Consider the following 72,089-nt stretch of genomic DNA (forward strand, 5'->3'; position numbering starts at 1 on the left):
GGAAGACTTTGCAGTTCTCCTTGAGGAAGAATAACCTTGAGAGGGAGCAGATTTTAGAGCTCTAGAAAAAGGTGCTCCAAGCGGAGGAAAAGTTTATTGGCGCGGGTCAGATGGGGCAGACATCAAACCCGTTCAGCTAGAATTAGCAATTCATAGCGCATAATTTGAATCAATCTTGGCAGAGAAAGTAGCAGCGAAATGGGTTACTACAAGAGAATCCTCCTTCACCCTCTGTTCAATCTATGGGAGTACCGCTAAATTTCTGAAGAGCTAGCCCATTGGCCGCTCCCATTTATTATTTGTGGAGATCTCAATATCAATTTAGCTAGCAATTTGGGACCGAACCACCATCATAACTACACCGGTAGGAAACCCAAAGTCTATCAAGCCTTAAAAAAAGTAATACATACACATGGGTTAATGGATGTTTGGTCCAACCACAAACCAAACCAGCCGGGCTATAATTATTATTCAGCCCCACATCATTCTCTTTATTATTTTCTGACATCAGCTTCTTTGCTTCATGAAAGTAAGATAGATATTTTACCACAAATTCTGTCGGATCACAATCCATTGATCTTAAGGCTAAGGGGCACAGCGTCCTGCAAGCCAGTTTCGACTTGGAGCGTTGAGAGAGCATTACTGCTCAATGTGAAATATCTATACCACATGAAATGCTGGATTCAGGACTTTCTGGAAGTCAATACTGGATCAGCTCCAATTGTGGTTGTTTGGGATGCCCTGAAGGCAGGCATTCGAGGGGAGACTTTGCAGTTCTCCTTGAGGAAGAATAACCTTGAGAGGGAGCAGATTTTAGAGCTCTAGAAAAAGGTGGTCCACGTGGAAGAAAAGCTTATTGGCGCAGGTCAGATGGGGGCAGACATCAAACCCGTTCAGCAGAATTAGCTATTCATAGAGCACAAATTGAATCAATCTTGGCATAGAAAGCAGCCGCGAAATGGGTTACTACAAGTGAAATGATATATGAATACAGCAAGCAAGTCGGCCAACAGCTAGCGGTAAGAACAAGGCAGCATCCCACTACAAACGGGATACATTGCATACAGGTTCCAACAGGGGATGTCACTAGCAATCCTATACACCCAAGAAGGCAAAGACTCTCAAGTTAATAGACAGGAGGAGATAGATAAATATCGGGACTTTGTGTCACTGTCACATCTTGACACCGAGGATTAGAGGCAATTAGAAGATGAAATAGACAATGCCCAGGCAAATTTACCAGACGGTAAGGTGGCTGATACTGAAAGCATCCCAGTGGATTTATATAAAGGTTTCTCCACTCAGGTAAGCAGAATTTTTACGGCTTTGGTGGGTCAGATCTTTAATGGGACCACCCCTCCAGCCTCCTGGGCGACAGCCACAATAATTATCTTCCTTACAAAATATAAACCTACAGGGTTGTCCATGCTCCCCGCTGCTCTTTGCTATATACATAGGCTCATTCACCAGAAAGCTCATTAGTAATTTAGAAATCCTGGCTATAAACAGACATGGACTGCACACCAAAATTATGGCCTATGCAGACGATTTAGCTTTCGTCACGCCCGACCCCGAGAAGGCTATAAAAGCCATAGAATATGAGACACAAGAGTATGCGCTAAACAAGATAGAAACCCAGATTGTCATGAATAGGCAGATCAATTGGGCTGATCACAGAGTGGTAAAAAGGCCAAAAACGTAGGGGTAAATATCCTAGCGGACAGCGATTTAATTGTGAGCGAGAACTTGGAGCCCCTTGCTGCAGATACCAAAAAGGCATTGAATAGGCTTAACAATTTACATTTGACTATCTCGGGCCACTGCAACATTATTAAAATTATATTCTTCCCTAAAATTGTATACTCATTTCATTTCATGAAGCTTTATTCGGTACATAAAAACAATGACCATAAAAGCACACAAGCAAAATGTATACAACATAACAGGTACAGATTAAAAAAGACGAATCTTTTAAAATATCATACTTTTTCTAGACTGGCTAGATTTACATATTAAAGTAGCAATATAAAAACATTTGTCCGCAGAGTTCATATTAAAAATCAACTTCATTGCATCGTCCACATTAAAAATACCATACTTTACAAACAAAGGTTTTAAACAAACAACCCTAAGATTTAAAAATAAAGTGCAAATTAGCATAAAGTGCAGGGTGCTTTGTTTAGAGTGCCCATCACATGGGCATGGGCCAACAGGATGCTTCTTTAGGTGAGGGAAGGCCACCAGGACGTGAGCCATTCCAAATCTAAGTCAAGTTAAGACAAATCTATGGGCTGGTCTAGTTACCAGGCTCAGGTACTGTTGGAAGCCTTCACTTTCAATGTATTTATTATAAAGATGAACTGTAGTAAGGCAACCATTAGCTGCTAGATGTTTTTGGGCTCTATGCATCATAAAAATATTTTTCATGTCCTGTTTAGAAATATTTCCAGCAGAACATGGGTCTGTCAGTATGTTGAGCCCATAAATAATCTGGAAACTGTCTTCAACATACTTAAGCCAAGGTAACTTGGTCCAATTATCTGGTCTAGGCAGTCCTTAATGGCAGGTTGATTAAAAACGGTCTCTTCCTTACACCAAATAGCTCGCCAGAGCATCAGGGGCCTGAACAAGATAAGGTCACCCAAATAAGCAACCCCAACTTCCCTGTGGATCAAGTCGGTTGGGGCAGAAGTAGGTAAACAAAGAAGTTTTTTCAGGAAGATATTTTCTTCCCTTTGCAAAGAACATTGGTGTGGCCCCACAGTCCTGCCCCATATAGTGCGATAGAGACACTCCTTGCCTTATAAATCTGCATCATATCCCTGATGCGCTTATCACCGATCTTTGAGGCGAATTTCAATATGCCATGGGCGCTTTTACCATCTTAGACCTGACACTTACTAAGTCCTGAGACCATCTACCATCATGTGAAAAAAATATTACCGAAGTAACAGAATTTTTCCACCTGCTAGACTTTCACCCCTTCTATAAAAAAGGCATGGTTTTTATTGGTTCTAGCCCCACAAATCATAATATGGGTTTTACTTTTGTTGATCAGCAGCTTCCTCTCCGCTATAAAATCAGAACACCGATCCATCAAGCGCTGCAAACCTATAGGGGTCCGTGATAGGAGAACAGCGTCATCTGCATAAAGCAGAACTGGCACGCTAGACCCATCAACCTGAGGAGCATCAGCCTTGACTGTTTTCAGTGCGGAATCTACGCCGTTAATAAATAGAGAAAACAACAACGGGGCAAGGACACAACCCTGTCTTATTCCGCGCTTTGCATTAAAATCTGGGGTACACTCCCCACTTGCCCCTTAGCGCACGCAGGCCTGCATCTTATCATATAATCTGGCTAAGAAGAAGATAATTTCCTCTGGTGCTCCAAGCTCTAACAGAACTGGCCATAGAAGGGAGTGGTCGACCAGATCAAATGCACTGGTTAGATCGGCAAAGCAAAGATACAGATTACCAGGATTAGCCTTGGTATACTTGCAAATTAATAGATCGAAATTTAGGCATTGATCCAGTGTCCCACGGCCCTTTCTAAAGCCGTATTGGGAGTTCGCAAGGATCCCCCTCTCATCGGCCCAGTCTTCCAACCTGGACAGCAGCACTCTACTCATGATTTTCACCGATGAGTCGAGCAAGCTAATTGGTTGATAATTACATGCTGCTGTCTTGTCCTTCTTTTTATAAATTGGGACAATGATCGAATCTCCCCAAGTAGGTGGGATCAAGACTGTTACTGCTGCATTGAGGACTAGAGTAAGTATAGGGCCCCACAGCCGCATAAGGGCCTTGTAGACATAGATGGGGACTCCATCAGGTCCCTGTGCCTTTACCCCCTTACTGGCTTTTATACTGCACTCAACCTCTCCCAAGGTGATGTTTAATGGGACTATAGGCCAATACCTATGCTCTACATTATTCGAGTCACTAACTTGGAATATGGCTGAGAAATGGGAGACCCAGGTATCGCTGGTGACATTTGATGAAAGATGCAGAATTTTATCATCTTTAAGAAAGGTGGAGTTAACTGTAGACCAAAACAGCCAGCTATCGGATGTTTCTGCCGCAGGTGTTAAACTGTCCCACCCTTCTTGCTGCAGTTCCCTCTTCCTTTTTGAAAGTGCCATTTTGTAATCATGTCTCAGGAGTGTAACTTGATTCTTATCCCTAGGTCTAAGGGATAAAGCCTGTTTCAATTGGGAAAGAAGGGTTGTACAAACATGGTCAAACCAACCCTTACCATGGGTGGTCCTGCCTGGCCTGTTTCCTGTTAATATGGTATCAATAATTTTATTAATATTAACAACATTATTCACAGTAGAAACAGACACAATTCCTGGTATCAGAATGGCATTAATATCTACCAGGGATTTAGATATAATTATAGGAATTACTAACGCAGATTTTTCCCCTTTCCACCTTAGCCTAGTCCCGTTTTCCCTATGGGGCTCAATATTAACCAGGGTTCTTGACATCCACTAATTTCTACACTTCCAAATATCTATCCTCGTAACGATACAGTTATGATCACTTAAAGTGGGTACCTCTCTTACCATTGTCAAACAGTGTGATACAATGCTAGAGGAGACCATAATATGATCGATACAGGAATTGGTATTCCTCCCTGTATAAATGGGGATAATTAAGCCATTAGCATCTTTTACAGGCTGCACCAATTCTAGATCATAAGTTCTCATAATATTATTAATTGCCTCCCCGTAGGTATTGTGAGGGAAGTGTGGTGTATACTCATCACTGTTGTTTTGTACCCCACATGCCCTTGAAAAAGACAATGGACAAATCGGTGAATTAAAATCGCCTAACCAAATATAATTAAAATTACATTTTGCTTTTGCTACAAGCTTCATGAGGGCACTTTCCAATTCCTCTATAACTTTGTGCCGTGAATTATTGAAAATATTGTTATAGAAGTTTATTAAAAGCACTTCTGGGCCTTCCTTCAACTGTACCCATAAAATTTGGGAATGAGTTCCAACTGTTATATGTTTTACAACTATCAGCGATAAATCCAAAGATAAAAGAAAAAGCAAACCTCCCTTTGCTCTACCGTGCCGGGACTCTAAGGCATCTAAGCTGTAACAAACTAATCCATCAAAGCTGGGTTTTGTGGTGCACCAAGTTTCTTGGAGACATAAAATATCATATGACCTGATCATGTCCTCCCATCCCAGCTTATTCGCTTTTGTTGCCCAGCCGGCTATGTTCCAACTGACAATAGAGGTGCCCCCTATAGTACAATTTTTAGGTTTCTCTTGGACAGTAATATAGTTGGCACCATATACATGGGGATCAACCACAGTTAAACCAGCATTAGGGTCCTCAACATGTGATAATCGCTGGTTATTCACCCCCTCTCGATAGCAGGGGCGGATTCTAGCCCACTTTCAATAATCGCTTTAGAGGTGATATCCCGGCTTTGCTCCAAGTCTAAGCTAGTCCCACCTAAATATCTTTCTTGGGCATTAAAAGTTATGTTCAACAGGGGCCTGATACCCTTTAGATGTCAATCATTCTGGTCCAGAGAGCGCAAAGCTTGATATCTGTTCTGTGTTGGTAACTCAAAAGCTGAACAGTGGTTGGGGGTGAAGGGGTCTGTCTCTTTTAGTGGCAGGAGGTATCTTACTAAGATGATTATAAAAATACCCCAATGGCCGCACCAGTACATCATTCTCATTCGGAGTTAGAGAAGCTGCTCTAAGCAAAACAGTTGCGACATGCTGTGGATATTTAAAATTAACAATTACACAGCCACCCCTACAGGACTTTCTTGAGTTGCCAATCCAATTTACCCTTCTGGTTGTTAAAATTTGGTCAGAGTAGTTGGTTGGGAACACACAGTGCCTGTGTAACCATGAGACCGTTTTGTTTTTGAGTGAATCATGTGATTCCTGAGGGGATTGATCCTGACTAAGATCTAGAAGGGGAACGTTGGGAAGGACAACTACATAGGGCGCACAATCTGGCGGGAGATTAATAAAATGACTTTTCTTGGGTACTGATACTCCAGTCATACTTGCAGGTGCCGCTGTTACCTTTGCGGATTGGCTTCCCACTGACGGGCCTGGTATTACTGATTTGTTTGGACTGGGCCCCCCAGCAAGCGGTTTCGGGACAGTATCATTAAGTGGTACACCCCTCTCTTTAGGCCCAAGACTGTCAATCCTACCAGTATGTGCATCTAAGAGTTTACCTAGTCTAAACACTTCAGCTGTAAGCAGGTCTATTTTGTCCACCAATTGTTTAACAATAGTTTCAAGTTTTCCCTCCATAATGCTAGCTAATAGATCCAATTGCTCAGTGTTAAAATGAACAGCACTGTTCTTAATTAAAGTCTCATTTTTGCAGGCAGTGTTCTTAGGTGTATTATCAACTCTTCTCTTGTTGTTATTTCCCCCACGCTTAATTTGTAATTTTCTACAAGCCCTCATTGTTCGCAGGGCCGGAGATAAGCATGGCCGAATTTTGCGAATCTGGCGTTCGCGAATTTTGCGAAATTGCGAACTCGCAATCCGCAAAATTTGCGAATTCTCGAGAATTTGCGGATTTTTTTTTTTGTGTTCGCAAGGATTTCTGCCAGTTTGCAAGGATTTCTGACAGTTCGCGAGGGTTTGGTAACAGTTCGCAATTGCGAACTTAAATGTCGGCTCGCAAAGGTCACGATTATGTTGTTTCTACGTCTGGTTCATCATCACAGGTTCCCAGCACCCTCTGTTTCACCCCTGCCACCCTCTGTTTCACCCATGCCACCCTCTGGAACATCAATGCCACCCTCTGGTTCATCATCACTGTAGATTATGGGGGAAAAAGCAAGCACACCTGCCTGCTTCAACTGACATGAATTAATTTGGGGTTGATTTATTAATGTGTCACTGTTTTAAAATTCCAGTCTGGCACCTGCTTCCTTATCTGTAATTTGCTTTCTGTTGCAGTGCAATTTTTTTTTCCAGGACCTTTGTGGCCTACTTGTAGCTATTCTATGAGCCTGCTCTGAGGGTCAGAGCAGGGTCATACAATTGTTGCAACTAGCAACTGAACTCTGGAGGGGCCCTTGTCAGGAAGCACTACAGGGAACGGTTACTAATGATGAGTTTGAACTTTTGAACCTGCTTTCACTTTTGCAAAACTCGTTTTTCTGCAGAACAGCATTACAGCAACTGTAATGCCCCACCAAGCTTATATGAGAAAGTTGATTTCTAATCCAAAAGTTATCCAAATCAAAAGGCCTCAAATCCAAAAAAGTGCAGGCAAATGTCAACCTGAGGAGTTATTCTGATAAAAATCATCATTTTCAGAAGGTCTATGCTGCTTGCTAGTAGATTTCTTGTGCAGAATTGCAATTTTTGTAATTTCGCGAGTGCGACATTGTTGCTGCCCGCCGCACCTACATGTTCGCAATTGCGAACTTACACCGCAAGAAAAAAAATCCGCTGCGTGCGAATTTGCAGATTTTCGGTAAATTCGCGAGCGTTCGCGGATTGCGAATTTAGCGAAAATCCGCAAAATCCACGAGCGTAACGCATTTTCCGCCCATGCTTAGCCGGAGATCGTCAGAATCTTTGGGAGAATCCTGGTTAGGGGCCAGCGTTACTGGTAATTCTGTTATTATGACATCAGGATCACAATTTGCGTCCACAGCCACCGCAATATCGACTATAGGAGATGTAGAGGGTAGGTCAAGTGGGCTCTCCCGGCCCAGCGACTTTCTCCGGTCATTATTCTTCTTATTTACCACTTTGACTAAATAATTATCCATAGTTGATTTATTTTTGGACATTGTTATTGCCGATAGTTGATCCCAAGAACTATGGGTGTATAAAGTACTAGTAGTTGGTGTCAGAAAACAATGTTTTTAGTCAGCACTGGGACACCAGAAGCATAAAAAACACTACGTTAAGAATAATGTCATGTAAAAAGTCTTTGTTTTATAACTTACTGAGTAGTCGAACACAACAACCAAGAGGGGTTGCCCAGCCCAGCCTCGTCCTGCCCTGGACTGCCACAGACTACCCGCCCTTTGCCCGGGCTTAGCCCAGCACCCGCCCGAGCGCGTCCCACGTGGCGGGTAGCAGTGGGTGCTTATAAGGATGTGACGATGTTGGGGCTGAGCTTCGATGCCGGTATTGGCCCTGCGTTCTTCTGGGCCTCAGAGTCCTGCAACCAGCCCCCAAGCGTTGCGCCTGTCCTCTCAGGCGAAGCGTCTCCCGCGAAGCAGGAGGCGTGAGCAGTAATTAAAGCCCCCGGTGATGTGGGGGCGGAGCTTCGATGCCGGTGTTGGCCCTGCGGTCTCCTGGGCCTCAGAGTCCTGCAAACAGCCCCCAAGCGTTGCGCCTGTCCTCTCAGGCGAAGCGTCTCCCACGAAGCGGGAGGCGCAAGCAGTAATTAAAGCCCCCGGTGATGTGGGGGCAGAGCTTTGATGCCAGTGTTGGCCCCGTGGTCTCCTGGGACTCAGATTCCTGCAAACAGCCCCCAAGCGTTGCGCCTGTCCTCTCAGGAGAACTATTTTAGAGCTGTGCCTCTAGAGTTCACTAATCAAGCTTTACAGAAGTTTGATTGTTTGTTCTCCCAATTTATTTGGGCTAATACTCAACCTGGAAGATTTTTGAAATTTCTATCTGTCAGTAATTAAAGCCCCCGGTGATGTGGGGGCGGAGCTTCGATGCCAGTGTTGGCCCCGCGGTCTCCTGGGCCTCAGAGTCCTGCAAACAGCCCCCAAGTGTTGCGCCTGTCCTCTCAGGCGAAGCGTCTCCCACGAAGCGGAAGGCGCGAGCAGTAATTAAAGCCCCCAGTGATGTGGGGGCGGAGCTTCGATGCCGGTGTTGGCCCTGCGGTCTCCTGGGCCTTAGAGTCCTGCAAACAGCCCCCAAGCGTTACGCCTGTCCTCTCAGGAGGACTATTTTAGAGTTATGCCTCTAGAGTTCACTAATCAAGCTTTACAGAAATTTGATTGTTTGTTCTCCCAATTTATTTGGGCTAATACTCAACCTGGAAGATTTTCCAAATTTCTATCTCCCTCGAGAGAGGTGGTTGGGCCCTTCCAAACCTGCAACTATATCATTGGGCTACGGCTCTACAAGGATGTGCCATATTGCTCCAGGAGCAATATTCTACCTCCATCACGGTGCTCCGTCACCATTTGAATTATTGTTAGGTCCCGAGGCTAAAGGCTGTCTGTGGCGCCAACTAGAGTTTGGGTACTTTAAGAGGAAAGATTCAAGACTCTTATCGGAGCTTACAAGGTATTTACGGCCATACGCAAACTTCCTTGGCTGGGTAGACTAAACCATTAACTCCTTCGATGCTCATGACGAGCTCAGCTCGTCATGAGGTACACCTCTTGTACACTGATGCCGAGCTGAGCTCGTCATGATTAGTAGGAATTCCAGATTTTCAGCACAGGGGGGGAATACCATGAGCGTCGATGGTGTTAAACCCCAACCAAGAACAACTCCAACTTGCCTGAAATTTTCAAGAGTTCATATTTCTAAAAATGGTTTAGTTCAGGGATTAAAACACTATGGGCCCTGTACTCGCCCAGTGGGGTTTTGACTTTAAAGAACTTCAGACTATATTTAATTTGAGCCAGAACGAGGTTTATAAGTATTATGCAATCAGGGTCTTTCTAGCACGGAAGTACGGGGGAGGGAGGGCTCTGGCTTTTCCAGACATGAACTTGTAGAGAGATTGTCTGCACCCATTGCTCGCCAGCTGGGGGCCATCCATGCCTTGTTAAACAGACTCATGCCTGATGATATGGCCTCAAGTCTTGACTGCTAGCATTGAGAAACCTGCCTTTTGCATTGAGGAAGCTGCCACTCGAGTAGAATGTCTACTAGAGCTGTCAGAAAGCAGCAGCGTCCTCTGGTGCGACCGTATTGCAGTTTGCACTGATATCAAAGCGCGAGACAAACTCCTGGTGCTAAAAATGAGGTTGAGCAGCGCGACTTAACAAACTCAGCTGCTGGCAGAACTCTGGCACTTCTAGGAGTTATGTGGCGTAAAACTCTGTGAACTCTGCCCAGGTTTACTTGTGACCCACTGGGAAATGCAAAACACTGTTGTATATAGCTAGTTGCCATTTCCTAATAGGGAATCACAAAAAATTGCTATTGAGAAATTGCAAACGTAAGTCCATTTATATAGAGCCCTTGCTGCTTTAGGGCCGACGGAGTGAGAGAGAGAGAGAACATTTTTGCCATGGTTGCTTTTGGTTCCTTGTTCCTACTTTGGTACAGGTCTCTAACATATATATATCACCAATAAACCCCACTTTGCTATTTTCATTAAATGTTGACACTGGATAATATAATGTTTGAAAATGATTTAAGGTATATTTGTGTTAGTGAATTCACCCTTTCGTAAAATTCCTTTATAAAAATATGTTTAATTAGTTGCACTTTTGTATCAGTTTTACACTTGAACTGTTTTGCTGTGCTGTTGTCTTTATTGGCAGGGCACTTTTCTTCTTTTTCCTGCCATATGTTTAAAACTGTACTTTTCTTTAAGATATTCTGCCCACACGTGCAGAGGATGACTTTGCTTTTATGAAACAAACCCGAAGTTTTTTTTCTTTTGGTTCAATCACAACATTGAAATATCAATTTCATTTTTCATTGTTTTAACACTAGAAATTGGATTTTCAAGTGCATTGTGGATTCTGAATCAGAATAAGGGCCATGCAAATATACATAATTATACCAGGGAAGATATCAATAACAGGTTTTTTTTCCACCAAAGAGTTCCAAATCACAACATTGAAAAAGTGAGTAAAACAGATACATGTATCATATGTGACATTTCAGTATGGGTGACAGCATCATGGTAAGAATGACTTACGTTGATTAGCAGTGGACATAAAACATGTGATGGCAGATAAGGGCTGGAGGGCCAATCGATGTGAATTGTTTGCTTCTTGATTTTGACATTCAGATTAGTGAAATTGCCTTCAGATGTACTCTTTACTGAAGTGACAGAACTCCTACTCCTAGATTTCCTTTTCAACATTTCAAACGTTTTTGTTGATCATCTATAAATATAACATCCACCGTGATCAACTAAATTGACTGCTTAATTGAGCTCCTATTTGACTGAAATTAATATGTTAGATTACATGTTGCTATGCTGTTTACATTGAGGAAAACAAAAATCCTGCCTCAAAAATGAATAGTTTACATTTGCATTGATATATATATTGTAGATTCAATACATTTCTGAAACAGTGAATACCAAATAGGAAGCATGTTACACATGATTTTATTGCAAAGTTTTACAGAGTAAATTTCTTGAAGAAAAATATGTGTACATTTGTATTTTTATTTTCTAAAAGTATATGTACTCATTGAAAATGAATTATCTGATGAGAAATAAAGCAACACTTTGTAATACATTGCACTTCTCATATCTGCCATGTATTGACCATATACTTACTGTATGCCTCCTAAACGTTGTTAGTAACAGAGTTACAAGGTAAAATATCCTCATGTTTAATATTAAAAAATTGAGGAGGGTGCACTGGAAGATTAACAAAAGCACAGTGTTCATTTAACACTAAAATTTTCTATTAATGCAGCATGTGTTAGTTCAACGAAAAGTTAGTGAGTGTAGTTAGCACTATCATGGTAGCTCATATTGGCTGCCATGGTTTGGCATGTTCCATGACATTTTATAAGGTATCTGTTTTCATTTGGTTATTGTTATTTAAAGCAGGTGACGGCTTGCTTTTTGGTCCCTCGGTTCCGCCCCTCGATGTTTCTTGAAAGAATAGTCTTGGCGACCAGAGGGACATAAGAATCCGCTTGTACTCTCTCCTAAAATTCTGATTTAGCAGACCATAAATTATTGCATTAAGGCAACTGTTAGAGTAGGCCATGAAGTAGCTGACAACGAACAGCCACTCTGGAATCTTAGGAGCAACTTCTGAGGGATTTATTGCCACTGCCAGTCCAATCAGGTTCAGGGGCGCCCAGCAGAAAGCAAAAAGGACAAAAACCACAAACATTGTGAGGAAGTTCCTGAAGTCGCTTTGCTTCATTCTGGGCTTTGTCTCCGACTTCACTTTCTTTCGTACTTGAATGACCAGGATCCAGATCCGCAGGTAACAGAAGGACACAACAGATATAGGGACAATAAAATGGATGACCACCACCACTATGGTGTAAGAGGAGCTGGCCGTCTGAACAAAAGTGCACGAATATATCCGGGAATCGTACTCCAAGGAACCAAGAAAGAAATTTGGAACAATAGCCACCACAGTGAAGGTCCAAATTAGGCAGACGTAGAGCATTGTATTCCATGTGCTATATAATTTGTCGTAGACAAAGCTGTGGCAAATATAGCAATATCTGTTGATGGCAATCCCGGTGATGTTGAAGATGGATCCAATGACGCTCACCCCCATGACGAATCCACTCACGGTGCAATGCATTTTACCCATGGCCCATCCATTGTTGAAGATGGCTACTAGCACCAGCGGGTACGGGTATAAGGCCACAACCAGGTCTGCAAACGCCAGGCTCACCACAAACGCATTACCTGAAGGAGGAAAGAGAGAACATATCAAAGATTGCTTTCATCAGCACTGAAAGAGTATTGTTCACTTTTGGTGAAATACAGTACAGATAGTGTTAAACATGAATATAATATAATCAATAAAAACGTAATGTATCTTCTTATAAGGGCAATATATCACAACATGCCTCACATCAATCTGGCTGTACCTTCCCCTCAGAGGAGGGCATGACTAGCTTATCGATTACATCTGCTCAAAACACATTTTGGCTAGAAATTAATCATTCAATTGAGACTCCTGCAGTGTTATCAGTTCGATATAAATATCCAAACTTGCTCTATTGCTTTACTTATATTATTAGCTCCTCATAACCAGGAACCAAAAAATAAAGTAAAACGTGTCCAGTTATGGCAAATACAATGGCAAACATCTCTACTCATTGATCTCATCATGTACTCATTCCATAGGTCTTTCAAAAGGTCGTGGGAGAAAAGCACACATTATCTACTGGTTTAAATAATAGCCTTGTGACAAAATAGGTGTGTACAAAAATACACCTAGGTGAAATAAACTAATGTTTGAGGCATGTAAGTTTGTAGTTAACTGATTCTCTTTGCTGAAGTAATTTCTGAAAGGTAGAACACAATTCATATCCATTAGGTAATACAACACTGTAGCGTTACAAAGTATTCTAATGAGTATAAACATGAGCCAAACACAAACCATTCAGCTCATGAATGGATTTCCGGAGAACAGAAATGCAGTAATTTCCTTTCTTAAGAGTGAATTATTGGGGCTGACATTATTATTTTTATATGCACTCACTTGAGAGGAAAACCTGTGATTAATTATTTGCATCCATTCAATTTAGGCATACTGCACTTAGAGAAGACTGACTACCAGGAAATAAAGATCGGTCAGAAGCTTGGCATTCATTCATATTGAAAGTTTCCAATCAATCAATCAATCAATCAACCAATCAATCAATCAGGTGGCTTGTAACGTGTGACTACTCACCCGTAAGGCACTCGAGGTGCTCACTTGTTAATTTAACCATTGGTTTCTAACCCCTAGATGCATCAACGTTGTCATTTGCGATTCCTTATTTGCGAAAAATAAGGAATCGCAAATAAGGAATCGCAAATGGCAATGCATCATTAATTTCGCTATTTTATTGAGATTCGGTAAAAATCCGAATTTTTACCGGATCGCAATAAAATTGCGAGTTTCAAATTGCGAATTTGCAATTCCCATTCATTCCTATGGGCTGAAATGCCTATAGGAATGAATGGGAATTGCGAATTCGCAATTTGAAATCAGAATGCAACAAAGCCTTTCAAGGGTGGAGAGGGGGGTCCAAAGGACCCCCCCTGCATCCATGAAATGCACTTTTACATGTAAGTTACAGACACACATGTCCTAAGGACATGTGTGTCTGTAACTTAACAGTTTAAAAAATGCATTTTTGTGCGTTTTTAAACAGTTTTTCAAATTACCACGAAGTTCAACTTCGTGGTAATTTGCATTTGCAATTTTGAGAATCGCAAATGTTTTCAGAATGATGCATTGCATTTGAGGAATCGCAAATTTGCGATTCCTTAAATGCAATCGCATTTTTGGAACTCGCAAAAAAAAGCGAATTTCCAAAAATGCTTGATGCATCCCAAAAACCATTTTAGGAAGTGCAAAAGGCCGATTTTTGCGAATCGCACCGTTTGCACTTCCTAAAAAGGTTGATGCATCTAGGCATAAGTGCTTAGCACCTGCACTTAATCATCAACACTGACACTTTTCATGAACACCAGTTAAGGACACATTCATCTATGGGGAGATTAAGTGATTTGCCAAGAATCCCAGGATACTGAGCCACCGCTCTGAAGTTGGGAGCTCTGGCCATTACGCCACATCCTCACCCCACTTTCATGGCTAGTCGTTGATCTGTTTTAAATAGATTTTAAAAGGAGAACTGGCCTGGTGCAAGCTGCCTCCTAGCTAAAGACCCTGCACTTATTTTGTAAAAAAATAATCAATGCTTTTCACTAAACTCTTTGCACTTTGAAGGGACCTGACCTTGACAATGGTTTATTTCAAGGTATAGAGATGACCACTGGGCCGGCTGTTATTCTTAAATTTGACAGATTGAGTACAATCGGGATGGCGGGGAAATGCTCTCCATTATCCTTGCAGACTGCACTCTGTCTGTCAACCTCTAAATCAGCCACATTATCTATTAAAAGACAATGGTGTAGGTAGGAGAGTGTGTGAGTATGATATACAGACAGATACTGGGGTGGTATTTGATTTTGAGAAAATTCAATGAATGTTGAGAGTGACAGATGGAAGCTATGATGGTATTGATATGAGAGCAAGCTTAGTTGGTTATTTGGATTGCAAATGTAGGGTATCAAAGTGAAGCTGTGGTGGCAGCAGGTGTATGGTGGGGTAGAGACCAGGAATGACCTGAGATTAGGAGTAGAAGGTGATGAGGTAGAATGTTTTGGTAATTCATCAAAACAAAGGAATATGCTATCTAATGACAATAGAGTGTCATCCCTTAAGTGCTAGAGTCTCCCTAGCTTATGCAATTACCTCAATGCTGACCTTCCCAAAGGGGAATGACATGTAGATGTTCCATCTTTCAATCTATCTCAGTCTCTCTACACATTTCTGTCTTTGTAAACTGTGCGTTTCTTTCTGCACCTATAGTTCTATCTATCTGTCTGTCGATCGATCGATCGATCGATCGATCGATCGATCAATCTATCTATCTATCTCTATCTGTTGTTACCTACCTATCCTCACTAGACATATCTAGCTAAATCTACTTATGTCATGTCTATTTGTCCATTCCTATCAATGAGCAAGATGTACAAAGGGTTTTTGAGGATGCAAGCAGGCTAATTTGCAGAATGAGGTGTTTGTGACCGAAAAAAAGCTTATTTTGATCTACAAAAGGCAAATTGCAATTTGTAACAAATGTTATCATAATTTGCATTTGTGAATTGGTATCTGGAAGTGTCGTACATTGGGCGTGTCTTACAAATACCGATTTGCAGTAGAAAGTATGAATGTTTTATGACTGAATTCTGGTCACAGAAATGTAATACTTTACCACCAATTTAAAAGTGGTGGTAACCCATTCACAAATGGAAGGAGTGGAGCACTTCCTCTTTGAGAATGTAAAATATATATTTGTTTTAGGAGCAGGAAATGGTACTAGGGACCACTGCCTAATCTTGAAAAATTATATTTAAGTATTTCATTTTCTTTTTTTAAACGCATAACATTTTCCTTTAAGAAAAATGGGCTGCATTAAAATGAAAAAAAAAGAGATTGCTTTATTAAAAAGCAATCACAGACATCACAGACATGGTGGTCTGCTGACCCTAGCAGGCACCATCCCCGATTTAGCTGTCATTCCTAACGGCTCTTAAATTGTGACCTACCCAAATAATATTCATGAGATAGGTTGATTTGTGACCTAGTAGAAATTGCAAATTAAAAATAAAATTACATACATTAGGAATAGCAATGTCCAAGTTGTGAAATTAGGAAAATTCTGTTAATTATGTTAGTACATCAAATCCCTTATCTATCTGTCTGTCTGTCTGTCTGTCTGTCTGTCTGTCTGAAACTGTCAGTCTGAAAATGTCTTGCTCTCTCTTTCTCTTTACATCTGTCCCTGTCCCTCTTTCAGCCAGTATGTGTCCCTCTCTCTGTCCCTTTATCTTCCCTCTACATCTCTGTTTCTGTCCATCTTGGTGCTTCTGTTCTTCTCTCTGTACCCACCTCTCTCTCTCTACCTTCTATCTTTCTTGAGATAATTGGTAAAGGGAGATATACTGGGCTGTGGGCAGGTAACGAAAAGGAACCAAAATACAGGGTATAAGGAAAAGAGGAGTGTGGAGAAATACGAGGGAGTATGGAAAAATATGAGAAACAGAGAGGGATACAGAGCAGAAGGCAGCGATACACTGGAGAGTGGTGAGGAAATCAAAAGGATACAGAAGAGAAAGTGATATTGTAGAATATAGGCAAAATGGAGAATAGAGAGAAATAGGGAAAAGAAAATGGAAAGATTGGGGTGTATAGGGAGTAAGGAAAAGATGAGGTGCAGGGCGGCTAAAAGCAGTCGCGGTCCGTGGTGCGAGTAGCTGCCGGGCGGTGACGTGGGGAGGGGGAGTGGTAGGGTGGGCGGTAGTATTCTATGGGTTATGGAGGATTACAGGTAAGTAAACATATAAATAAATAAAACAAATTGTGTTGCAGTGCACGCAACAACATTTTATTTATTTATTCATATGTTTACATACCTGTAATCCTCCGTAATCCATAAATTACTACCCCCCACCCTGCGCCTCCCCCTCCCCATGTCACTGCCCGGAGCTACTCCCACCACCGACCACTACTGACTAAAAGGTGTGAAGAAGCGATAGACAGAGGAAGTCTGAAGAAAAGAACATGGAGATATACAAGGAAGGGTGCACAGGTTCTGGGATACTGATAAGAGAAGAACACAAGTTTACAGATATAGTAGGAGAGAGAAAGATAGAAAGGTGGAAAGTGTGTAGATGTGGATCTAGCCAGGGTTGTAACTGAGGCGTTCCCAGCCTGGAGGTCTTGGGAGCCCCCAGGGTTTCTTGTTGTGGAGGGGGCCAGCTCACCCTCTAAGCCATGCCATTGTAGGCCTTTCAGAACGCATGCAATGGCATGGAATATTAAATAAATGCCCTGGAAAGTCACTCTTCTTTACTGAGCAGGCCCCTGCAGTGTAGGGACAGCCCTCACTGTGCCCATTCTGCAGGGAGGGCCCTATCATTGTCTTTGCATTACTGGAGCTATCCAGAGATGCAGGATGTTGTTTCATGTGTTTAAGTGTATGCCAATAAAATGCTATATTTCAACATACATTTCAGCAGTCTAACGTATTTGCAAACAAAATACCTACTCCCTGAGCTGCCACCTTGGCTGAAGTATAATGCGCGTGAGACAACTTCTTTGGCAATTACAATTTGGAGGTAGCAATCTTAAAATGTGTTTCCTGCAGAAATAATACCTCGAGAGAAAAAGATACAAGCAATTTTAACAGTGCCCCACTTTTCAAGCATTTAAAATACCATGTATATTATGTGAGATTATCTTTATCCTTTGCGCCATTTCCTCAGTTTGAACATACCATCACACATTATGTAAAAAAAGTCTCCATGTTACCTTTGAACTAACCTTCCAATCGTTAGGTCCCTGAAGTTGATCCTTAAGCCAGCTTTGAAACATCGCTGGGCTTATCAATCCCCTCAGACTTCAACTCATGCTTTTAAAGCTTACCCCTTCCCTACCTGATTTTACCTTGCTCTTTTTTATCTGCAAACCCTTAGTGCCCATTCCACCCACTTCTGACACCCTCTCTGGCCCCACCAGGAGAACTCCCCTCCTCAGCCCACCCCAAGAAATATGTGGCGCCTTGACCTGGCACCTGCCCACAAGCTTGTGCTTGCACCTCTTCGGTAAGTTGCAAATTATCGCATTTTCACCACCATCGAGACCACCTTAAAGTGCAACGTGCTTGTGCCTCAAGGTGACTCATGGTTCTCTCCACATAAGCTAGATAATACCCATCAGAGCATTGGCATAAAGTGCAAAAATCAAAGTGCCAACAATTTTTAAAAAAGAGCTTGTTAAAAAAAAATCTGCTCCTGATTTGTGACTAGCATATAGATAGTAATCTTGATGTAGCTGGTAGAGGACATACAAACACCATGATCTAGCAGTATTATGCATTGTTGCCACTTTCTTAACATCCAACTCTAACTTTCAGGAAAAAAAAAACTCCTTTCAGTCTATGAGATGGTGCTACAACGCAGGAATTGATCTATGACCAAATTCAGGACTATGGAAGAATGTTGCTGTTCCCAAAATGCAGAAGTATGTAAAGTGGAAAAGTGCATAAAGTGCAAACGTTGAAGTGCTTATCTCTACAAATGAAGATCCAACTCGTGGGTATCTTAGACGGCATTTATTATAATGGTAAGTTCAGGAGTAAAAGAACAGAGAGCCCCAACAGGAGCAGCCTTCCTGCTGCTCAGCCCATCCACCAACTGCCAACCTCACTCATTCAACATTCCACAGCATCATCTCGCTCCAACATTCCACACGACCTTCACACTGGCTAAGCAGCAAGAACAGCATATATCCTTTCTTTACGGTGAAGAAGAACAAGGTATAAGCTTTGTCGTCTACTTGACATCTAGAAGATGGGACCATGTTGAGATCCTGCTTCGGCATGGCCAGCTACTGCTTTAGGTATATTTGTGATTTTTTCACTGTAAGGGCCACTCTAAGACAGGGCCGGCTTTAGCACTGGTGGCGCCCTCTCCAACAATGTTTGTTAATGCTCCCCCAATGACCACCTCTGCCACGGATTCCCTCACCACCGCCCTTTAACAGTGCCCTTCAAGTCTCTAGAATTACTGTCCCTCGGATTCATTTAGTTTAATAGCACCACTCATACCATTTTAAGGTGTCAGAGCACTTTACATCACACACACATTGGACAGAGACAATCATATGTTTGTAAATCAGTGTATGGGAAATGTTACATTAGACAGGAGTACAAGGTGTAGTGGAGGAGTGACATGTCATCGATACTGGTAGGCAATATAGTTTAAGAGTCCTTATAATACATTCAGAATTTAAAATGTAACACCAGTGTTAGGGGGTCTCTTTAATAAGAAGAATTTTTTTCTACCCAAATTGCCCTTTTGGCAAGATTAGGATGCCGAAAGACTGGGAAAAAAAACATATGGCTCTAACATATTCCTTGCAGTTTACACGCAGCTGTTTGTGAGTTACTGGCTCAATTCTTAGCAGCAGTCAGTTTAACACACTGCATTACCTTTGGATGAGTCAAAACTCTGTCTCTTTCCAGGAAGACATTAATCACCAGAGTTATCTTGGCATTTTAATTGATGCCTGTCAATTGCTGGAGCCAATGAACTCCGCCGCAGCAGGTGCTTTTTAAATGACAAAATGCTTGTACAAATGATGCCCCCTCACCCCAAGCCAGCGCCTGATGCGGTGGCACCGATTGAGCTCTAAGAGACATAACAGAGAGAGGCGTTCTTGTGGCTAAGCTAGCCAGAGTCGATCTCAGACTGAACGTGCTTATTTTCAACAGGAGTAATAAAGCCTAGATGTGTTTCTGTATAGAAAGCACTTCACACTTGTCACAGATAATCAGGCGTTGCTCGCCATCTTCAGAAATCCGAAAGCCGACCTGTCCCCATGCATCGAGAGGTGGGGATTGCGTCTGCAGGAGTATGATTACAATGTCCAAAGTGGCTGAGGCCTACATCAATTTCATAGTAAAATCAAGGGCGCCTGCAGCTCTTTCCTTTGAACAGATTCTGACAGTTACTAATACTGACAAAGAAATGCTATGCTTAAACTCAAAGAAACCATTACAGCACAATCATGGAGGAAGCATACTTGACCTCATAAAGATGATGGTGCGTACAAGAAATTCGAGTGTTCATGAAGAACTTTCTGTTACACCTGATGGTCTGGACTCAGAGTTGCAAGGATAGTTTTACCTGAAAGTATGAGGCAACAAATTATTGCACTGACACATGAAGGACACCATGGCGTTGCCACTACTAAAAGAGCTTTCAGGGATCAAGTGTGGATCCTGTGTCTTGACGAATGAGTTGAAAGGGAGCATGTGCAACTGCCTGTCTCCCAAAATGACTCAGCACCCTTTAAGAATGTCTGATCTACCTAAGCAAGCTTAATAGAGGATTGCGGTTGACCCCTCAATAATGGACATCATCTCATAGTAGTAGTTGATGACTACTCATGTTTTACTTTAGTGGAAGACCTATCATCAACCACACATGAAAGAGTAATCGAGAGGCTGGATGACATTTTCACAACATGTGATGTTCCCTCTATTCTCAAATCTGACAACGGTCCACCCTTTAATAGCTGATAGTTGAGTGACTTTCTTAATCATTTGAGCATCAAAAATCTGAAAGCATACTTTCCTGGCCATAGACAAATCGCTCTGTCGAATCATTTATAAATACTTTGAAAATGTTTGCGCAGCATGCTGTGCTGGAAGGCATCAGCCAGAAGTTTGCTTTATGCCCACGCCTTTGTGCCTACCATTATACTCCTCATTTCATGACAGGAGAAAGCCCTGCCACCTTGCTCTTGGGGAGAGCTCATGGAATAAAGATGCCACAATGTACCACAAGGCCTACACCAATAAGCGCTGAGGCGCTCAAGACACAGTATATGAGAATGGAGACCAAGTACCTGTCAAGCAAAAGCAGATACTCAAGACTGACGCTTCATTTGATGCTAAAATGTTATGAGTTGTGGCTTGCTTTGACTGGTTGTGGGCCTGTTTTATGGTCTGCTAGGCCGGGTTTTACTGAACACTTCCGCAATAGGTAGAAATGATGAACTGTCATCCTCTGATGTTTTAATTACCAAATTCACTCAATTTATAACAACATTGCTGGAAACAATTTGATTTTGTGTAAGTCTGGAAAATGAAACTGTACATTGTACTATAATGAAAAGATACTTTTAAACATTCTTTACCTTAATTTAGGTACTCTGTCATTGTTTGGTGAAGAAATTAAAATACATGCATGAATTAGATGCTCTTTTATTATTTGAATTGTTATTGTCATTTATAGAGCCGATTGCCTGCTGAAGTGTCTTTGAAGTTCTGCTATCTGGCCTCTGGAATGCATGCGGGTGCATGCGTGAATGGATGTAAAGGGTATTAGTTGGTGTGACATCTAAGTTGAGCCTAGGATGTGCTGCTGCATGACACCAAAGGAAGAGACACAATATCTTATGGGGATAGATTCATGCACGATTATAGTGCTAACAGCACGCTAATCTGCCTCCTGGCACAGTATGTAGTTCACATTATAGTGTTTACTCCTATATGAATGTTGGCACTGTGTTGCTTATGGATATAAGGCTACAAATTAGGTAGCACACTTAGGACACTTCTTTTTCTTCCTGCAGTAGTAGGAAGAGTACAAATAAATGGAACAGAAATAGGTTATTTCAGCAGTTTGGTGGGATTTTCTATGCATTTTTTAAAATGTATTTGAGCATGCGTTTTTTACCTTTAGCACCCTTTTACCAGCGGCAGCAGGAACAGGTTAAGTGCAGTGGGGCGGGGCAGGGTGAAGCGGGGGAAGCGGACAGACAACAGAATAGGTATTGTGTGTTTTTTTTTTCTCACAATCAACTTAATTAAGTTTCAATGGCACATGACGGGCAACGCCCAAATCATACATTGTTAATACATTTCGGATTAGGGAGTACCAGTTATTTTTAAACATCAAACTGGCCTGCGAAACACCAGGCTCAACAACTGAACATTAACACAAGTTACCACAAAGATCACCGAACACAGCATGTTTGGATGAATATATGCTGATGACAGAGCTACTCATCTTGAGCATATTTATTTATTTATACCTATTCCGTCATCTGTCGGCTTCTCTACCCTCCCACTCCACCCAACCGCATTTACCTGTGCTGGCCGCCGCTGCCTTTTACTCTTGAATGCAGAAAGGTAAGCATAAATGTTGCTGCTATAAAAAAATTAAAACCATATACACTTTCTTTATTGCCCTGTTGTATGTACTCATCTGCTGCATTCGACTTCAAAGAGGAATGCCAACTGCAATCAAGAAGGAGAGTAGCACCTCTAAATAGGATGTAAGGGGGCGTGGCCAAGATGGCGACCGCAGCAGACGCAAGTCTGTAAGGCTCCCGGTCCGGGCCCTTGTAATTGACCCATAGACAGTTCAAACCCCCACCCCCCAGATCACGCCTTTTACAGCCCCAGGCACGGGGTTGCAGCGACCGACCTGACGGTGTTGCGGTGACTGCCACGGCTGCCCAACGCGGTGGTTTCCTCCCGTGGCGCTTACATCGGCCGCGCACCCCTGCAGGAGGAGGCCTACGGGGCTCACGAGGTGTGTGGCCCGGTCAGAGGGACGGCGGAGACGGAGGAGAGCCGGAGCACCGGGGGTCGAGGTGCAGTTGAGCCGGCTACACGGACGGCGGAGGTGATAGACGGGGTGAGCGCTCCCAGAGTTGCAACAGACCTCTGGAGTGCGAAACTCGAGGCCCAGGCTTCGGGGCCTACCCCGCGTGGGGTGCTGCTGGGGTGAACTGTCGCCACAACTGGGGCAAGATAAGAAGGTGCTCAGGGGACCCCGCGACTACCAGAGGCTGGAGGACGATGTAGAGGACGGCGGCCGCGGCAGCGTTGGATGAAGGAGACCAGCCGAAAGTGGGCAGTGAGCACAGAAATCGAGGCCCAGGTCCTGAGGCCCTCACCCGACAGACAGGAGGCGGGTACAGCGTCTGGAGTGCTGGCGCCAAGTGGAGTCCGGGTTCGGAAGAATGCAATTGAAGGACTGTCCCGTAGTCATCGCCCTGCTTCCCTGGGGATTGCCAGAACCGCCCGGAGGGACCTCCTCGGGTTTGAGGTGCAACACAGCGACAGCACAGGGGTTGCTAGTGCCACGTTTCCCTTTACTGACTTCTTCCATGGGACTGAACAAGGTTGTGACTGGTCCAGGACTCTTATGTCTATTGTGGAGTTCTCAGTTGGGGTTAGGGGGGCAGCGGGTTGGGGTTGAGGGTAGGGAGACGGGGACTGATCTGCGTTCTTGGGGGTAGTTTGGCAGGGTGGGGGGAGGGGTTCCAGGTTCAGGTATGTATGGATGTGTGTGAGGACGTTGGCTTACAGGAGGTTGGCAGAAGGGCAGAGGCTTGGCTCGCAGAGAGGGGAACGAGAGAGGGACAGGCTTCAGTTGGGACTCTGTCTCAGGGGATACAGCTTGGAAGATTGAGGGATGCTTATGCCGGCGACTGACATGTCCCTCCTCACTTTGAATGTCCGAGGCTTGAACAACCCAGTAAAGCGCAGGGCGGTCTTGTCTCTCCTGGAGGACTCGAAAGCGGATATTTGACCTTTTGCTCAAGGATTGCCATAGGCTGAAGTCTCGCCATTTCCCAACGCAATTTTTCTCTTCTGCTTCCACGAAGACTGCGAGAGTTGCTATATTGGTGTCCCACCGCTTCAGAGGCAAGGTTCTACAGAAAAGCGCTGAAATTAAGGGGCGGCTGCTCTCCTACAGATTTTCATTGGGGGAGGACACTTTCACGGCCAGCTCAGTATATGCACCTAATGAGGGACAAGACAAGTTTTTTCACCAAATTCTTAGTGAGACTGCCACGTCACCCGATAGACATATTGTGATACGGGGGATCTTAACTTGGTCTTTGATAACCTCCAGGACAGATTGGGGCAGCACTATTCACAGTCAGGCACTCTGTCAGAGGGTGGACATTGCAGGATGAGAGAGCTGGGGTTGACCGATCTTTGGCGGAGCTTTCACCCGGGTACCAGGGATTACACGTACAACTCCAGTGCTCACAAGACCTATGCTCGCCTAGACTACCTGTTGACATCCACCTCACTTACTGCGCTGGCCTCCCACGCTGTCAGAATATGCGCCACTCACAGCAGTGTTCTCTTTCCCGCCCCTCGCCCGCGCTCCGCGCTGTTGGAGACTGCGCGATGCGTTACTCCATCGGAAGGAGGTTATAGATAAAATCAAGGGGGCCATAAAAGAGAACATGGCCCATAATCAGCCTTCTGCCACTTCACAGGCCACACACTGGGCGGCGCTTAAGGCGGTGCTAAGCGGCGAATATATAGCGCTCTCGGCGGTGGAGCGGGCACGTAAAAGAGAGGAACTGTCGGCTCATACTCGCGAGTTAGAGAAGATTCATCAAAGAGCAGGGGCACGGAGAGTTTGGAGACAGCTCGTCTGGCACGTCAACAGCTCGCGCCGAGTATGCGGCTTTGAGGGTCCGTCATATGTATTACACAGGCGGGGACCCATGCGGGCGTCTAATGGGAAAGGCGCTCAGGGGGCGGTTATAGCGCCACACGGTACAAGAGATAACCACACAGGCGGGAAATAGAGTTACCGGGGATAGGGACATAGCGAATGCCTTTAGCATACCGGAGCCAGACTTGACCCTGCAGATAGTGCAGCGTTCTTATGGGCTGTCGTCCTGCCCACTGTTTCACCTGAGCAGTCGGAGACACTGGAGAGGGCGATCCGGCCAGAGAAGGTGATTTCTGCGATCTCACGACTCAAATTAGCTAAGGCTTTGGGCCCAGATGGTTACACCACGATCTTTTACAAGACCTTCTGCCTCCAAATGGCTCCGCTGCTCACCGCTCTTTTAACTCATTTTCAGAACCAGGTGCTATTCCGAGGGACCTGATGGAGGCCACCATCGCTGTCATCCCTAAACCTGGGAAAGACCACACGCAATGTGGAGCCTATAGACCCATCTCCCACCTCAAGCTTTATACTAGCATCCTCGCTGCCCAGCTAGCGCCCCACATGCAGGGGTCGGTTGACCCGGATCAGGTGGGATTTATCCCCGAACGACAGACGGCCGACAATACCAAGAGAGCGCTCCACCTGATTGAACGGGCCACAAGATTGCCTGGCGAATTCAAGATGCTGGCGATTGACGCTAAGAAGGCATTTGATCGGGTCCATTGGCCTTATCTGGAACAAGTGCTGATAAAGGCAGGACTGGGTGCCAAATTCCGCACTTGGGTGCTGAATTGTTATACCTTTCCCACGGCGACTGTACGCGTCAATGGCTGTTCATCATCCCGCTTCCCCATAGAACGCGGGACCCGGCAGGGGTGCCCACTCTCCCCCCTACTTTTTGCATTATACATGGAACTGCTAGCGCAGGCCCTGAGGATGGATCCTAGAGTTCAAGGGATAACATTTGGAGGCTACATCCACACAATCAGTTTATATGCTGATGATGTGCTCCTTTCTTTGGCCACCCCGAAGGAATCCCTGCTGGCCAGTGTCGAGATTCCCGATGCATTTGCGGGGGCCTCTGGTTTTAAATTAAATATGGCAAAATCGCTGGCTCTGGATCTCTCCCTGGAACACCAGACTCGCTCCTCCTTGGAGGAGTGCTTTCCCTTCCGCTGGTCTTTGGAGGCGGTCCCTTATTTGGGGATTCAATTGGTGGCAACTTTGCAGGACACGGTGCATATCAACTATGCCACCCTCTGCCGTACTATCTGGGCGGAGCTGGGACGTTGGCGGCATTTGCCACTATCCTGGCTAGGACAGGTGCCGGCAGTAAAGATGAGCATCTTGCCACAGGTTTTGTATATCTTCCACGCTATCCCGCTCCGACCACCAGAGGGTTGGATGCGCCAAACTCAATCGGAACTTGTGCAGTTTATCTGGAAAGGAAGGCACCCAAGGATAAAACTGGGGCTGGCGATGCTCCCTCCAGAGAAAGGAGGACTGGGGCTGCCTGATCTGATGGTATACTACCAGGCGACGCAACTCCGCACCTTATTGGAGTGGAGTAGGTGGGAGTCGGAGCGGCACTGGCTCTTTCAGGATCAGGCGGTGGCGGGCCGCCCACTGCAGGAAGTCCCCTTCCTCCGTAGACAACACCGACCCCCTAACCTATACGCCTTTTTCATCACCAGAGTGCCTCTGGAGGTGTGGGACCAGACTAACGCTCGACATGATCTGACGACGTTTCCGTCGCCCATGACACCGCTGCTGGAAAATCCGGACTTCGGGCCCGGTAGTGATGTGCGGGCGTTTGCTTGGTGGTGCCCGGCAGGCTGTCGGGTTTTATTCCACATGTACTCCGGTAGGGGAGTGTTACCTTTTGAGCGCTTACGTCAGGATCATGGCCTTCCAAAATCAGAGCGCCTCCGTTATTTCCAGGTGTGTCACTGGGCGCTTGACCCTCGAGTGCGAGAGGGGGCTGACCGAAAGCTCAGCCAATATGAGTACTGGCTTCTCTCCAGGACGACGGACAAACAGCTTATATCGGACCTCTACCGAATGTTACTGGAGCGATATTTCCGAGTTTATAATGCGGGGAGGGCACGCTGGGAGAGGGAGCTGGGAAGAGACCTGAGCAATAAGGAGTGGGAAGACATTTTTATCGGGCCCGACACTCTGCTTACCACATGGGCCTGACGGACACTTTTACCAAGCTGGTGTCATACTAGTATTACACGCCTGAAAGGTTGCATGAGATGGATCATACCAAGGATGCGTCCTGTTCAAGGGGCTGCTCAGAGACAGGTACATTGACACACCTCTTGTGGGATTGCACACACATTCAGGGATACTGGAAGGTGGTCCTTGATGAGATAGATACTCACTTTAATACGGAGATTCCAAGATTTCCGGCCTATGTTCTCTTAGGGCTTCCCAATGCCATTAATTTCCTCCTGAGGGCTCGAAGAGGGAGGTTAATCGCAATAGCTCTGGGCTCCGCCGTTCAGACTATTCTGGCCTTATGGCGCACATCACAGGTACCCACCATGCAGAGTTGGTTGGGCAGACTTTGGTCAGTCTTGGGCATGGAGAAACTGTCCCTGGTGAAAGCGGGAGAGGGGGCTAAATATACAGAGTTTTGGCAACCCTTCTTATCCCTATTGGCCTCAGAATTCAGGGAGGTGACCTGCCCCCATTACCTACGGCTGTTGCGGCTGTCTCAGCCCGATGCTTGATCTAAGGTTGAGTGACTGGATGCGTGTTTGGTGTGAGGAATTGAACCTGGAATGAGGGTGGAGGGTGGGTAGGCTAAGAGGGGGTTGGGGTCTGGGCCGGGTGGTGGTGACGATCGTTCTCTCTCCTGGCATTTTCACTTTCGCTACTGATTCAGCCGCCTTTCGGTTTGGAACAGAGGTCCTTTTTGCTGTGTAAGCCTTCTAAAAAGCCTTTCCCTGACGTTCTTGTTTCATATATAGCACTTATCACATATGCACTGTCTGCTGTATATTTGCTGCATTATATGAGAGTCTTTTGTTCAATAAAAAGATTTAATACTAAATAGGATGTAAGTCACAATCACATTCAGTACTGAGTAGGTCTTATTATGAAGCAATTTTAACGCAGAAGGTATCAAGCATGCACGAAGTGTGCTTCTGGTAATGGGCTGATTACACCTATAAGTCCGCATACCCCAGGGAGTGTAAGAACTGTGTGATGAATGTTCAGTCAAATTGATTGCGATTTATAGGTATTTTGAGTTGTTTTCAAACACTAAAATTAATCTATCAGACTCCATTTAGCCAGCCTGCTATCCACTGTGAATGTAATTACTTGTGGTTAAGGCATTCCACTATAATCCTAAAAGTTATGAAATAAAAAACCCACCAGTCTGATTAGACTCTGATTGAACACCTGTGCATCTGTCAAAAATCTGAGCACTATCCAAAAATACATCTCTCCACCTAAGGAGCTTTGAGGCATCAACATATTCATAATTTCGTGTAGAGCCACAGAAAATCTCAAATAGAGGCTTAATCGTCAAAGAATGCACCATATCACTTTTAACGAGAAATCATTTCCACAAAGCTCTCAGAAGTTACAATGAAAAAAACACAGGAAGACTATTTTTATTTTTATTTGCAGGACAGTTCTTGTTGATGTGTGACACCTCACCTGCAGTGAAGAGAAGGCTGGAAGGTAAGTGTGTCTAGAATGAGAGAATAATCCAATTACTGTACTTAGGGCCTGGTTCAGAGTTTCAGAGCAAGAATGCTGCTGTCTGGTTATCAAACTTTTCTGTTTTAGCCCCTTATTCACGGTCGTCCCTCAATGGCTGAATGCCGCACTGACTCCAAAGGGCGTATTTGAAAGGGCCCTCTAATGGTCTGCCTGAGAACGTTTCCTTTTTTCCCAGAGGCTCGGGCTACTGGGAAGAGCTCACTGAGCAGCCTGAACTTGTTTTGTTTGTAATGACGATCAGCAAACAGGGGATGCTGACGTCATTCCTCTACAAAAATGAAAGTAAAACAAGCCTAAGGGTTTGTTTCACTTTCACTGAATAGGTGCTTGGCAGCATATCCTACCCCCAGCACTGTTCCTTACTAGGAGAGGCATCATTGGAAAGTGGAGAATTTCCTCTTTCCAATGAATATTCTGCCCAGTGGATCTCTGTCTGGGGCTCACCACAGGAGAGTGATCCTCAAGAAGGGATCCACCTACTAACTACCAGCAATGAGGGAGTGGCCCCTTGGATAAGGGATTGTGCTTCCTCTAACCCCCTCAAAGCATTCATTCTTTTTGCCTCCCCTGGGGGACAGATGGGGCAGTTATCCCGATCCGTCTTGACGGGGAGCAGAAAGGCAACTAAAAAACAGACATTTTTTGGTTTTTATATAAAAATATTGTCGTGGGGATACCCAACAGGGCATGGCCATGCCCCCACCTCTGTATGCATATAACACCCTTTTGTTCCCCCATGGAGACAGATGGGGGAAATTACACCTGATCTTCTTCCCAGGGGCAGAAAGCCCACTAGACACCAAGGATTTTTTTTATATACATATCAATGTACTGGTGGGGGCTGCCCACCAGGGCAGGGGCATGCCCCACCCCAATATACATGCAACAGTCAAGTCAAGTCAAAAACTTTATTCGGAAACATGTAAATCATGTCCATAAAAGTACATACATACAATACATGTTAAAAGAAAGAATACACTTGACAATCGCAATCCGCTAAAAATACAGTATGATACATATAACGAATCAGATAACACACTTTAAAAAGTTTCCAATGGATAAATTATTTTAAAAATTATTTGTTTAAAAATTCATGCTTTTCCTAGAGCTGATGGCCCTGAGTAAATAACTAGCCGTATAAAAACAGATGTCAGGGTGATGTAAATTAAAAAGTAATTTCATTGCCGCTTTGATGGTTCTTGCTCCAAATTTAATAAATAAAGGTTTTAAAAAGAATTTACGATATTCACTATACAGGTTACATATAAGTAGAAAGTGCTCTGTGCTTTGTTCTGAAATGTTGTCGCACCGACATGGACCTGTAGGGCGCATCTTAATCTCAGGGAATGCAACCAATAGGTGGACCGTACCCATCCTCATCCTGGTAAGAACAAACCGATGTTGCCCTTTAGTTACCTGGGAGAGGTAAGGGTGTAGGCCGACAGATTCATTCAATTGGTTGTAACGTATACAGGTGGATAGTTTGAGATCATCCGTGGCTCGTCTTTCTGCACAATGATTTAAAAAGATTAATTTCAGACTCTCTTTAGAGAGATCCGAAGCAGAACAATGATCTAGTGTAACGTTTAACCCAAACACATTAGAAAAGGATTCAATTGTGTATTTAATCCATGGGATTTTGAGAAAATAGTCTAGACGTAAACAATCCTCAATGATGGCCCTATTAAATGAGGTTTCGTCTTTCATCCAGACTGAACGCCATAGCATCAGAGGTCTCAACAGTAATAGATCATTTAGGTGATGTAGTCCTAATTCCTTGTGGACCAAACTATTAGCAGTGGATGTCGGGAGACACAATAATTTTTTCAGAAATGTATTCTCTTCTACCTGTAATGGTTCTACCCTGGATACCCCCCATACCCCTGCTCCGTAGAGAGCAGCCGAGAGACACCTAGCTTCAAAGATCTTAAGCATTACTTTAGGCCTTCTACTACCTAATTTACTTGCAAAAGCAAATATTCCATTGGCACTCCTGATCATTTTGTCGCGCACCACCTTGTGCTCGACATCCCAGCGACCATTTTTGGAAAAGGTAACCCCCAGGTAGCAGAAATTTTCCACACACTGCACCACTTGGCCATCAATAAGATACCTATAGGGCTTTTTAGTTTTAACTTTACTAGCTCCACACTCCATCACATATGTCTTGCTCTTGTTAATGACCAGCTTTCTTTTTTCAATAAAGGCCACAAATTTGTCCATCAAAAGCTGTAGACCCCGAGGAGTCCTAGAGAGCAACACAGCGTCGTCCGCATAGAGTAACACGGGGATGGTACTTGTGTTTACTCTAGGGGCGTCCGCTGGTGCCTTCTTAAGGATCGAGTCTACTTCATTAATAAACAGAGTGAAAAGCAGGGGTGCCAAAACACACCCTTGTCTAATACCTCTCCTGACCCTGAATTTGTCTGTACATTCGCCCGAAGGCCCGTACCGAACACTCGAGCTAAGCCTCTCGTACAAACGGGCCAGAAAGTATATAATTTCCCTAGGTGCTCCCATTTCTAGCAAGGTAGTCCATAGTATGGCGTGATCCACCAGATCAAAAGCGCTGCTCAGATCAGCGAAACAGAGGTAGAGTGAACCACTTTTTGCTCGGGTGTATTTCCCTATCAGGAGTTCCAGGTTTAAACATTGTTCAATGCAACCTCTTCCTTTCCTGAACCCGTATTGGCAGTCTGTCATTATCTGATTAGACTCTGCCCACTCTTCTAATCGGACGAGGAGTACACGGCTCATAATCTTGACGGACGAATCCAGCAATGAAATTGGCCGGTAGTTTTTAGCGTTTCCTCGGTCCCCTTTCTTGTGAATGGGAACTATTATTGATTCAGACCAGGTGCACGGGATGGTATAGCGAACAGCAGCATTAAAAACTTTGACTAGTACTGGCCCCCAAGTCTCAGGTGCAAATTTATACACATCAACTGGGACACCGTCGGGTCCCTGGGCCTTTCCGCCCTTACTAGCCCTGATACTACTTAGGACCTCCTGTAAGGTGATATCTAGGCTAAGTACTGGCTAAGAGCAACTTATCGGCAACATTACCGTGTTAGGATTAAAAATGCCAGAAAAATGCTGTACCCATGATTCCTTACCTACGTTTGAGGTAAACACGGGGAATTTATCATCTGTTAAAAAGGGGCTGTTTACTACTGTCCAGAAAAGAGTACAATTATTCGATACAGCCGCTAGATCGAATCGCTCCCAAGCTTCCTCACGTAGTTCAGCTTTCCTTTGCTTAAGAGCTAAGTTATAGTCAAATCTAAGCTTAGCTACAGCCGTTTTGTCTCTAGGTTTGATGGATAATGCCTTTTTTAGTGTCTTCAGTGCCACAGTACATGCATTATTGAACCATCCCTTTGCTTTATTGTTAAAATTTCCAGCAGCCCTAGTAAACTTACCACTAATAAAAACATTGATTTTAGTAAAGTGAAAAATACAGGCCTCCATATTTGATTTCTCATCAATAATTGATGTAATGTCATTTAAGCAGCATGAGATAATGCAATTAGAAGTTACTTCAGCTTTATCCCCTGCCCACCTTATTCTAAATCCGTTCGGCCTATGTACCTCAATGTTTGTGATAGGGCTACTATCTGGAATTATGCAAACTTCCCAAAACCTAGTTTCAATAACAAGACAGTTATGATCACTAACCATGTGGTCTACAACCTTGACATCAGAGCTAAAATGAGCTAGTTCGGAAGACATGCAAATAAAATCAATTACAGTGTTCGCCCCTCTCCCTACAAAAGTTGGCAAGCTATCACCCTTCCCGTCCTGCTCAATCTCTAGGATCTCCATATCATAGGCGAGTAGGAAGGAATTCAGAGTTTCTCCATATGTATTGTGTTGGAAATGTGTAGCTGGCTCACCAACACGGTTCAAAGTGCCACACAACTTTTGATTAGAGAGAGGGCAAACAGAAATGTTAAAATCTCCAACATATATGAACTCAAAAACTGTATTAGAAGCTTTCATCAATTGTTTGATTGCGACGTCTAATTCTAAAATAACCATGTGTCTGCTAGCATCAAAAACATTATTATACATATTAATCAGCAGAATGTTTTTGTCTGCCTCATCAGCTAACCACAGCAGTTGGGAATTATTGCCCACGGTGATATGCTCCTTCACCCTAATTCGCATTTTCACAGAAATCAGAATTAGCAAACCACCTTTGGCCCTCCCTGAGGTAGTTGCCACTGCTGGTAGCTCATAAGCTACAAAACCATCAAGGCCCTTGAAATTTAGACACCAGGTCTCTTGTAGACATAGGATGTCAAATGTTCTAATTAGTTCTAACCACCCTAATACTTCAAATTTAGAGACTAGTCCTGCTATATTCCAACTAGCAATATGGCAAGATGTTGATGCCCCCTCTAAGGTATTGCAAGATGTACCCACAGACTTAGGCAGCGTACTACCTATAGTATTTGGGGACTGATTTAAGTCTACTCCTGCGAACACTTCGGCAATCTCGTGTCTGACCTCTTGTCAATCGCAGTTATTAAGACCAGACAGGGCATCAAATCTGTTGTGTAATAGCAGGCTTGGTACTAGGGGAGAAGCCCAGCGGTTATGCATATTCAAGTTGTTATCCCATCCTAGTGCTGGCGTTTTTGGTAGGGTTACATTTTGCTGTTCCCCATAGAAGAATTTTAATGTTAGGGGAACCACCGTACCTCTTCTACGCTGAGGCGGAAGAATATGTGTTAAGACATTTGGAAGTACATCGGGGTGTGCAAATGTTACCGCCACACAATCCCCTTTAAATCTTTTGGGGCGATTCCCTATCCAGGGGACACGTTTAACTGCTTTAATATCGTGCGCCAGTTGCTGTAACCCTCCAGGCGCTAACCTCATATTACCTGAGAGCCAATGGAGGGCCTTACTACTCAGAGAGCTAGACGACTCGGTAATGCCGTCGTCCAAAAGGGGTACATTAGCTAACACCAGTACAACAGGTGAGGCTTCCTCAATAAACTGCAGTGGGTCTGTACCGTGAACTTGTGCTTGTGGTAAATTTACTATCAGCGGACGCCCTTCTTCTGTTGTTACATGTTGATTAACTTTTGGGACCGGCAAATGGACTGGATTAGTCAGCACACCAGATGTCCCTTCTCCAACTTGGTTAACCCCTTCGGTACTATTTCTTGTTATTAATAAAGTATTAAGACTGCCTATTTCCTCCGTCAACTTTATTTCCACACCTCCAAGTCTTTTTACTTCAGCCTGCAATTTATCGATTTTAGAGATCAGAGGTTTTACAATTTCATTAAGTTTCCCCTCTACAACCTCAAGCAGTTTACTTAACATTTCGTCATCTCCTCTGTTTCTTAAAGTCCCTTCCCCTACGGCCTTTTAGGGAGCTCTCGAGGAACCTGGGGATAATGTTCTTTTCCTTTTCACTCTTGGCCTTGGACCGCCCTGTTTCCGCTGATTCTTCACACAGGTGCGCACAGGCCGGGGTGTGTGCTCAATCGGTGGTAAATCATCCTCCACAGGACCAGTTACAGTTTCTGGGTCTGAATCTATAACATTTTCAGAGTCTACATCCAGAATAACAGGGGATGGTAACGTGGTCAATGGCTGGCTACCAGACTCAATAATAGGTGATGCATTTGGTGAGACCCTGGTTTCCACCAACACGAAGGGGCTATCATCAGTTGACAGAGGTAAAGTAGGGCTTAACCTGCGCAAATCTGGTGACTGGCTTAGCCCAAGTGATTCCCTCCTTTGTTCATTTATTTTCTTTACTGTTTGCACAACATAGTTGTCCATGGTGTTTGCGGGCAGAGCAGCAGGTTTCTTTTTAGACATTATCTATATATAACGTAGTTAACAAACGACACAGGGACGACAACAGAGTCTTACTTGTAGGCGCGTCTCTGATGGAACAGGGGGTTGAGCCCTGCCCCTGCCTCCTCCTGCCGATGAGGGCCGTAGAGGGCCCGCCCTTTGCCCGGGCTTCGCCCCGGGAGTCCGGCGATGCGGGGGTGCTCCTCCTTTTATTCGCCTTCCTTAGCGCTCACAGGGCGCTGCCGCGTCACTCTGACGCGCCGCCGCGGTGCCTGCCGGGATTTGCAGTCTCCCGGAGCGGCGGCGCGGAGTCCGGTGTTCCTTGACTCTTGGCGGCGGTGGCGGCGGTGTGGGCAGTGTCCTCTGCCTTCCTTCCTCTGTGGGCGAGTGAGGTAAGTGCTGCTGACTCTCGGCGATGGCGGCGGTATTGTTGTGGTCTCCCCCGCTCTGCCGGGGTGCTCCTCCTTTTATTCGCCTTCCTTAGCGCTCACAGGGCGCTGCCGCGTCACTCTGACGCGCCGCCGCGGTGCCTGCCGGGATTTGCAGTCTCCCGGAGCGGCGGCGCGGAGTCCGGTGTTCCTTGACTCTTGGCGGCGGTGGCGGCGGTGTGGGCAGTGTCCTCTGCCTTCCTTCCTCTGTGGGCGAGTGAGGTAAGTGCTGCTGACTCTCGGCGATGGCGGCGGTATTGTTGTGGTCTCCCCCGCTCTGCCGGGGTGCTCCTCCTTTTATTCGCCTTCCTTAGCGCTCACAGGGCGCTGCCGCGTCACTCTGACGCGCCGCCGCGGTGCCTGCCGGGATTTGCAGTCCCCCGGAGCGGCGGCGCGGAGTCCGGTGTTCCTTGACTCTTGGCGGCGGTGGCGGCGGTGTGGGCAGTGTCCTCTGCCTTCCTTCCTCTGTGGGCGAGTGAGGTAAGTGCTGCTGACTCTCGGCGATGGCGGCGGTATTGTTGTGGTCTCCCCCGCTCTGCCGGGGTGCTCCTCCTTTTATTCGCCTTCCTTAGCGCTCACAGGGCGCTGCCGCGTCACTCTGACGCGCCGCCGTGGTGCCTGCCGGGATTTGCAGTCTCCAGGAGCGGCGGCGCGGAGTCCGGTGTTCCTTGACTCTTGGCGGCGGTGGCGGCGGTGTGGGCAGTGTCCTCTGCCTTCCTTCCTCTGTGGGCGAGTGAGGTAAGTGCTGCTGACTCTCGGCGATGGCGGCGGTATTGTTGTGGTCTCCCCCGCTCTGCCGGGGTGCTCCTCCTTTTATTCGCCTTCCTTAGCGCTCACAGGGCGCTGCCACGTCACTCTGACGCGCCGCCGCGGTGCCTGCCGGGATTTGCAGTCTCCCGGAGCGGCGGCGCGGAGTCCGGTGTTCCTTGACTCTTGGCGGCGGTGGCGGCGGTGTGGGCAGTGTCCTCTGCCTTCCTTCCTCTGTGGGCGAGTGAGGTAAGTGCTGCTGACTCTCGGCGATGGCGGCGGTATTGTTGTGGTCCTCTCTGGAGGGCTGATGGGGCATATTCTCCCGATCCCACCCCGCAGGGACAAAAAGCCCACTAGACACCAGGGATTTTTATTTACATATATAAATATAGGGAGGGGGGCTGCTCACTCAGACATGGCCATGCCTCCAACCCAATATACATGCAGTCTTTCTGCCCCTACCCCCAAGGCGCCGATGGGGTGATTTTCCCCAATCTGCTACCCCCGGGGGGACCGAAAGCACATTAGACACTAGGTTATTTTTTTTAAATTAAAATATATAGTGGTGGGGGCTGCCCACAATGGGTATGGCCAAGCGCTGACCAAAAAAAGGTAGGTAGACTTTCCACCCCCTGAGGGGGCAGCGGGGGCAATTCTTTTTTAAAATGAAGAGGTGTGAGCTGCCAAACAGGGCAAGGCCATGCCCCCATCCTCAATATACAAGGAACAGTCTTTCTGCCCCCCCCCCATAGCAGAGGGGGGATTACCCCTAACCTGGAAGGACAGAAAGCCCACTAGACAGCAGGGTATATTTTTAATAAATAAGCATTTGGGAGGAGACTCACCACTATGGGTATGGTCATAACCCACTAAAGAAAAGGCACCCTGGGAGAAAACACTTTACTATTCACAAGGACAAAACACATAGGGGTGGAGACTGCCCACCTTGGGCATGGCAATGTCCTGCAACACAAATACAGACTCAATAGCTCCCTTGAGGTGGATGGGGGCAATTACCATCAATATGCAACCCCTGGAGAGGCAGAAAATCCACTAGACAAGAGTGATGAATGGGCTGTCCACCTGAGGGTCAATAGACATTCTGCCTCCCTAGGGGGGGGGGGGGGGCTTAGGGGTATTCATCCCCAATCTGAGGGAGGTCAGAAAGCTAAATAATTTCAAAATTGTGCCAAAACAAACAAAAGGACTATCCATCAACAAGGGGACGAACTGAGTGATGTGATATAGTGTGCTCTTACCCATTTTTTGTTTAAACAAAAGGAGATGCTGACTAACCCTGGCATCAAGCCAAAACAGTGCCCAGAAGGGGCAACAGCGAATTTCTGCCCCCCCCCCACCCCAGAGTGCAGATAGGAAGTTTGTCCCTAATGGGACATTTGTAAACCCCGGTGGAAAGCCCACTAGACCCCAGGCATTTTGCATTTGGGGCCAAGCAAAGCATTGCACTCTAGCACTGCCCACCCCCCCACCCCAAAGGGGAAAAACGAGACATTGATGCTAGTCCAGTGATGTTTGCCTTGCATGGATCCCATGGCGTTTTCTTTCCCACATTGGTTTGTACACCTTATACTCTGCCTAAAATAATAAAAAAAATTGTATTTCTGTGATATAAACTTTCAGAATACACAGGAATCGACAATATTTCTATTGCCCAGCATTACCCCACGTGTTTCAATAAAAAAATACCCTTCTTATATGGGTGGGCCTATTATCCACAACAAGAAAAGCCCATAAACATAATGTGGAAACATCAGCATTTCCTGACATAAAACTAAGCATATTTGGCAATAGGGATAGCTTTGTTGACTGGGGCCTGGCTCGGCCTCCAACTAGGGAAACCTACTGAACCCAGCTATTTGGGGAATCCAGGTTGGTGTGCACGGATTTCTTACCCTCAATGCCCTGTAAATCTCAAACTTCAAAATCAAAAAATTTCCTTGCATTTCTCTGATGGAAACTTTCAGAATCAGGAGGATCCACAAAATTCTTACCAGCCAGCATTACCTCACTTGTGCCGATAAAAATGCTGTGCACTTGTGTGGCTGGGCCTAGTGACCATTACAGGAATGGATCAAACCAAGGTCAATGGGAGTCCCCTTGCAAAGGCTCCCATTGACCTTGGTGTGATTCATTCCTGTCACTGGCACTAGGCCAACCGCCACACAAGTGGTGCAGCATTTCCATCGCCAACAGTGGGGTAGCACTGGGTAGGATCCATTTTGTGGATTTCTGCAGATTCTGGACATTTCCTTAACAGAAATATAAGGAAAATGCGTGATTTGAGGCAACGCTTGCTTGGATTCCTTCAGGCGTCTAGTTTTTACAAATGTACAAGTTTGATGGGTTTCCCTAGGTGCCAGCCAATCTAGGGCCCAAAATCCGCAGCTTTCCAGTTTGCAAAAAAAGATCCAGTGTTGAGTGAAACAATGTGAGCTATCCATGTTGAGTTTAGGGCCATTTTCTGTTGCGGGCACTAGGCATACCCACACAAGTGAAGTGCCATTTTAATCGGGAGACATGGGGGGCTGGGTTGAAGCAAGTGTGTAGCTCCTCAAAGATTCTACCACTATCCATCGCTGAAATTTTAACTGTAGTAAACGTTTGAGGTTTACAGGGGATTCTAGGTAAAAAAAACTGCTGAGAGCCACATAAGTCACACAAATCCGGATTCTCCCAGGTGTCTGTTTTTCAAAAATGTGAAAGTTTGCTGGGTTACCTTCAGTGCCGACCGAGCAAGGGCCCGAAGTCCACAGCTACCAACTTTGCAAAAAATGGGTCAGTTTTGAGTTGAAACAAGTCATGGATCCATGCTGCATTTTGGATTGTTTCCTGTCACGCAAACTAGGCCTACCCACACAAGTGAGTTATCATTTTTATCAGGAGCCTTGGGGAAATGATAGGTGAAGGAGGTTTGTGGACTCCACAGATTCCAGACCTTTTCATCAAATTTTTGTAAAGTGTTGAGGTTTACAAGGGATTCTGGGAGAGAAAACCTGGTGAGAGCCACACAAATAACCCCACAGTGGATTCCCGTAGGAGTCTGATTTAAAAAAAATTAGCAAGTTTCCCTAGGTGCCGGCTGAGCTAAGCCCCACAATCCACAGCTACACACTTTGCAAAAAAATCATAAGTTCTGAGTGGAAAATGTGATACACTCCACTCATATTACATTTTGGGTCATTTCCTGGTGCGGGCACTAGCAAGGTACCATTTTTATCTGAAGACATGTTGAAGTATTGCATAGTAGAATATTCCTTATTACCAAATGGATTTCACATTAGTGCCTTCCAAATGTAAGCTAGTATGTAAGAAATAAGACAGCTTGAAAAATACCCCCTAAATCATTGTCCAGTATTTGTACCCACAAATGTGTATCTATACAAATAACCACTGCATCTATACTCCATATCTGGTGCCCTCTTCAGAACTACATAGGTTTCCTTCATACCCATGTTTCCCTCTACATATTTCACAGCATGAATTGGTCTATGTTAGGTATACAAAGAAAAACCATTGTAGGGTGCAGCTCAATTAGTTCGGGTACATTGGGATTCTTGAGAACATAGAAACCCTGTATATCCCCACAACCATAAGGGTCTAGTGGACATAATGGTAAATGACTTTGTAAATCCCCATATTTACAAAAAGTTGCAGATGAACATGTTCTCTGGAATGGCAGTTTATTCCTACTCATTTTCATATTTATTTCAGCAGTTAGTTTCTTTGGGAACACCTTGAGGAATCTATACATATGATCCCTTGCTGTATTTGGAATTATGTCTACTTTTTAGAAATCTATATTCTTCCTAGATCACCCATGGGTTTTACACTGGTTTCCACAACAAGTTGAAAGTGGGTTGAGAACACAAACAAAGAAAATGGGCTACCACTTGCCAAAAACGTGGTTAAAAACTGTGTTTTTTATTCAGCTCTGTATGTTCTTGAAAGCTGGGAAGATGGTGACTTTAGCTCAGCAAACTGTTTATTGGTGACATTTTTAGGAAAAAAACTGACATTTTTATCAAGAGCACTTTTTTCCTGTTTTTCACCAAAATTGGAAAGCTAGATATTCATTTGCCTATTTTCTCGGTCCACTCCATTGGACTACACAACCATGGGTACCTTTAGAATCCCGAGGTTGTTGAAAAAAAGATGCACATTTGGTGTGAATACCTTATATGGGGAAAGAAATGTATGCAGCTGTAAGCGCAAATTACTCCAAATAGTTAAAAAGAAAGGGCTCAGTAGTGGTGGGGGAATAAGGCCCAGCAGTTAAGGAATTAAACTCTGAATTTGTTTCAGAAAATGTGGAAGTTCTGTTCAAAAAAAACAAATCTTAATGACTCTCCACACCCTAGGAGTTTTCCGGGTTTGTTTGTTCTGTCTGTTAAGCCCATATTTTTCCAGGCGGTGAAGGACAAATGAAAATAAGACATCAAAAATCTGTTCTAAATGGTGTGTGCAGTCTTGTTTTGTTGGCCCCTACACTGTCAATCAATCACGGTAATTGTATTGACGACAGAGGCAGCAGGGGCACTGCCATCAGATAATTGACAGTGCACCTGACTCAGAATACAGCAGGTGGACTAAGGTTTGGTGAGCAGAGTACTATGTCACATATTTGCAGCTTACATTTGAACTTGATCCTTGCATCAACAGATTTGACACCCGAGAGAGAACTGTATTATTCATATTATGACCAGCGTACTATAAAAAAAATTCAATCCAATCCCACTGCATTAATTGAGAGGAATATCAATGCCAAATTATCGGATTGCTGTGAGTCTGGTTTAATTACGGACAAGGAATATAGGACCTCTATGCCAAAAATTACCCCCAGGCCGTCCTATAATGGCAGGCCCACGGAACATCTGCCGGAGTATGTAGATACTTTTCTCCAACCCTTTGTCAGGAATATTCCTTCCTATCTGAGGGACATCAAGAATTGCTGTGTAAATTAGAGGATTTACAATGAGAAACATACGTCTTCACATTCGTTATTATGGATGTGGAGAGTCTGTACACGTGCATACAGAAGCCTCAGGCATGAGATCCTTGACTCACTTTCTTTACAAAAGAAATGCCAGCCACCTGGAGCATACCCAGATGTTGCTGGAGATGGCAGAACTAATATTGACCCAAAATGCATTCATGCATGGAGAGAAGTGGTACCTACAACAGCAGGGCACAGCAATGGGCTCCAGGCTTGCTCCGTTATATGCCAATCTTTTTATGGGGCTATATAAGGAGGAGCACGCTTGGGGCCCAGGAGCATCAAGATGGATAGAGCGCATTTTGTTCTATATCCGTTATGTTGATGATGTGCTATTGATATGGAAGTGTAGTGAGGAGGATTTAAAGGATTACTTCCTATATCTCAACACGAACATCTTCAATGTTAAACTAACAATCATTAGCTCCAAAATGGAGATTATGTACTTGGATTTGAGGCTCTCTACATCTGGGAATAATATTCAAAGAGATATATATTAAAAAAAACACTGTGTGCAACAGTGTTTTACACGCAACCGGTAGTCATCCCAGCTCTACCATCATGTCTATTCCATATGAGCACGTCGCAACTGCAGCCAAGAAACTGATTTTGAAAGAACAATAAAGAGCATTGAATCTGATTTTAAAAAACAAGGATACAGCAATGCCTGCTTGAAGAAAGCCTCAGAGAAGGTAAAAAGATTAAATCGAAAGTATACACTTGCAGATAAAGTTCCAAAAGTGGAAGATAAATACTGTGATCAGGTTTCATTTATCACAGAATACAACATGTACAGTGGACTTGTTTTCAACATACTACGTAAGAATTGGCTTTTCTTACAATCCAACTCACTGGCAGATAACATTTTCCCTTCGAGGCCACGGGTGATCGATCGCAAAGGTAAAACCTTAAGGAACATGCTTTGCCCGAGCCATGTTAAGGAACCATGGTTAACATCCTCTAAAACATGGCTACCTGATATACCACTTGGATTTCATGTCTATGGCAATTGCTGTATTTGCAAATATTGACTGAATAAATGTGCAAATTTTAAGTACAATGGATCTAGAGAATTTAAGGTTGTGTCTTTCATAAACTGCAATACCACATATACAGTTTATGTGTTGAGATGTGCATGTAATCTAATGTATGTGGGCAGCAGTATCAGGTGTTTGAAGACCCGCATACAAGAACATGTTTGGGATACCAAACATAAAAATACACATTCTCCTATAGCCCAACAAATATGCAAAAAACATCCTGAGAGACCGCAAATAATATTCCATGCAATAGATCAGGTTAAGAGTAATGTCAGAGATGGGGATAGAGAGACATCACTAAGGCAAACAGAGGTGTGATGGATTTGCTGTCTAAGAGCAGTGATGTCAGGACTCAAGTGCAATAATGAATGTCCTCATTTTTTATAACAGCTGTCTATATATGTGCATGAGTCTAATGTTGTGCCATTCGTTGAAAATTGATTTTGGAAATGTATCTGAAAATGTAATTCTAATCTGCACCATAGGTGGCAGATATTCATACATGTATGTGAGTCCAATATTGTTCTATTCGCTGAAATTGACCCTGGAAATGTATTTTGAAAATGTAATTTAATGTTGTACAATATGTGCCTGAGTCTTTTGAAATGTTTAAAACTTCATTTGTGCCATAAACTAGGATATATCATGATCCAAGTGTTGAGAATAACACCATTGCCAATAGAGTATGTAGTCAAAAGTAACAATGGGTACAGGTGTTTCACGTATAATCTGTTGCAGTAGTGGCTGATGCTATTCTATTCACAATTATCTGAATTCTGTATATCCCACAATATTAGACGCTCTTTTTTTAAAATAATTGAACTGGGTGCACATGTGAGTATCCAGACCAAATACACATAGATGGTACGATATATCTCTACTAATAATGTAATAATAATAACAATATATTGTGCTTAACAAATCTTGTTTATATATGACAAGTTCTAAACAATAGTATCTGAAACGGACAACACAATAAGACCTGTATCAGATTTAGCTAATAATGACGATCGATTTAAATAGGTGTTTGGTAGCTAACAAGATCATTTTTTTGTTATATCCTAGCTAGGTGATTGTTTTTAACAAAGCATTATTCAGACACGCTGAGATGACGTCCATAATATTCAGAAGGGGCCTTTGATTTAAACCATATTGGCACTTGTGAATTATCGAAACTAATGTTTGTAGATGCACTAAGTATAATATATTTTCAATTTTAATGTGGTCACATTATGTGTTTATATATGACACAATTTTGGTCGATCTATAAACAGGTATGCCCATCGGAGCTGATATTTGTTTGCTTTTTAAATTCACAAATACTGTCCTTTTAAAAAGTTTGTTATTTTGGGCTTGATGGTTGACTTATTCATCATTTTTTCTTTTAAGGCTCGCTATAAACAAAGCAGCTATTATACATGCTAAGTCAGCGACCAAAGTGACCTGGTAGGTCATGTGATCGAATACATAGCCGGCACTCATCAGTAGCGGGCGTTTTTATAAACTGCAAGTAAAACTCGTTTGTTTTGAGAAACCTTTATGCAACTTTGGCGACACGGTGCGTATTGTGTCGATTTAGAGGAAGCTACAACGCTATGTGAACACTGCTGCGATCGCATAATTTATTAATCTGATGCTCTGCTAGTTTTTCGTGCACAATTATAAACAAAGCAGTAATTAGACATGCCAAGATGGCGACCACAGTTACCTAGTAGGTCATGTGATCTGGGACATTGCTCACTCTTATCAGGTGCGGGCTTTTTAAATAGAGTATATAAACTGCAAGCAAAACTCGTTTGTTTCGAGTTTGGAGATACGGTACCGATTGTGTTATTCTAGAGGAAGCTACAACACTACGTGAGTGCTGCTGCGATCGCGTATTTTACTAATCAGATGCGCTGCTGGTTGTTCGTGTAAAACATTGAATATATTTCTTATTTCAGGCTGTTCTTCTCTATCGTCTTTCTCGATAAGGTACAGCGTATGCTCATATTTTAGGGTTGATTTGAAATGTTGTGTTTTGTAGTGACAATAAAGTATTTCGGAGCTGGGCTTGTTGAGAGCTCTCTGTCTACAGTTGGAGCACATTTTGGATAAATTGACAGGCATTGTCATTATATCATCTTATGCTTGCTGCGATATAGATGCGAGTGAGCACATCAGTGTTTGCAGGACTGGTTTATCTGCCCTATGGTCGAATTAATACGGTCTCAGACTCTGAATTATGATATAAATGTGCAACATTGGTCACTCACTCTTTATGATGAACTTGTACATGACAGTGATCTGCTTAACATGTATTCACATGTCAGTAATCACACAATTGAATTTGGTTGTGTTGACGAGTTAACCAGCCCAGTACACTTTCAACACGGTGGTGGTTGTCTCATTAATAGAGCTTCTCAGAGGAACTCCTTTGCGGGCTAAGACTATAGCTATACACCACACCGTTTCCTGCTAGATATAAGGCTACTTGATGTTATACCACATGCATATAGTTCTTAAGCCTAATGCATACATAATTTAAGGTTTTACTGGTGAGAGAAATTTGGACATCCGCTTACACTGACTGAATCTATTAGAAGGCATATTCCAAAGAAATCATAGGCATTGAGCACCGGCTTTTTTTAGTAAGTCAATCCATGACACACTTTTTTAATGTCAATCGTGTAGGTTAATATATACAGCTCACCAGGTTTTTTACTTCGATTTGATTGTCACTATAACTACTGTTCAGTTGACTTATTTAAACGCATCACATTTCTTGCTATATAGAGCGACATTTTCAAATTGGGACAAATCCGGTCAGAAAATAGGAATCCTCAGGAACGAAAGGGATGGTTATGTGTAGTAAGTGATCTTTGACTTCAATATTAGCATTGTTCGAGTGATTTATGTGCTCAAGACAAAAGAATAACCCATAACGTCTGTAATCTTGAAGCAGAGCTGGTTTTCACTATTAAACATGGTTTCTTGCTGTATTAGAGGAAGTACCTGTACCCATGGTTATATGCAGGTGGTCATAAAATCTTGAATTTCTTGAATGATCTAAACATATGGAAATAGGCTAGTGATAATACATGAATGCATACTGGAGCTTTTCTCCATTTGTTCAAACTGAACGATAATGAAATGTTGCACGAGAAAGAAAGAAATGGTGTGCTTATTTCTCTTTATTTTGTGAAATTGTAAGATACAGTATGCAGGATGCTTTTATTGCCCCTGTGTGACATGCAAATTACATTTATTCATTGATACCTTTTCTAACGTGGTTGCTGCTAAGGTTGACCTGGAGCCATACTTACCAACAACTCAAGGAACAAGACTATAATAAGGTAAAATATTTTCTGAGCCTAATTGGATGTTCCTGTACAAAATGTTGTGTGTGGATAGGCCAATACTTTATCTAAATTTAACACTGGGTTTTAATCAATCGCCAATGACACACTGATGTTTATTTAAAATCATGAGAACCTGACTAAGTACAGGTTATCTACAACAAATTGATAGGAAAGAGCTCAATCTTTTTAGATAGATCACATTAGAAGGTGTGATTTATTGAGTAATGTTGGCTAATCACAATGGAAATTAAGAGATGCATAATATAAAAGTCTATGCTACACTAATGGTTTAGTAAATTCATAAAACAACTTTCTACTCTTTTAGCTCTGCTAGAATATAGAAAAATGAATGATATGTAATGTAGTTATGCTCCCCCCTCCTTTCACAAAACTTGTGATGTGTATATTTTATGTGAATGGCTTCTCTGAGTATTAACTCGAAAAGTGTAGAAAATAAAACAGAACACCATGTCTAATGTTCTATATGCATTCATGAAATACTATGTAAAATCATTATATTATTCCCTTTATGCAATTGTAATTAATCTCATGTTTTATTATGTACATATTGTAAATAGTGTTTTGTCATTGCCTTTCCCCCTGAAGAAACCCCAAGTGGGATGAAACGCATTGGCGGCAAACCAATTGGTTGTTGTTTTTAAAGACAAGAATAAGGAGATTTAAAGAATTTCAACAAAGAATGTGATTCAACTACAATCAAGACTGCTTAATATAGTTTCTGTTTTGGGAAGTCAAATTCTGTTTGTGACAATTGTTCTTATGAATTACTACAAAGTGTACCACACTGGTCATACTATGAAGAATATAGTTCTCTCTCGGGTGCAGGGTCAGTCTATTGTTTAGAAACGGGGCAAAATGATTTTACTGCCACAGTGGGATGTATGTGGGTCACATCTCAAACCTATAGCACCAAGGCTAGGAATTAATTCAACAAGCGTACTTAATAGTGACGATTGGTGCTGGAATTGTAAAGCTTTGGCCCTGATTTTCTGTAAAAACATCAACAGATTTGACTCTGACTGTAGCAGTTATTTGTGGTAATGTGGATGGCTACATTTTAGAAAAACTGGATAAAAACTGATTTCTGAAGGAGAGGAATTTCAGTATTAATCTCAGCAGCTGCATACTCTTCTTTGCTTATGATCTGGGATAAACTAGAACACATTTGAAAGCTTTTTAGTTAATCGTTAGCAATTTTCATAATATTGTCAAATTGATTTTTGAGTATATGAAGCTCAAGAGCCTACGTTTGATGCATAACAATATTATAGATCATACAGGATTTCTATCAGATTTTTTTAAATTAACCTTAGCAGAAAACATATTCGCCAACTATACCTCCCCTTCAGATGGCGATACTTCATAATGTAGAGGGATTTGTATTTTTTGGAACATTTTAGTGCCATACAAATGCAAGTGATGGGTAATTTATTTTTGTACATTATATCTAGAAATAATTTGAAATTAATAAAAAGTTTTGGTGTTGGAAATTTTGGAACATTTATTGTTCATTGGTGATTTATGGTGATGTTCTGGTGTCTTGGAAGCTTACAAAATATAATATTATAACTCTAATGCAGGTTATAGCTACTTTAAAGGAGCCATAGTCATGCACCACCAAATTATGGGGCCGATTAGGATCGCGGACGGACCTGCGTCCGTCCACGACCCTCGAGGTGGAGGGAACGTCCGCAGGGGCTGCGGCGTTCACTCCAGTGCAATTAGGATGTGACCGCCACCCTGGTGGTCACATCCTCAATATTTAACCTTGCGTCGGGTGCTGCTTGAAGCAGCACCCGCCGCAAGGTTAAATATGCATGCTTCGCATTTGCACCGCGCGGTGCCTGCCGCTTTGTGCATGCAAATGCAGGGTGGTACCATAGGTACCCCCCATGTGCACCCCCCACCCCCCGTCACCCTGAGGGCCCTCAACAGGCCCCCAAAGAAAACACCGTATGCCTTTCCACAGCAGAGAAGCCGCCGCGGAAAGGCATTTGTTCTGCCCCATCCTAATATGGCTGGCGGTGTCTGTTAGACACCGCCTCCATATTAGAGCTTTTCCGCCTCGGTCGTAAGGCGACCGCGGCGGAAAAGCGGCGGACGGTCTTCCTGACCCCCCAGCCATCCTAATCTGGCAGGGGGTCTTTGTAGGCTCCGCAGCGGTTTTTCCACATCCTCCGGGCCGGCGATGCGGAACAACCGCAATCCTAATGACCCCTAAGTCTTGACTCAGTTAATGATCCAATACAGGATACAGAATTCAGGGAAAAGAAACATCGATGAATGCATGTGCTGTGCAATGAATGAACACGCTTTGCAACCTAAGGACTAATATGTACAGTGTAAAGGTACCAGTAAACATAGTACATTAAACTAAGGCTTCCACCCACACAATTTGGAAAACATAATAATACAAACTATAAAAATATGAGTAGAATTTCATAAACTGTAAACTAAAATGATCTAGATATAAGGACAGAGTAAGACCCCACATGTCATATGTGTAGAAAAGAAAATTACGCTTTATTTAAAAAAAATACAAAATCTCCCAACCAAGTCAGTCAGTTACTTGTTCGACAAGATTTTCTCAACACATCTTCAGCTTCATTACCCTTCTTGGTATGAGCATTTAAAACACCCTCCAGATCTTTCAGTGTATTATGATGCAAAACAGCATTAGCTTTTCAAATCTTGTCCATCTTACACACCCTCAACATCCTCTAGAACCACCGGATTCTTCATCACTTATTTTTATAGCTTTTGAAAAATGGGGAAACCCAAAATCACATGGATGCCTCATATAATAAATGTCATCATTCTTTAAGACGCTTTGCTTCGCATCAGTCTTCAAGCCATATTTTGCTTTGTACTTTTTCTGATAATTACCTTGCTCTACTCACCAACATTTGTTTTTTATACCCGGCGTTCTACTTCTCAAATACCCACATGGTGAGGTCCCTATCACTGGACTGGGAGCATTCTTTTGAGCCCATTGACTAAATGTACTCTTAATATTTATCCCACATTGGTGATTGACATCTGCACACAACCTTATTTACCTAGATTTTTTTTTATGGGAGACCTGTGATCCGTACTGACATAAAATGCCAGTTTCAATGATTGGATGGTGCTGACACACCACTCACTCTATAATTTCACTGACATGTTGCGGAGTGGGTGTCTATCTATCCATTGGTACTTATTCACATCCTTTAAATGCACACACAGAAAGGTGCTATTGCCCATTTCTTGGACACCAACCAACACCACTGGGGCCAACTATTGTGAAGATGCCCTTGTAGCCAATCTATTGAGCCCATACTCTCATCGCTTCGGGATTTCTTGCAAAAAATAAGTGTTTTTCCAAAATTCTGATGATGGGGGGTTGAAAGTGTAACTTTAATATTCTTACTGACATTTCACAGACATGTCTAATGTTACCATCACATTCCCCCACGTTAAGTTCATTTAAACTCCCATATATGTGTCTGCCTTATGTACCTACATTATGTAATAACATGGTTGGATTTCTCAAAGGAGAATGTTTTCACCCAATATTGAAATTAACTATCAAAAAGTTATTGTCCATTGAAGAAAAGATGAAACCTGTTCTCCCACTTATGAAAAAAGATGTTTGTGCCATTCTAACTGCCTCCATGGCATTACGCCAACATTTGATAGGGAATAAAATGGCAATCTAATGAAGCAAACTAATATAACAATTACATAATAAGCAAAAACAAACAAATACAACCAAAAAATGAAGAGCTCTTTCTTAAAAAAAAAATTCCAAATGAGATAGCCAATCTTAGTGGTACACTTCTCAACCAATGTCACCATTAAATATAGAAGAGAAGTCGCACATCGCTATGACAGCCAGTTCAAACCACCATCTTCTATACATACCTTTAGAAACACGAATACAAGGTCTATGTTCAGTCCTTCGGGTGCGCTTTCTACAATCACATATACAAATGCACCATGTTTGTCACACTGTCTATCCACGGGTTGGTGGTATGGTCAATAGCCTCCACCCTGAACAAGAAAAACTAAAACTCCTCACCAAATATGTTGTGTTGTCTTCCAGCATTGCAAATGATAACTCCTCAGATGATGCAGTGTATATTAAAAGGGGTTTAATTGAGTCATAGCCGAGCACCAGGAAATGATGTCCTACCTGAAGAACACCAACAATCAAAAATCAACTGAGAATCTACAACTATTTATTGTGGAATATGGAAGAGGGGTAAAGAAATATTGAACTGGCTGATAGTCTGTGCAGTAGGACAGCCTTTCTTTATCGTTTTAAGTTCCAATAATTATAATGCAATATCAGTGACATGTAAGGTAGGCAGTCCTTGAGCTTTCATCTTTTGGCTCCATTTCCCAGAAAAAATTTAACACAATTCTGAACGGACTTGGAAGTGTTAGTGACTAATCACAGACTGAGATCAATGTTCATTGGCATGGAAGTCAAACGGAATTAATGCTGCATTTTTGTAGAATGTTCTCACACACATAGCATTTAATTTCATAGAATTGTGATTCAGTATATATATGCAGATATCTAGCAAATCAAATGAGTTTTTGCTTGCATTGAACTACGAGTACATGTATCACATAATAACTATTCTTTGTTAAAGATAGTGATTTCAGAAGAATGCTGCTACCCAAAACATCCCTGTTTGTGCTTGCTAGGAATGGAAAAGTGAGATGGACAGATCCACTGGTCAATGTAACACTGTGAACTCTCATATCGCCTCCTCCCATTCCCATCAACAAACTCAATACACTCATCCTACATCTGATTCAAATCAACTCCCTGCAACAATATACACATCAGCACAAATGCCTGTCCACAACACACACCCTCGCTATTGCCTACCAAAGTATGCTCCACCATCAGTTACACCTCTGGCGTAGCAGACCTCATTACACAGAAAAAATATTGATTTTCTTTTACTGTGTATCCCATGTTTCACAAATACTCACAAGAGAGATGACACATATATTCTCAACTAATCTGTAAAGCCTGTTCCTCAGCTGTAATGTGTTTAATAGGTGTGCATTATCTTAACTTTACAAGCACAAGGGTAGACCAAATTCTTAATTTTATGTGATATCTTGATGAACATAAATTTCAGCCAATATCACATCTTCTATATAAATAAAAATGTAAATGTTAGTTTGTTCAAAATCGTAAATCTACGAAAGTTCTTCACCGATTGCTTTGAAATTTCGACACAATGTTGGATTTGAATATGCACGTGTTTATATATACACAACGTTGGATTTGAATACGAATACACGCGTGTTTTTAATCGAAAGCACGAACAGACACATAAAAATGTCAATGTTTGTTTGTTCAAAATCTTAAATCTCCGAAAGTTATTCACCGATTGCTTTGAAATTTTGACACAACGTTGGATTATATTAAGAGCATTTTTATATATACACAACGTTGGATTCGAATACGCGCGTGTCCAATATGCGCATGTTTTTAATCAAAAGGCCGAACCGACACTATCGATTTGGTTGCTGCGCAACAACTACAAGGGACGCATAGAGACAATAGTCTACATATTTTAGGATGGATACTTGGTGTCAGGATGGCAGACCGGGAAGTGGGTGGAGGGAGGGGTTGGTTCACTTTGCAACATTAGCGTGTGTTTATATATACACAACAATGTATTTGAATACGCGCATGTCCAATACGCGTGTGTTTTTAATCGAAAGGCCGAACAGACCCTATCACTTTGGTTGCAGCGCAACAAATACATGGGACGCATAGAGACAATGGTCTACATATATTAGAATGAACAGTTGGTGTCAGGATGGCAGACCGGGAAGTGGGTGGAGGGATGGGGGAGGAGTTGGTTCATTTTGCAACATTAAGAAAGGACGCATAGAGACAATAGTCTACATATATTAGGATGGACAGTTGCTGTCAGGATGGCAGACTGGGAAGTGGGTGGAGGGAGGTGGGAGGAGTTGGTTCACTTTGCAACATTAGTGCGTGTTTATATATACACAACGTTGGATTCGAATACACGCCTGTCCAATATGCGCGTGTTTTTAATCGAAAGGCCGAACAGACCTTATCGATTTGGTTGCTGCGCAACAAATACAAGGGACGCATAGAGACAATAGTCTACATATATTCGGATGGACAGTTGGTGTCAGGATGGCAGACCAGAAAGGGGGGGGAGGAGTTGGTTCACTTTGCAACATTAAGGACTCATAGAGACAATAGTCTACATATATTAGGATGGAAAAGGGGTGTCAGGATGGAGACTGGGAAGGGGGTGGAGGGAGGAGGAGGAGTTGGTTCACTTTGCAACATTAGCGCGTGTTTATATATACACAACGTTGGATTAGAATACGCGCATGTACAATACGCGCGTGTTTTTAATCGAAAGGCAGAACAGACCCTATCGATTTGCTTGCTGTGCAACAACTACAAGGGACACATACAGACAATAGTCACAAAAACATATTGTATACCCACAAGCATTGTGAAATTAAACATGTTAGAAATGTGCGCTTACTCTTTTCTTTCTCTTCCATTTAACCAGACTGAGCCACAGCAATGTGTGGCTGGGTACAGCTAGTGATTAATAAAAATAGAACCTATGTTCCCTTTCCTTACACATAAGTTAGGTCAGGTCATGGATTATGGTGTATTTTATTTATACTAATGTCTTTAATGAGGATCCTTCCCCAAGAGTTACCTCCCTTAAATTCTAAGGACCTCGTTTAGCATATGACTTGCCACAGGATCCTGTTTTTCCCCCAAAGAGATTCTGCCTCTGAGAAAGTGCTGCGTCGTGGGGAAACAAGTAATGATGTCTGATACCATAATGGACCTGTTATTACTTTTGTTTTTTCTGAAGACTCACCTCTGAAATAAGACTATGTCCCACACATTTTAGAAGTTTACGCACAAGGCGAGAATGTGTTTATTTTTTCTTGCCTATAACCTGCAAGATTTACAGATAAAGCAGGTCCTCTCATACCATTTCTACTGGTGACAGCCATCAATGTAGCCCTGGCGGTGGCACTCCTATTAGGAAAGCCACCATTCCCCTCATTCTGTATGTGGGGAGAGGTGGAAGTAGTGGATTGGTGGATAAGCCAGAGTATTTTTAGCAGCCATCAAGTACTACTGGTAGTAATAGTAGTAGAAGTAGTAAGTTTCTATATAGCATGTGCAAAGGTGGATCCAGAGACACATTTAACAACACCCTTAAATGACCAAGTAAATGCATTTTAACTAGCCTTGCGTCTATATTTATCCTTCCTCTTCAATATTTTTGTTTGTTTTTATTTTTACTGCATTGTTTCATTAATTCTTGATTATTATATGTGAAAAATGTTCTACAGCCTAGTTAAGTTATATTATGGACATTTGGCCATGTAGAAAGACAGTGAGTGATCACAATTGAAGATGCATAATTTTGAAATTAATCATATGCAGACCCTTCTCTACAGTGAACAGAAGGAGAGAGGGCTGTAAGGGACTGCTGAGAACATGACTAGGATAAATCAGTTTAGTTTCATACCCATATCGTAAGCGTGTGATTGTGGTAGGTTAGCCGCTTGAAAGAGAGCTCAACTTTCACAATGTGCCTAGCCACACACAGAAAGTAAAGTCTTTTTTCATTAAGGTGCAGATAGGATCATTCTGGAGATGTCATGCAGCTACTCTGTCAAAGGGAGAACAATGGAAATGCCTGGCAGCATAAGAACCAAGCATTTATCACCTGAGACCCTTATAGCTAGTATTATATGGCAAAGATACTGTTAAAATAATGGCATATTGCTATTTCTTTGGCTTTGTCAACACAGGCACAAATGTTTCTTTTTCCTGGAAATCTTGGTTTAGTTTGTACGAAAAGCTTCTTTTGCTTGCACTGGAGTTTGTCCTTCGTGAAGGATGTACTACATAATATATACCAAACAGGTACAAATATGCCTGTCATTTCTTCATGCTATGTTCCTTCATCCCAGGAAAACCATTCTACAACAAAACTTAACTTGCTTTAGCAACTTCAGTTTCAAACATGACAACTGCTCTCCAGTGACTGATACCCTGTGTAGGAGGAGAATATATACAGTGTTAAGATTTCAGTAATTACAATACATTACAACGAGTGACATCTACGTTTCTACGTATTTTCTGCTATTAACTCAAATGAGGTAATATTTTTGTAGACGATATTTAGGTAATATTCTGAAATGGATATTCTGGCAACACATCCTGCCAGGCTAAAATGTAAAAATAAAAAATAAAGGTGTGGCACATGTTCAAAGAAGCAGCACATTTTTCTTTTTAAAAGAATATAACAACTTAACTAGGCAAAATAAAAAACAAAGGCTACAGCAGAAGAAAACAAGTAACATAGGAATTAGTTGTTGAAGAACAGCAGTAAAAGAGGCTAGTTATGGTGTCCTGGGGTGTTTTATGAAATTCTTGCTTTTTTAAGGAGACTCTGCCTACTTTTTGTAGTAATGCATAACACTAAACTCTGGGGCTTAAACTAATATCCAGTACTAGTAGCTAGACTGATTGCAAAGCTTTGCCTAGTGCTAGAATAAAAAAACAGTCGCAATCTGCAGACACTGAGGCTAAAAGATCCTTCTATCATGGTCAGAGAAATCTCTGATGACAACATTGACGACATCTCAAATGACATTTGGTGTCTTCTCATTTAGGAATAATTAAATACAATGATTAGTAAGAGATGAAAAATGTAATAGCTAATTCTTTTACATTCTCCCATAATACTACTCTACTCTGGAGTGTGATTTACTCTGCAACAAAATAAGAGAGACAAAAGTCTTGAATTACACAAGAACATAAGTAGGATCAGAACGAGCTACGAAAGACCAGATTAGTACTGAATGTCATGACAACTGGAGGTAGGAGAACATAGGTTTGGGGAGTATATGGTGTGGATTGGGAAGAATAAAGATAGTAAGAAATGAAGGAGAGTGGGACAGGAGTAGGGCAGAAGAAGAATGGGGTGAACACGGGAAGATGGAGAGGAGGAGAACATAAAGGCCATTTCATTTCAGGAATTGATTCAGATAGCAGTTAAATAGAAACATTTTTAATTTCTTGTAGGAAGTTAGGAGGTCTTAATTTCCAGTTCCAGAGGGTTGTTGCTGCTTCATAGAAGAATTTTAAATGATGAGACTGAATTTTCAGTTTGTATAATTTTAGTTGCAAGTTTCCTCCAGAAACATTTTGTGGTAGATCATGAAAATGTGAGTGTGCCAAGTGAATGGCTTTCAAAAGTATGCATGCCAATTTGAACCTAATTCTGGCCTTATTGGGGAGCCAGTGAAGTTTGCGTACTAGAACGATGATGTGATCTTATTTTTGAGGTTGTGCGAACCAGACACGAAGCTGAATGGTTGACGCTTAAGAGGGCAAAGTGAAAACCTAGTGACTGTTATGAGAGATATGTTCCTATAGTCAATGTGGGTAATTACCAGGCTATTGATCACAAGATGGACGTCCATTGGTGATAGGAAGGGTTTATGTTTTTTAGGGGAGACATGTGGCATTCTGAACTATATTTGCTGTATGGTTGAAATGGGATGTCAATTATATGGATGGGTTAACCCAGATGCCCAATGAAGTAATTTCAGAGGAAAAGAGTTAGTTTAAATTGATGTCCTGTTATTGAATTTTTGTGGGTGTTATTTCTGGAGATGGAAGAGTTCTATTTTCTTCAGGGTGAGTTTGAAGAACTTTGAGGTACTCCAGTCATGCAGTTTTTCCATTAACTTTTTAAGGATGCATATATATCTTCAAGCGAGTTTGTGTCCAGGTACACCCTGGTGTCAATAGAATATTGGTAGACACATCCTTCTCCACTATATTTTTTAATGGCATCAGAAACAGGTTGCATAGCACTGGTGTGGGAGTGTAGATCCATATCCGATGAAACTGGTTGGGTTAAGAATACCTGAACCCAAACTAACCAGTTATTTGTGGTTTGCGAGGAAGGAGGTGAACCAATTGAGGGCTTTTCCTTAGAAGCACATACTGGACTAGAGGATCTTGAGAAGCCAGTGGTGGTCAACTTCAAGTATGACAAGTGTCACCCTTGTAAACCAATTCATGGAAACCATCAAGTATTTTTAAGGTAGCAGTTTCAATGCCACACCCCCTGCAACAAATTTGGTTGGCGAAGTTCAGTCAGGATACAGGACTTACCTCCAGATTCATCAAACAAAATTGCGCTCGCAAAGGGCCAGATTCTGAGAATCTGGCCCTTTGCGAGTGCGATATTTGCATTTGGGATTCAGCATCCCAAATGCAAAAATCGCTAATTGCGATCTCGCAATTTTGCGAGGAATTACATTTAAGGAATCTCTATTTGAGATTCCTTAAATGCAATTCATCATCCAAATTTTCTTTGCGAATTCGCAATTTCTGGCCGCAATTTACCGCGAGGTCAGACCTCGTGGTAAATTGCGAAAACTCCGAAAAATGCATTTAAATGCATTTTTCTGAGTTGCATGTTACACACACACATGTCCTTTGGACATGTGCGTGTGCAACACCTGTGTAAAATTTCATTTGAGGGGTGCTACAGGGTGTCCTTTGGACACCCCTGGCACCCTTCAATTCGCTATCTTTTTTGCGATTAGCAAATTGCTAATCGCAAATAAGGAATACTCCCCATTCATTCCTATGGGCCTTTTGGCCCATAGGAATGAATGGCGAGTTATTCCTTATTTGCGATTAGCAATTTGCTAATCGCAAATAAGGAATATGTAGGAATCGCATTTCTTTATGCAATTTCTACATGAATCCCGTTTTGCGAGTCCTTAATAGCGATTCGCTATGCATCGCTATTAGGGGCTCGCAAAACGGGAGAAGGATGAATCAGGCTGTAAATGCCTTCTGACATTCGGGCGGACCCTTCTCTGTCTGTCAAACCCTAAATCAGACCGCATGCTTTCAAATAACACTATTCACTCGTACTTGGTATGCTTCAATTCTCAATATTAACAACCACTTAAAACACAATATTAGTTGTTTATCTGTATGCAGCTTTAGATGTTCACTTCTTTATACCGTGAAATAAAACCCTGTACCCTAGAGTGTGGTGAAATACAAATTTGAATGAATGTGTCACAAAGACCACTTCAAAATGTACACAGTAGTGAAGAAATAGTAAGTGAAATAATGGGGCTGTGTTATTTTGGCTTAAAAACCTGGAGAATTTTGATAATTGCAGGTAATGAATTTTAGCACTACAGTAATATGTTTATTTTTTTCTGTGACTCAATTAAGCAGCAAAGTGTGCTTCAGTATGATTTAAAAACTTGTTTGACAAAATAGGGTCCTTTTTTTTTACAACAATTGCGATGGAAATGACAATCTTTTCTGTGATATCCCTCCAATTTCGGCCCTAGCGTAGGAATAACATGCTTATGTTCCTCAGCTTGCAGCTGGAAATATTTAACTTGCTTACAAGCCGTAATATATGCTGAAGAAAATGCACTCAGGGCTTGGACGTTAAATGCCACCTGCGGCCTGCAGCACCTATTGTGCCATTCTGAGAACTGGCCAGTAAAACATGGCTTCATGTGATCTTCAAATTCAGTACAGGACTTAAAGTGAATGTAGAGGCACCGATCCATAATTTAAACTATGACTACGATTCGGACTAAAAACTATTATCACCATCTGTATATTTTTTTAGGAAAAGATAGTAATTCAGTTTAAATAATTTAAGTGAAATCTCTTTTAACTTTGGAGACAAAAAACAGCTAACTATAAAAACAATGATACAGTTATGCTTCATGTACCTTTCCAATAATATGGTTCAGAGGAAAAATAAATAATGTTGTCAAAATTCAGATTTACAATAGCAATTCTGTCCAGCAGTGATTAGCAATGTGACTCCACCTCAATCAATAAGGACTTGGCATAACCGCTCCCTTTCGGATAATATTTATAAAATATATAATGGAAAAGCAAAAATGGGGAAAAGTACAATTTCTAACTATAATAAAATGGAGAGAAACTAGCAGAGAATTAATTGTAAAAAACAGAACTGGAAAAACACAAAATCATCAATATTAAGTAACAAAGAAGTGAAACTATAAAGATATGTGTTTTAAGGTACAAGAGAAAACAAAGGGATTAACTCAAATATGTTCTGGAGTCAGAGTTCACCTAGTAAAAAAGCCTTATCTCCATCATTCCACTGGAACTCTAAAACTTTTCAGCCAAACTGGCAGTCTGAAAATCCATATCTAAATACTTTGTTAACAATGAATATGAAAACCTACTACCTTGCTTGGTGAATCAAAAGGGTCCTCGTCAAAAGACAGATACATCTACTATAAGCTAACAGTAGATCCTTTATAGACCTTGTCAGTTATACAATATTTCATAGCAGTAAAGAACTGATAAAGAACTTGATCTGAAGTGTCTTTAATCAGATTGGAAATTGTCCATTTGTACTCCAGCAGCTTCTTTAAAGGAATTAAATGTTTCAGAAATCCTATTTACTGAGATATTCATATAATACTGATGAAATCAACATTGGCCACCTATAATAGTTCATACATAAACAGATCCTTACCCCAAAATCCAGACTGCACTTATATAAATCTACAGCCTGCCAGTGATTTGCTATTATGAAAGCAAGGCCTACTAACTTTGTCACAGCTTTGTTTCAGGGCATTACCATATATTTGGCATTAGCATTTTAATGAAACATCTTTCAAGATGTTTAACAAATATGCATGCATTTTGAATTTCACTACTCACAAGCCAATCTAATGGACATTGTGACACTTCCAAAAGTAAATAGTGTGGAACAACGATCATTACCCTGGAACTCTAACACTAAACTATATTGCCTAACAGAGATCCTGCAACATAACAGCTCCATGTACTCCTAGGACATTTCAAAACGTTGATGTCAGAAACACTTAAATAAAAGCATAACTCTATCTTTCCTGTTATCACTAATGCTGAGACCTGAAAGATTGATGGCACCACTTTTTTCAAATATATAGAGGTGCTACTGTGAGGTCCATCACTGTTTCTGTGGGCCTCTAAAACACAATTGACTACTTTTGTGGTCCCTTAGGCTACCACGTAAATAATTTGCAAATAAGCTAGGGTCTACTCTGTTGCTTACTGGATGACCATTAGCATCAGTTCTCAGGGCCTTTGTTGTGGCTGCTGCTGGAGAGTAACTTTGTCTTCACAGGGGTTTGATGTGCCTGATGGTGTCTGTGTTGGTGGTGTTTTTCCCTGGTGGGGGTATGAAATAGATAGACTGGCTACCCCACACCCTGGGTAAGGTTGTTGGATCAGCCCTGCACCAATACTTTCTTAGGAAAAGTTCAATTTAAAAATGATGAGAGTGTTTCTGGTCTTCTGATCCTCTGGTCGCTCAAAGGAGGATAACTTGAGAATTATTGCTTGCTGTGATGAGGCTCCCAGCAGCTCACACAGAACCTTAGGGGCCTGCCAATCCAACAAGGAGGCACGCATGAGTGGCCTCTGATATAAGACATGTATTTCCTCGATGGGCCTTTCTACATGTGGTTTTCATCATCTTACCACACAGAGTATCCCTATGTCGTAAAGACCAAACAGACTAGAGGTTGGCATTGTGCCTCTACACGCCTCCTTGTAGCATCTAACCACCTAATGTAGATATGCCTTCAATGTTGCAGAGTTTATACCAGACAATACAGTCTGAAATTCATGTTTTATGTTCCCATTGAGAAGAACATCTAAGTTGCATGTAAAGTTAAGATCATACAGATTTAATTCACACATTTTGGATGACATTTTTGTTCCAGTGAATTGGAATGCCTCCAGTGTCCACATGCACCTCTTACCCCATACATTCACCTCCATTGCAGACCATCACTTGTGGTCCTAACTTCATCCCTGTTTCTCCATTAGATACGTTGATTCCCTGGAGAAGGAGCTGAATTCAGGAATAGTCAGAATTTTTCTCCAAGCGCAGGCATAATCCTAGAGTAGGAATTTCCTGACTTTTCAAATTAAAAAATCCTTATTTACAAACTCTTGCTCAACAGTTTTAAAAATACAATTCTCCCAGAGTGAAAGCCCTTAGATGTGAATCCTTTTGATGATCAAATAATGTATCCTTTCATGAAACAAAATCATATTTCTGTTTCAGAGGCGGACTTTTGTAGATAGCCGTCTGTTAAATAGAAACATGTTTTGCAGAGTAAAGCAGATCCTAAAATACGCTGAATCCTTACAATGTAAATCATCGCTTTCATATGCCTTCATACAGGACTGAGATAAAACATATGCCTAGAAAGTAATGTTGCAGCATCCATCTTATTAGCGGGCTTTTATCTTGTAGAGTTTTTGTCAAAGTCTGGCTGTTATTTATCACAGAGCTGTTTAGCAATAGGCTAGGTTTAATATTTCTTTTTTTTGTCTTGGATTTGTTTCTTTGTGTACGTCCTTTCTTGGCTTTTGATTTAATGCCTTTATCAACATTGTTCTCTTTCTCCCCAAACTCATCTTCTGTTTCGGCATCACAGTCTTCAAAAGAGCTTAGTTCCGTGATGTCTGTCTGTTCTACTGACAAGTCTTCCACTGGCCCACCTTCTGATAATTCTGTTGTAGGGGCCATGGCCATATCTCCTTTATTAGTACTGACTATTAAGCCTGTTAAGCCTGTTAGTTCTGCATCTGCCCCACCATTATCACTTTGAGTATCTGTGCCTGGATTAGAGCTTAACTTGCTTGATGTTTCAGTTTCTGTTTCTAATTCTGTTACTTTGGCTATCGCTATATCTTGGATCCCTTTTGAAATATCCACCAAAGTTTCCTTATCTGTATCATTTTTAACGTCATTTTTAGCGTCATTTTTAGCTGCAGTTTTAGCAACCACTTCCTCCAGATGCCCAGTTTTTTCCCCCATTGTAGCCAAAGAAATGTTAGAGATATTAGAAATATTATTCTTTTTCAGTACCTGTTTTGTGGTGCTGCAGTCCTCCAGTCGTTGAGCTCCCACCGTGTCTGGACCCTCAATCCTCTCTGTAAGGGCAGGAAGTTTCATTTTTTTCTTTTTTTCACCCTCCTTGTTAATAACTGAGGCGTTTGGCATAGTTGAAGCTGTGAAGGTGAGCCCTTTCCGAGGTGTATTGGTTGGCATCGACTGTGGGGACAATGGAGTGGTAGATGCCTTTCCAGCTGTCAGGCTAGACGAGCCGCTAGAGGAGCCGCACTGTGGCTGTACAGGTGAATGAGGAGAAGGTGGCAGTTTACTTGCTGTATTTTTACTGTTCCTTGTAGTCCTAGGCGGGTGCTTTGGTGACATTCTTCCTCCTTGTTTCAGAGAATTCGTGAGCTTGTGGCTCCAGTTACTCAGGTGTGCTAGTCCAGATGAGTGGAGCCCAGAGCCTCTGAGCCGATCAAAAATCGCCTGCCAGAGAAGCGTAGTTTTGGCAACAAAGTAGAACATTTATATTAGATTGAATTGCTCTCTTCAGGTAGTGGATCACGTTTTTCTAATCTCCACAAGTAAAAGATATCAGCACGTCATTGACATTGACATTGCCGTACCTTTTCTCAATGCAGCGTGGAGCAATTATTCAAATCGGCGCCGGGTCCGGGTTCAATCACTGCTCTCAGATATGTCAGCCTTTTCTCTTATGGCCGCCAGTTACTTTTTCACTTTCAACAGTGCAGCGGTGCAGCGCAGCATAGAAACCCTCGCACTCGTGCTTGAAGTCGGGTTTTTCAGCTCTGTAGCTTTTCTTTCTCAGCCGCCAGCAGTGCAGCATAGCATAGGATCCTCGCGCACACACCCGTGCTTGGTGCCGGGTTCTCAGCACCGTAGCTGCCTACCTCGCGTTGTTGCGTTTTCCAGCTCAGCGCTCAGTGCTCAGCAATCCTGGTCTCAGCTCCGTATTTCTTTAGAACAGCCTCGGTGTTTTTTGCATCTTGCATCGGTGCGAGGAAGCCAGCTCTGCTCTTTCTTTTTTCAACGCTCAGAACTCCCGGTTTCAGCTCCGTATTTTTTTCAAAACAGCCTCGGTGGATTTCGCATCTTGCTGCAGAGAGAGGGTAGACTCAGGTGAGTTGCTGGCGTCGATCCTCACTCCGCCATCTTGGATGACCCCGCCAAGCAATCTGGCAGAGAGCTCGCCCTAACGCCCCGGTAACTATTGGTGCGATCTCGATTTTTGTCCGCTCTGATCTCAGCAAAGAAACCATGGATAGGCGATGGTCGCTACGCAAGCTGATAGATCCCATTAAGTCAAGCGGTGCCCAAGTATTTCTTCAGGAACCAGCACGTCTAAAGGTAACAAAAGGGGGCCGCACCCAATTTTTTACGGACACAAAAGAAGCAGAAGCATATCTAGCTGACACTGATGCTGGCCCAAGCAAGACTAACTCCAAAACGAAGAACTAAGCAGAACAGCAGAGACACTGCAAGAGAACTTTTTTTTTCTTTTCTTTTATTGCTAGAAGCTCCCTTTTTTTTTTTTTTTTTCTTCTTTTTTGGCATTACTTTCTCTCTAGTGCTTATTCCTATAAATTTGCTACTAATTTGTCTAGCTAGTGCATTTACATCACGCAAGATTAACAATAGCTTATTTTCTTCTTTTTTTTTTCTTCTTTCTCGGTGTATATATAGATTATGGATTGTTTAAGCGCAGAGAGGGGGAGGGCTTCGGTGCAGAGCTGCCAACCAGCTGCCCATCCAGCGGCAGCAGATGCTGAGGGTTAGCTCTACCCCGGCTGGGGTAAGAGCTAGGGGGGAGGGGGGCGGTGGGAGGGTGTTCTCCGCACTCTGGGGGGTTGTGGGTGGGGGAGGTAAAACAAAAGAAAAAAAAAGTTTGCAGGCTGAGGGGGTGGAACTAAACAATGATATTGGAACCTCTTTTAAGGGAATTATGAGAACACAATACAGGAGACTAAGTCAATGCTCTGATAAATATAAGATAAACCTCGATAGTAAAGCATTATTTTTGTCTCTTTTTTGGGTTAAATCGACATATAGATGCATGAAATAAAATGCCTAGCCTGGAACGTTGCTGGGCTAAATAGCAAGAATAAACGAATGCTGATAAAAGAAGAATTAAAATTACATAACTCACATATAGCTCTTCTGTCCGAGACACATATCACAGGAAAAGATAGAAAATTACTTAACCATTTAGGATATGAAGTTATCATTAGTTCATCATATTGCCAACCTATTAGGGGAGTTGCTATACTTAAAGATAGACGATTTAAGGCTGAGACAAAACAAACATCCTGCGACAAAAACGGTAGATGGGCAATTGCTCAGATACGGGTGGAGAATGCTTACTATGTTCTATGTGTGGTTTATGGAAGTAATGTAGATGAGCCTACAGTCTTTGACGAATTAAACATTAAACTTCTAGACTGGGAGGGAGAACTAATTGTTATGGGAGATTTTAACTGTATCATGGATTATAGAATAGACACTACTAGATCTGGGGGACATCAAAGAATGCATAAAACAAGGGCTTCTATACTGGATATGTGCTATATACATAACTTAAAAGATGCATGGAGATACTTATATGCTAGCAAGCCAGGATATACATATTACTCGGCACCCCACAAACTATGCTCAAGGATCGATATGGCATTTATAAGTGATAACTTATTGAACACAAGCTCTATGATCTTATGCCCACGCATCTCCTCCGACCACAACGCTATAATTCTATCATTTAAAACAACGGAGCACAGAGCCACTTCTAGGCCTTTTTCCTTCCCAAGACACCTAATATCAGACACAGAATACATAACACAGTTAAAATTACACCTTACAGAATTTATAAATATAAACTCAAATACAGCATCACCAGCAATAATTTGGGATGCTTGCAAAGCCAGCATTAGAGGCTACACTCAAACTTATGTGATTAGACAGAATATAGAAATAAAAAAAAAGAATGAGATTTTGACGTCAAAGATAATTGCCCAAGAAGAACTTTTGTCATCATCCCTTCAGGCCAACTCGACTTCAAGCACAGAAATAGGGCTTAAACTCACGACACTGAAGAATGAAGCAAAATCTAAATTTATTAAAAAGAGCGTTAACAGCTTACATAAATTTAAAATAAACGAATATGAAGGTGGGGATAGAATTGGGAAAATCCTTGCGTATAAAACAGCGGAAGAAAGAGCAGGTGCTACAATCACTAGCATTCGGGGGAGAGGGAATAAAATATATAATAAACCCCAAGACATACTAGAACAATTCGCTGACTACTATAAGAATTTATATACTCCAGAAACAACCCCCAGCTTAGATGATATACAAAAATATACTGAAAAATATATCATAGACACTCAAAATATCACTGAAATAGACTCACTGTCTGATGAGATAAATATGTTAGAACTTCATCAAGCCATTGCCTCATTACCCTCAGGAAAAGCCGCAGGGGAAGATACTATACCCTTAGAAATATACAAAATATGCTTAAAAGAGCTTGAACAACCTTTGCTAAAAGCAATTCAATATGTAGGCCTAGAAGGGAAAGCACCACAATCCTGGAATAGGGCTAAAATAATATTTTTTTGAAGAAGGACAAACCAAAAGAGGAGAGAGGGTCTTATCGCCCAATCTCGCTGATAAACACAGATGCAAAAATTTTCGCCAAAATCTTAGCTCTAAGACTGGCCCCCATCATGCCAATGATTATCCATCCGCAACAACATGGCTTCATTACTGGGAGAGACACTACCATACACGTAAACACGGCCATAACAGCATTTGACGTTGCGGAGACCAACTCCACCCCACTCGGTATGATTTTGCTAGATGCTGAGAAAGCCTTCGACCGAGTGGGATGGGATTTTCTTTGGTGCGTATTATCTAAGTTAAGGTTTGGCGGAGAATTTTTGAATTGTATCAAAGCATTATATGATAAACCAACTGCATTTACTAGCTATGGGGGGTTGGTATCTTCAGACTTCAGGATTTTAAGAGGAACTAGACAAGGCTGCCCTCTCTCACCTCTTTTATTTGCACTTTCTTTAGAACCTTTTTTGTTGGCTCTTCAATCCCAAACTCAGATTATACCGTTTAAATCAGGACACCAAGAATTAAAAATAACAGCATATGCTGATGACATAGCGGTTTACACGGAAGATGTAGTAGAGGCTCAAAAAGGTATAATTTTAGAAGCTGAGAAATATGGCAAAGTGGCGGGTTATAAATTAAACTTACAAAAAACACAAATAATAGTTAACTATGCCCCTCCTGTGGCGATGCCTGAGATATGCAAAATAGCCACTTATTTGGGAATAAAAATAACAGCTAATATACAAGACATTAATAAAATAAACTACGATGAATTAATCAAAACCACTAGACTACAGCTAAAGAAATGGCACAGGCTACCCCTCAATATAATTGGCAGAATAAATTTGATTAAAATGAAGGTACTACCTAAGTTTATATACTTATTTCGATCCATACCATTAGCACTAAATACACAATTCTTTAGGAAGCTGGATGGAATATTCAGCAGCTTTATATGGGGCTATAAAAAGGCGAGAAGATCACTGAATTCTATGAAAAAAGACACACCCGATGGTGGGCTCAATTTTCCCGACTTTAAACTATATTTCTGGTCCGCCTTTATTAATCGGCTACGTTCATTACTCAATGAAGGAAGGGCTTTATTTTTTCATTCTTTTATGTTAAAATCTGATTCAAATTTATTCTTATTTAGAACGAATGATCCCAATTATTACAAGAGAGTCAAATTTAAGACAGCCAGAGATATAACAAAGATATGGGGTAATATCCTATCTTTCTGTGACACTAATTTTTTCCATTCGAACTTATCACTATGGGGAAACCCAGGCTTACCAAATATTTTTAATGATAACACTGGCCATCGATGGTCTAGATTAGGTATTAAAACCTTAGGGGACTTATACAACGCACAGGGTTTTATGGAATTTGACACTCTTAAACAACTATACAACTTATCTGAAAACATGAGATACAAATTCCTACAGATACATGATTTCCTGATCAATAAAAAACAAATCTATGAAGTCCCAGAATCTCCAGAATTTGACATCTGGACTTGTTTACACTCAACAAAAAACAAATCTGCTATAAACGAGACATACAGTATTCTTATCGCTATTAAACCTAACGATTGCAGCATACTGGCTGACAAATGGAGCAGAATATTGGGATTAAATATAACCTCCACACAGATAACAAACTCTTTAATGAATATTAACAAACGAGCAAGATCATCTAGCTTAAGACTTCAACAATTTAGAACAACATGCATGTTATATTATACCCCCGAAAAAATCTCTAAATGGTCCCATAACAACATTTATAGTGACCGCACGAAGTGCCCTAAATGCTATATGGAGGCGGCAGACCTGACACATATGCTGTTCTCATGCCCGAATCTGAAATCTTTTTGGTGCGAAGTTGAAAAAATTTTGCATATGAAGCAGATACAGATACCAGTTCTAACAGCAGCGTCAGTTCTATTAGACATATATACAGATCCACTTCCACATGCCGCCTTGATTACAATACTAATGTCCTGTGCTAAACTAACGGTGGCAAGAGCTTGGATCAGCTCAGAAACACCAAAAATTTGGGACTGGTGGACACTGGTAACCGAAATACACTCAATGGAGCTTGCTTTAGCAAATATTAGGGGTGCAAAAGCAATGAAAAATTATGGAAAAAATTGGGGCACTTTTATAGAAAGTTGATGTTATATCTTTGAAAAACTGTATTATTTGACAGCTGCTATTATATCTTGGAGATTGCTAACATGAAATTGTTATATCATTATATATATGTATTGTGTTTTAAGTATTGCTATCACCATTCTTTTTGTATTTTTGGTTCTCCTCTTCAGCCTGCTAACAATAAAAAATTAAAAAAAAAAAAAGAAAGTAATGTTGCAGGCTTGCATTGACAGCTGATTTTGAACATTTTGTTTATGAAATTACTTGTATTCAACCATCTTGTTTTGGATGGAGTATTATCTGGGAAGGCATTCTGGACAAAATATATTCGATAATCCACTGGAAGTATATATTCATACAGTGCAACCTATAATGAAAAAAAAAATAAGCTTATTTCTGAGGAAGACTAGAGAATGCATTAAATGCAACAGCTATATTTAAGTTAGGCAGCTCCTCCACACGCATGTTTTTAACATCCAAATGCTCATAAGCAGTGGGCCATGTCAAGGGAATTAATATAATCTAAAGTGCATTTGGCATATTTACACCCAAATATCACTTTGCAGCTCCACTAGACCACGGTGCTATGAGTCAAAGTCATACTAAATATGTATGAAAATGAGCAGTCTATCTTTCTGCACCACACAGGTTTGAGAACCAACTTCCGTCCCCTGAGAGTGGCATTGGGTGACTAGAGTGTACCTTGAGGTAAAATGGCTAATTTTGTCCAGGTCTCACTTTACAATAAACTATGAATGGGCAAGTTTCACCCTGGCCTCTTTCAATTTACAGCCCTGGAACCTCCTACATGGTGCTTCCCGGGGCAAAATGAGCAGCATGCCAACTTCACCCTGGGTTACCATTTTTAATAAATACTAATAATAGTGTTTCAATAGGCTATTTAGACATTTCTAAGCCACAACACCTACACAGTGAAAATAGCTTTCAAGGGCCAGGTACTATAGGAACATTCCAACCTCAAATTCTTACATGTGCCACATTTTAAATACTAGGCACCTTCCTTTTGGGCTAGATTAACTACTTGGGGTGATTTACTATTTAAAAGTAAGTTTCTATCTTTTCAAAAAGGCATATTTTGAGAGGCCTGGTTGTGGGTTAACGAAATTAAAAATCCAGGCAACACAAACAGGCCTGAAAAACATGAAAACATATTTTCATTGTCATCTGAGTGGATGGCGCAATATGTGCTGCAGTCCACAGATGCAATGTAACTACCATGCCAAGGGTGTATTTCCTGTTCTATATATTGTAGCCTTACTGTAAACTTAAATATGCCAAATGAGGATTATCCAATTTTAACTTGTTTTAGGGGTCAGAGCACATACACTGAAGAACAGACAGTAGTGTTCCAATGTGGAGAGTTTTAAAATCCAACAGTCATCATCAGTCCCAAAAAAATGTGGATCGCCACACAATTAGAGTACTTTTTTCACAAGTATAACTCTATACTTACACTAGGCTATAGATCTTAACCGTTATATCAAGCTGTTTATCTTTCTGCTGTCTGACATTTGCTCTCTGCGCATTTCTTCTCATTTGTGTGTAAAGAGCTGGGACCTGGTTCACAAAAGTAAGTTTGCAAATGTATATATGTTCACATACACATCTATTCCTACACCCTAATGTAACGCTCCACTGTTTTGATATTTACTGTTTCCAAATGGATATTTACACCTACGTTTAGTCTTCAAATGAGTGGATGGAACCTCCTGCAGCTGGATGTATACCCCAAAATTCACTACAAAATAATTTATAACTGCATTTTACATTCTGCCTGTTTGGTGGAGAGGCCTGCCACTGGGGTGGATATGTCCACTACTCATATGTCATCTATTTAGCTGGAGATCTCAAATGGAAGAGAATAGTCACATGCTAGACATAGTACTCAAAACACACACATCTGACACCAATTCACTTACAAATATATATAAACAGAGCCCACACTTTAGGCTATGCCTTCCTCCCCTTGTCTACAAGACCTGCAGCAAAACAGAACCATATCCAGCCACCGAGATACAGACCACCAATCTTAGGTGGAAGAGGAACTTCTCTGAGGAGGAGACAGCCCTTATAGTTACATTTGTGAACAAATGCTACAAGCAAGTACATAGGTTGTCTCCATACAACCTCGATGGGCCAGAGAAGATAACCTTGTGTTAGGAGGACACAGACCCTGTAAATACATTGGATGAAGGGCAGGCACTGTGGTGAACATTACAAAGAAATAGCAGGATGAGCATTGGCAGGTGAAGAAGTCATTCTGCAGTATTCAGGTGGCAATGCTATTCATAAGGATAGACCGGTATCCCAGCTCCATCTCACAACTCTCCAATGCACCCTGATTGGCTATACAACCTGTCTGTTGGAGACAACACTAGGTAAAGTCCGGTAAGCAAGTTATTGTACAACCACTCAAACTGTCCTTCCTCCACCCTACACTGTTATGTGAACATCACACAAATATCCCTCAAACACAACCCCTATATCAATCTTCAAATACTAAATTGTTTATATTAATCGCCTTTTAATACTTCCTCATCCCATGCAGTCATGATTACGAGTAATTTGGTTGCAGCAGCTGGATCAGGGTAATGCCTAATGTGGCGGGGGGAAAACAAGGGAGAAATCCATGGCTGGAGCATTTGAGATTCCATTGCATGTTATAGTAATTCCATGCATGGATCTACTTTTATCTTCATATGTATGCACTTACATCAGCAAGTTAATGTGTGATTTCTTTCAGAAATCTATTTAAAGCAAGTCTGGTGAAGTACTAAGTACAAGCTTTATTATTTGTATTTCAGTGCCATCTTCCTCTTATAGATACTGGTCAACATGTCATTAGAATTGCACCAACCACAAGTGGATAACGGCGAACAGTCACAAGAGAAAAGTCACTCCTCCAAGGAGCTATCTTGGCAACAACTGCTGCAGAAGATGAGGAGCAGGGGAGGAGGAAAAGTGTGAGACGGAGCAGGAAAAGAAGGAGGATTTTATTTGCCCCACTCAGAAACAATCTGCAAAGATCACCTCACGTCAGAGCAGCAGTCCTCCTCCAAGGACTTTCCTAAGATTGCTATTACATAGTCACCAGCAACTAACCAGTATGAAAGCTTGTCCAGGAAACACAGGATTCACCCCCACATGGCTCTTAGACTTCAGGTACCACAGCTGACTCACCTGAATAACCCTCCTATGAAGATGTATATCCTGTCTTCTTTCATGATTAATCTCAGGGAAAGGACAGTCATGGAGGAAAAGAGCTCTCCCTCACAACATCCCAAATGGCAACCCTCTCAGTCATGGACGACCTTTTAGCCATGTTAAACAACAATTTATGTGATGATGGGACATGATCAAATTCATTCTTCCTGGACAATCAATTTCTCTGGCTGCAATCCACTGTATTTGGAGATTTCTGTGAAAATAATGTGACTGTGTAAGATTGCGGAGCACCTTACAGGAATTTTTCGAATGGTTGACAAGGAGATCCATATCTTGGAGAATGTTGTGAAATGTTACCAAGAGACAGAAAAGATGCAACATAAACATCTTCATTTTTTTATAATAACAAATTCAATTCGGTTTTCTTGGTACAATATGGGCCGAAACAAAAGGAATCGGGGTACCGTAACAAAACATCTTCATTTTTTGAAGGAAGAGAGTACAGGGCAACATGCCTTGACCATAAAAGTGATGGAAGCAATAACAAACAAATGCCAATGTCAATTTGCAAGCCCATGGCATTCACCTGATTTTACAGAGGTATCACAACCTATAAGCCCAACATCTTCCACTAATCCTGGTGTGAATACCCTTGTAACACCCACAACGCCACCAACTCTACCTCAACTACCACAACCACAAACCCTACCCCCTAAAACTACCCCACCACCCTAGAGACAACCAGGAGTAGAACCTGTAGTGTGTAGCTGGAAACATGGACAACCACCTAGCCCCAGGACATTATGGCCATGTCCCAATTCCCTACACAGATCTCTTAACATCTCTCACTTAAACAAGTATTTAAACATGCTTATATTTCAATGACTCACAAATCCAGATATGTATAACTTTGATCTTTAGGAATCCTAACCTAAAAACATGTAAGTATTAATGTGAGTGTTTTCATGTAAACAGTTCATGCTAGTAATAAGTTATTTCACAACATCTGTATCCCTCCACACTTCATAATCATATCAGACAATTGCATATCCATCCACAACCACTTACTACAAAAGATTAGCAACACATAAAATATTTTTCTTCACATTTTATATATTATTAACTCAAGATATATGTTTTTATGTTCATATTTGAGAAAAAAGAAATTGTCGTTGTGATTTGAGAAAATGAAAAAAATTGTGTCCTCATTCAGAGAGGAAATTAAAAGTTGAGGCGGGTAGGCAAATTATGAAATGTCTGGAATATCAGGGACAAAGTCTATTTACAATTGGGTATAAAAACTGAAACAAAAGTCCATCCTAAGAAGTCCAAATTAAACGTGCTTATTCACAACCTGAGAAAGAAAGTTTAGCAATGGTGAGGGCTTGTGAACATTTCTACATATTCTCATATTGAAAACCTTTCACGCTTGTGACTGATTATCAAGCGTTGTTGACCATCTTTGGCAATCTAAATGCAAAGACACCTCCTTGCATTGAATATTGGGATCTACGATTACAAGAACACAGCTACACAATTGTGCACCATCCAAGGAAAGAGCAAAACCCTGCCGAGTACTTCTCACAAGTGCTTCTACAGTGACATGGTACACCTTCTAAGACAGGTAAAGCCTACATAAATATCATTGTGAAATCCAGCACACCACCTGCCAATACATTGAAACAAATTGTCTTTTCCATGAGTCAAGATAGTGACATGTTAAAACTGAAAGACATTATAGCACATCAGTCTTCGAACCAGCACACTCGACCTCTTACCAGTGACAGTGAATAGAAGATGTTTAAAACTGTCAAAGCTGTACTGTCTGTTCCTCAGGAAGGCATTATCCTGAGAGGTTCATAAATTGTTATCCTGGAGAGTCATCATGGAATCATTGCCACAGTCTGGTTTCCCCATCTCGATGAGAGAGTTGAAAGAGAATTGAAGGTTTGTCATCTATACAACTTACTTTCATTGAAAACCACTCAACACAACTTAAAAATGTCAGAGTTGCCAAAGCACAAATTGGAAAGAATTACTGTTGACTTCTTCGTTCCTTTTACAATAGACATCTCCTAATGGATGATTGTTGATTAATATTCTTGTTTTCCCTTGATAGCAGATTTCTTATCCACCATTCAAGAAAGAATCATAGAGAGGCTGGATGGCATCTACGCAACATGGGATGTGCCTGGAATCTAAAATCTGGCAATGGCCCACCTTTCAACAGTCAAGAATTCAAACACTTTTTAAGTCATCTTAATGTGAAACATCAGTAGAGCACAACTCTTTGGCCCAGGACAATGTTCTGCTCGAACATTTCGTTAGTAATTTCCTGAAAGCTGTTCAGCGTGCTGTTTTGGAAAAGCTCAATCTTAAAACTGTCCTAAATTGTACTCTTTGGGCCTGATTCACAGAATGAACTTAGGACTCAATCCTAAACTTACTACTATTTTGGTATTCACAGAATGCACTTATTACTTTTGGCATTCACAAAATGAACTTACTACTTTTGGTATTCACAGAAGTTAGGATTTTGTCTTAAGTCTGTCTTAAGTCTGTCTTAAGTTTGTCTTACGTTTGTCTTAACTTCTGTGAATACCAAAAGTAGTAAGTTCATTCTGTGAATGCCAAAAGTAGTAAGAGCATTCGGTGAATACCAAAATAGTAGTGAGTTTAGGATTGAGTCTTAAGTTCATTCTGTGAATCGAGCCCTTTGAGCTTACCGTTTTACCCCTCACTAAACCACAGGTGAAAGTCCTGCTATCTTGATGTTCGGGAGAGCCGTGATGACCATGTTACCTCAATGGGTCAACAGAAGATCAAGTAATCATGAAAAAACTTGTTTAAGAGACTTGGAGCACTAAAGAAAAATAAAGGCCTATTCAGATAAGCGCCGACATGCAAAGGACATTACGTCCACTGAAGGAGATCAAGTGTGTGTCCATCAGCCTAGAAAATGGAAATCTGATGCTCCTTTCGATGGTGAGTCATTTCATTTTGTGACCAGCAAAGGACCATGGTGACTGCCCTACATCTTGGGAAGTCTATCAGGCGAGATTCCTCGCATTTATTACATATGGCTCATAGATCTTCAGGTGCTGATGTCAATGTAGAGACTGGACCTGAAAGGACAATTGACAAACCCCTGACTGCTGTTGTTCGTCCATTGCCAACGCAGATCATGGACACTTTGATTGCCTGTCCCCAGTTTATGGAAACAAAGTTGGGACATGTGATCAGAGTGCCATGAAGGCTCACTGAGGAGTTATTATTGTATATTTTTCTAAAAAAAATTGTCATTGTTTATTTTACAGAGAGGGAGATGTAGTGTTGGGTGAGTTAGCAATGATGTATCCCTTTTAGCTCCTGATGGACTCCGAAGAACCCTGACGTATGCGTTAGAGCATAGTGAAGTGAATGCAGGTTTAAAATGCTGAGTTCGTGGTTGCTTGCAGAAGAATAAAGATGTTGTATACTAAGCTGTGTGTGTGGCATAGTCATTATCTGGTCCCCAGGCTGGGGAGGACGCTAC

General features: G+C 42.1%; 1 protein-coding gene across 1 annotated transcript; it reads right to left on the bottom strand.

The window, feature by feature from the left end:
• Window positions 1-11,397: 11,397 nt before the first annotated feature.
• On the bottom strand, window positions 11,398-59,960 carry LOC147660716 (melatonin receptor type 1A-like). Its single transcript, XM_086951513.1, has 2 exons — window positions 59,096-59,960; window positions 11,398-12,566 (listed from the first exon to the last, which is right to left on the bottom strand). Exons 1-2 carry the CDS (start codon window positions 59,958-59,960, stop codon window positions 11,698-11,700), a joined length of 1,734 nt encoding a protein of 577 aa, XP_086807639.1. The 3' UTR covers window positions 11,398-11,697.
• Between the last annotated feature and the right edge of the window lie 12,129 nt (window positions 59,961-72,089).

Source organism: Lissotriton vulgaris, unplaced genomic scaffold (assembly GCF_964263255.1).
Source record: "Lissotriton vulgaris unplaced genomic scaffold, aLisVul1.2 SCAFFOLD_1111, whole genome shotgun sequence".
Taxonomy (NCBI): domain Eukaryota; kingdom Metazoa; phylum Chordata; class Amphibia; order Caudata; family Salamandridae; genus Lissotriton; species Lissotriton vulgaris.

Excerpts from the sequence above, each read along its gene's own strand:
- LOC147660716 (XM_086951513.1), bottom strand. The coding sequence starts at position 59,960 with ATGTCACCAAAGCACCCGCCTAGGACTACAAGGAACAGTAAAAATACA. Across the intron at positions 12,567-59,095 it reads ATCAAAAGCCAAGAAAGGAC|GTAATGCGTTTGTGGTGAGC; the intron begins GTACACAAAGAA and ends TTCCTCCTTCAG.